Source organism: Convolutriloba macropyga, chromosome 1 (genome assembly GCF_964194025.1).
Source record: "Convolutriloba macropyga chromosome 1, txConMacr16.3, whole genome shotgun sequence".
Classification (NCBI taxonomy): domain Eukaryota; kingdom Metazoa; phylum Xenacoelomorpha; order Acoela; family Convolutidae; genus Convolutriloba; species Convolutriloba macropyga.
This window is the reverse complement of record NC_134468.1, coordinates 1,500,325-1,572,413: the sequence shown is the minus strand read 5'-3', so window position 1 is coordinate 1,572,413 and position 72,089 is coordinate 1,500,325. Positions and strand designations below refer to the sequence as shown.

The 72,089-nt window shown below is 35.9% G+C and overlaps 2 protein-coding genes across 4 annotated transcripts in view; both read right to left on the bottom strand.

The window, feature by feature from the left end:
* Window positions 1-5,394, bottom strand: part of LOC142356801 (major vault protein-like) — a 28,427-nt gene extending 23,033 nt beyond the window's left edge. The window contains exons 1-2 of one of the 2 annotated variants that reach the window (XM_075408668.1): window positions 5,239-5,394; window positions 4,619-4,990 (exon numbers count right to left, since the gene is read on the bottom strand). In XM_075408668.1, coding sequence (XP_075264783.1) covers window positions 4,619-4,981 — 363 coding nt within the window. In that variant the 5' untranslated portion in view covers window positions 4,982-4,990; window positions 5,239-5,394. Of the gene's footprint in view, window positions 1-4,618; window positions 4,991-5,060; window positions 5,195-5,238 lie in introns of those variants that run through there. The other variant, XM_075408615.1, reaches the window with a different exon arrangement.
* Window positions 5,395-22,922: 17,528 nt separating this feature from the next.
* On the bottom strand, window positions 22,923-62,890 carry LOC142356602 (transmembrane protein 186-like). Of its 2 annotated transcripts, none has more exons than XM_075408487.1 (3): window positions 62,527-62,890; window positions 61,490-61,649; window positions 22,923-23,201 (listed from the first exon to the last, which is right to left on the bottom strand). In XM_075408487.1, exons 1-3 carry the CDS (start codon window positions 62,885-62,887, stop codon window positions 23,006-23,008), a joined length of 717 nt encoding a protein of 238 aa, XP_075264602.1. In that variant the 5' UTR covers window positions 62,888-62,890; the 3' UTR covers window positions 22,923-23,005. The 2 variants fall into 2 exon arrangements, with proteins under 2 accessions (XP_075264602.1, XP_075264647.1); XM_075408532.1 differs by having other exon boundaries at window positions 61,490-61,662; window positions 62,523-62,639.
* Between the last annotated feature and the right edge of the window lie 9,199 nt (window positions 62,891-72,089).

Here is a 72,089-nt window from a genome sequence, read left to right as displayed (position 1 = left end):
TCAGTTTCACTATGGAACAATGCGATCTTCATTTGACTGTCGATTACTTTATAGTGATACTGATAGCTTGCTATACCGGATCAATTGTGAAGATCTCTACCGTGAACTGAAGGAGAGCAATGTTCTTGATCAATTCGACTTCTCAAATTACCCAGAAGATCACGAACTCTACAGCGAGGAAAATAAGCGCGTCGTCTTAAAATTCAAAGACGAATTTGATGGTGATTATATAAAAGAGTTTATATGCCTGAAGCCAAAGCTGTACAGCATTACTTCCACTAGTGAGTATTTTACGTTTAATGATTCAAGAAAAAACTAACAAAGTACCAACTAACCTTGTATGATTGTCATAATTTGACTGCTTTTTTCTGTTCATAGGTAATCGAAAAATGTCCGCCAAAGGAATAACAAGAGCAGCCCAAAATTTGCTTCGACATGCAGACTACAATAATACACTTGTGACTGGTAGTACACTGCGCGCTGAAAACACAAGGATTGTTTCGGAAAAGCATGTTCTACAAACGGTTTCAACGAATAAAATATGTCTCTCTGCTTTTGATAATAAACGCCACATTTTGAACGAGGGAATTAAAACACTACCATTCGGCCACTATAAAACTGATCATTGCCGAGTCGAAGATTTTTCTTGGGATAGCGATGAAGTAGAGTGGGACTACGAAAATGTAGAAAATTATGCTCACCTTCTCCTAGATTCGAGTCCAAACTGGGACCATAATAAAAGTTTTGTTGTACCGGATACAACAATAAGTGAAAGCCCGGAAGAATGGGAAACACCTGACCCGGGATTTGCAATGACAAGTATTATTAACGAGGACGATATTGATAGCGATGATATCGTAGATTTCGATGCTACCACCAGCTCCAGCTCTTCCTCCCCTAACCCATTCATTAATTATGAAGCTAATGAGTGCAGTGAAAGTAGTAGTAGCGATTATGAAGAAGAACCAGCATTTAAAGTTGCACGCAGACAATAAACTTATTGTACTTAACTACGTAAATTGCGCCTTTTGAATTCCTAACCGTGCAAATTTTGTGTTTATGAGTGCTAAAATACGTTTCAATAAATTGTTCACTTGCAGCTCTTATCTGAACCGAAATTTAGAACAAAGTTGACTGTTTGACCGAAAACAAGTTTGCCGCCTTGGAAATAGTCACATCCGGTAAAGATTGAAAGTTAATCCCTTTCCGTCTAGGATAACCCCCTATTATTCCATGTTTAAGTATCGTAGGATAACACCCCCCCCCCCCTCTCTTGAGACAGTATTTACTTACTACTAACATATCCTTTAAAACTGACGCCAATTAAACTGACGTAATTGAAGACAGCTGCAAAATGTAAATGAGAGAAATTTAAATCATGCATAAATCGAGAAGCCATCGTGAAAATCTCTGAAAAGAAGGCAAATCCACCAGACACTTGGACAAAGTTATAAACATAGCTGGCAGATTGCCAGAAAATAGCCGCAATAGATTCGTAGATCGGCAGTCTAAAAAAACAGTAAAAAAGACAGACCAAAAAAATTCGTCTTTTCATTGAAGGCTGATCTGTTATATTTTGATTAAAAATCTGTAAAGTTATTGCTGCCTCTATTAGCTGATCTCAAATAACCTTCATTTAGAGTGACACACACCCATTTGACCTCATCTCTTTGAATTAAAGTAAATAAAAGTCAATTTCAAAGTGAGGAAGTCATTTTTGAGAGTGAGGTTAGTCAAGTGTGACCAAAAATTTTCTCACGCGAATGAACAAAAGAACTCGCTCCACTAAGAGCGAAAAATGACGTCACACATGCAATTCAGTTGAAATTGCATGAACGAATGAACAAAAAGTGGCTGTGACGTCATATGGTCGTAACAAAAATCATGACGACGAAATAAAAAAAAACATAGCGGGACACGTCCTGACCTACAATTCAAAGAATTTTCATTGACTAAACAAAAAATAGACCTAGAACGGACTATGAGTGAATTGGGAAAGCCATTTCTAAAAAAAATCAGATAAATAAAAAAAACAGAAAATCTATGTAAAAATGCCGCGTGAGAACAAAATATCATTAGCGAGAAATGAAAATTTGGTTCAAACAAAACACTAGGTCTAGCATGACCTATGAATGGATTGGGAAAACCATTTAGAAAAAAAATTGATCCAAAAAATTGAATAAACAGTAAAAAATCAAAGTGAAATTGCCGCATGTCAACAAAAAACCACTACCAATAAAGCGAATTTTTGTTCTAACACCGTATTCTCAGTATCTACTATAAAAGTAGAGAAAAAAATTTACGCCGCAAAGCCACTCGCCTTTTCGCTCTATTTCCTGTTTCGTCGTGACCAAAATCACTACTCCAATTTGAGTTAAAAGATCATGAAAATGTGTGAACAGATCTTAAAAAAGACAGCGCCTAAATAATAGCCATATGAGAGGCTGCCTTCGGCTATTAATCGTTAAACATTTTCACGGAAAAATATTTTTTGTTCACAATTAATTAGTTAATCCAATTGCTTGACGACCCCTGCGTGTATGATAAAAATTTACGATCGGTTCAGAGACTTTATTATGATCAGGTAGCACAGATCCGTGTCAGAACTGAAAACATACCCGGCAGATTGCCGGAAAATAGCCGCCGTTGATTCTAATAATCATGATTGGGATTGAAAGAATAGAAGATATTGAAAAAAAAACATTTTTGGACAAAAACATTTTTTAAGTCCGATTTATTTTGATGGCATTTTGTAGTTGAACATAACGTACTTCTGTTTCCTAGAGAAGGTACAGGGGCTACTATCAATACCAATAAGCATTAGAGATGGTAACTAAGACTTATAGGAACGACGTTCAAATAGCGGGCATCTAAAATTGGGCTTTATGGGTTTATCCCTTTTCTATTTCTGACTTTGCTATTTTTTATACTGACTCTGTTCATTTTGAATTGCTTTGCTGAGCAACTGATGTTCAAAATCACTTTTAGCAGAATGAGAGAAGAGAGAAACTAGCCTAGAGAAGTCAAAAAGATATCACGCAAAATGGTCCAGTCTGAAATCGGTCCAGTATTATATCTGCAATAACTGAAAGAAATTCATTGGCCCTTGTAGATCGATTAACTCGAAAATGACCGAAAAATTCAAAAAAAGAAATCAATTGCAAATTTTAGTGAAATGTTACGGAAAATCGTGATATTAAAATCTTCAAAATCTTTTCTGTGTACCTAGAGGCTATTAGTTGCCATCCCGTAACCCAAATCCAAGCCCTCAAAAATTCATGGGCTCAAAGACCAATAGGCAATAATTTTTAGAAAAAATTTCAAATTTCAAAAAATAGAAAATCTTTCAAAAAAAACGTAGAAAACCTTTTACTTGCCCCCTAGCAACTATTTAATAGCATACTATCAAACCCTGGATGAGGTTAGCTGGCTACTGAGGTGAGAAAAACTGACAAAAAGATAAATGTTTTGGAAAAACTTTAAAAAATTGCAAATTTTATCAAGAAATTTCTAACATTCGAAAGGTTAAATTGTTGAAAACAAATCCATTGAAACTAACAACCATGCAGTAACTTTCATCAGACAATGGAATAGGTTTTTTTGGTACTTGAGAATGGAAAAATACGAAAAACTGACAAAAACTTTAGAAAACCTTGAAAAAAATTACAAATTTTATCAAAAATGTGCTAAAATTTGAGACATTAAAATGTTGAAAACCAATCCGTTGTTACTAGAAACTATGCAGTGTCCTATTATCGAACCTCAACGGAGATTCCATGGCCCCTGAAGCTGGAAAAACTCAAAAAATGACAAAAATTTTCAAAAAAACTTAAAAAAATTGCAAAAATTAGTATCATTTTGCGTGTTTGTGTTTGTAATACCAAAACATATAGCTCATAAAAAGTAAATTTGTCTCGAAAAAGGCCTTCGTCAACATTTAAAAACTTCAATCTAATACTAATCAAACAAAAAACTTAAAAAAATCACAAAAAACTTGAAAAATTGCAGCATTTTGAGCCCAAAAACTACTAAAAACGACCTTTTAACCTTCAATTAAGGCCATCCCAGCAGCTGTACCACTCTAAGCACTTGAATGACTACTAAAGCCCTCTTTGGGCCTCCAATGAAACTTAATGCCCGCTGGGCTTTACCTGTTTATCCCGTTTTGAAAGATCAAAGTCATTGAAAAATGTGTGAACACATCTTAAAAAAAAACACAGCGCCCCAATACAATTCAAATTCTTTGAATTGTAAAAAACCAAGAGAAGGCCAATAGTAGCCCCAGCTATCGCTGTGCGGCTATTAAAAACACCGATTGCTTTGGTTAAATTCGTTGAAGAGCAATTATGACAAAGCTTCCCAGCTACTTTCCATCTAAAATTTTCTATTATCATTTTAAGTTGAGAGTGGCGGGGATAGAGGGGGAAAGAAAACCTCCCATTCATGATTTTAACTTGACGTAGAGAGGGTTCAACATTTTATTTTTGCATATTGCGATTCTTTCGGATCTGTTCTGTTTCTGCCAACCAAGCTGAGGGGGGGGGGATAGATCCACTCTTTCTTAGCATTCAACTTATAATACAAACAGTTTATCAGCAGTTAAACAAATTAGACTGACCTCCAAATCGGCGTGCATGAGCCTGACTTGGCCTGAGGGGTCCACCTGTACCTCACCCTCGTCATTCTTTACAACCGGGTTCTCAATCACACAGTAATGCCTCGGGGGCACCACGATCATCTTGCTAGGCCCAGAGACAACCCTCTCATTGTCCTGTCTGATGTAGGTCTGGGGTCCGACCTCAACTCTGGTCACGTTCCTGTTCTGGTCCAAGACATGGAGGAAGTAGTAGGGTGGGATGCGGAAGATGGTTTCTTCTGAATTGGCTGGCATCCTTTCTGGAATCACCGAAGAACTGGAACTGAGAGATTGTGATATTTCTGGTTGTTTCTGTTTGGATCGCCTTTCACGGCTGCTGGACATACAAGAGGTCTGAAATACGAAACGGCTAAAGGACAATCTGATGAATGATATTGAATTGTTTGAATATCAAATTGGACACCTTCTTCATTGTTGCAATTGGTCCACAATTGAGTGGAACAATTCAAGTAAACAAGTTCGTTCATTAATTGTCACAGCTAACTTCCTGTGTAAAGCTACATGTTATAGAGGTCAATAAAATCTTACCAAATTCAGTTTAGAAAAAACACAAGTCAAAATTCGAACAATTATTTACTTACCAAGCACTCGATATTTGGCAACAAAATTGAATATATGCTACTATCAGAAAACGTTCAACTATTCTGTAAAGATGGTAACTCTACGCCTGTTCGGTATTTTAATGTTTTAATCCCTCAGAACCACACACAAGCTTTCAGTGCTATTTATGAGACAATCGTCATATTTACGTCACAAATAACACACCGTCAGCAGCGTCAGTGTTCACCATTTGCATTGTGGCCTTACGGACAAAATATCGAATTCAGTTAAGCAAACGCAAAATGCAGTAAATATTTTCCACTGCATGTTCGTTTCGTTAATAATACAGAACTTAACTACATGCAAAAAAGCACGTGTACTAATAAAGAGCAAATACAATATTTTGAGCGAAAAAATTTATTTCAAACGTGTTGAGAATACTACGGTGTCACTGCCAAGGAATAACCTTCCTTTTCCTATTAATATTTTTAAAGGGTTGTATAATTTGATCAACTCAACCACGGCCGTTTTGCTCAACCCTTTACGTAATGATTGACAAAAAGTGAATTACGCCATAACTACCCAATTCAGCGGAGAATTCAACCCAATCGTAAAAGTCCATGTCCTGCTTCTTAAAGCATAAAACAATCAAATATAAACGAAAGACAAAATTTTCTCGACTTCGTTAAAACTAAAAGCAAAAGACAAGAAAACTTACCTGTTAAGAAGTATATGCAAGAATTTAACAAACTCACACAGTCACCTATTTCGCTTTATTAACTAATGAAGACATCATTTAATTCTGAACTGGTTTGACTCACGAATCAGTAGAAAGACAACAAAGCGGCTCGGTAATGTGCGATGGCACATAAGGTTCCGACCCCGCCCATCCACAATTTTGGCATAATTGTCTACCAAATGAGGAACAGATGGAAAAAAACCCAAAAATTATTTTTTGCGAATCCCAAAAAAGCCCAAGCCTTTTTCAAAAAACTCTGTATGAACGATAAGATAGCCTCCAAAGCAAATAACTCAGTGGAGAAAAAATTTATGCATTAGATTGCTGTAATATGTCATTATTAAGAAAGCGAGTCAAGACGAACAGCCAAATCAAACAACAACAAACATTAATTACATCAAAAAAATTATGTCCCTCTTAAAAACTAAATTTAATAACAAAGTCAACATACCGTCAGATAAACCTAAAACTAAACAAAAATAACTTATAATTCACCAGAAAACATATGCGACCAGTCCATAAAAAGGTTTGGTAACAATTATACAAAAAAGAACAAAAACAGTAAAATAAAAAAATTAACTTATTTTTTTGAAACAGTTAACTTCAAAGTAATAAATACCATTAGGAATCAATTAATATTACCACAAATTTACGATTACCACTGCTTCTATAGAAGGTCATTAGGACCTGTCCTTACTCATTTTTTAAAGCGGCTAAAAACAACAAAGAACAAACAAAATTTCAATTGAAACTTGCCAGAAAACGCTGTCAAAACCGTCAAGCCAAATTTTGGCACTCAAAATATATTTCATTGCGCCTTCTTCAAACAGCTATAATGTAGTACGTGGCCATTCATTAGTAAGACTAGGTAACAAGTAGACAAAAAAGCGAAGTGCTAAAGTATGTAATACTTTTAATTTTTTTTTCGAAACAAAATTACATTCAATGTCATTGTGGTACATGTGTATTACCATTACAAACATTTCTATTTTACATATGTTATGATGCAGTAAATTAATAATTCTTTCATGTAGTATATATACATTAACATTGTTAACCATATGCAATCGTCCGACGATTGTCTCTTATGTTCAAAGTTAACTGGTACTACGCACTAAGTGTGCAGACTGACAAAAGGTCAACTGCAGTTCTGCCTTAGCTTTCACCGAATAAAGTTGTGCGTTGAATATTCTCTTTTCGATTAGAGCTTAGATCTTATTCTTATAAGTCTAGCATCACATGGCGCAGTCAGCCGAAAAAGGAAAAACGATATTAGGTCTTGAACCATTTTGGGATAAACCCAGCTCAAACCCACCAACACCATGGGAAAAGTGGAGAAGTCAGTTGAAAATGGCCCTAGTCGCAAAGACAAATATAGAACTCGACGACCTCCTAAGAGAGAAACCAACAACAATAATTTATCCCCCAGAGCCAGTAGAAGAACAACCGGTACAAAATCCAACTCAGACGATGGAAAGGGAGAGGCTAACAAGATATAATCAGGCAATAGCCAAATGGAAAAACGAATGTAACATAATTGACAGAATAGGGGTGCTATGCGGCGACAAGCCATGGGACATCGCAGATAAACGAGCAAAGTCAATGATTTACCTAACCATTGGAATCGAAGGACGAAGAATGCATACAAGGAAATACCCCCATACCAACGTCGAGAACATCACGACACAACAACTATGGGAGGAACTAGAGCTGACGTTCATACGACCACGGAACGTCAACTTCGACCGATACTTGCTACTCACAAGACGACAACAAAAGGGCGAAACAATGGAACAGTTCCATTCTGCTTTACGATCTTTAGCAGAATTTTGCCAACTGGGAGCGTTGGAAGACGACTTGCTACGAGACATCTTTACAGCCAACATGATTGACCCGGAGATTCAGAAAGAACTTTTAAAGGTAACGTTAGAACCAGAAAAAGCACTCGAATTAGCCATTAGCATTGAATTAGGCGCCCGAAGCCAGTTAGCAATACAAGCTAAAAACACTACAGACCCCTCAATGGTAACAATAGTAGGACGATCGGAGCCAGTCCTAGCCATCTCCAGTTCGAGATACCGGGGAAACTATCGAGGCAATTTTAGCCAGCCGCGAGGCAATTACCAACCGCCCAGAGGCAATTCACACCAGTCAAACAGACAACAGTTCCAACAACATAATTGCCGTAACTGCGGACAACCATGGACACAAGAACATCGAAGTAAGTGTCAAGCCATTGACAGACGTGTAGAAGATGCAACAAACCCAATCACTTAGCGAAAGTCTGCAGATCCAATATGAACAGATACACAAACAATCGCAACGTCAACGAAATAATAGAACAAGACGAAACACAAAACGAGGAACAAATAAACATGGTCTCACTAAACAACGAAATAGGCAGTATCAGAGAGGATTCGGAAGACGATTACATGGTCAACCTGATTTCCCCCACAGAAACATCACCCACACCGACAAAACTTCACATCAAGTTTGGAAACCCCAAATACTGGGTAATGGTGGATTCAGGTAGCTCTAACAGCCTGGTAACGGAAAGAATGGCACACGAAATAGAAGACAGAGATAAGAACAGCTGGTGGAGTCGTAAGACGAATCCCACAAACTTGCGCAGCTTTACGAATACACCTATCCGAAACGTCGGTACACTATACTGTGACATTGAATGTAATGGATGGAATGCTGGAAGAGCTGACCTCATAGTGGTACCCAACAACCACAGAGCAATTATTGGAAGAGACTTATTTCAGGGGCTCGGAATACAAGTCAACCAACAACCCTCCCCAAAATCGGAAGGTAAGCAAATTGCACTGATACAAAACGTTGAAGGACAAAACCCAAAAACAGAAATATCTAAAAAATTTCCAAACCTAATAAGAAGGATAGGACGATCAAAAACCCATACAGTTAAGTCAAAATTCAAAACAAACTTCACACCCGTTCACCAAAGAGGGCGGAGAATACCAATCCATCTACAATCTCAGGTAGAGGAAGAACTCAAAAAATTAGAGAAAAACGGTAATATAATCAAACTGGACAAATGCAGCGACAAAAACTTTATTTCACCCATAGTGATAACAGTCAAACGAGACAAAACAATAAAACTTGCCATGGACTCCAAAGTCATAAACAAAGCGATTCATAAAAACAAATATCAGATGCAAAATATAGATTGCCTGATGGATAACATCGCACAATCAATCTCGGAATCGTCGCACGAAAGCGAAGTACTTTTTTCCACCATCGATCTACGTTACGCGTATAACCAATTACCACTCGACGAGACAACCGCAAAGCATTGCAACTTTAATATCATAGGCGGTCAAGCTACAGGAACATATAGATTCATTACAGGTTTTTATGGCCTAACAGATATGCCCGCAGAGTTCCAAAAAGCAATAGACACCACATTAAGAGGCCTCAAAAACACATACAGTTTCCTGGACGACATAATAATTGTCACGGGCGGAGGAATAAAAAACCATAAACAACAAGTATTCGAATGTCTGGATAGACTCGACAAGGAAAATCTAAGCATAAACTTAGAAAAATGTCACTTTGCAAAAAATAAAATAGAATGGCTAGGATTTGAAATCAATCAACACGGTATAAAACCATTAGTGACCAAAACCGAAGCCATACAAAGCCTAAAAGCACCCAACACATGTAAACAACTAAAATCTTTCCTGGGTAGTGTACACCACTTAACAAAATTCGTTCCGAATTTAGCAACACAATGCAGAATATTTCGAGAATTACTGAAAAAAGATAACAAATACGTATGGACCACAAAACACCAAACAGCATTCGAAAAAATAAAAGAACACATAAAAAACATAACCGAAAACACACATTTTGATCAGTCGAGAAAAACACGGGTACGTACAGACGCATCACGATCCGGGCTCGGAGCAGTACTCGAGCAGGAATCGAACAACGGTTGGGAAACAATAGCAAATGCATCGCGTTTTCTCAACAAAGCTGAAGAAAAATACAGCATTAACGAGCTCGAACTCCTAGGCATAGTTTGGTCACTGGAACATTTTAAGCATTATTTATATGGTCAATATTTCACTGTACAAACAGACCATCGGGCACTTCTATCCATACTTAAAGATAAATCAACAAAGGCACACCAAAGCAGATTAACCCGCTGGTGCGATCGGCTAATCCCATTCCACTTTAATATAGAACATATACCAGGCTCAAAGATGGGCCTCACAGATTACATATCTAGAAACCCCCACGGCGCCGCAAAACCAATTAGCATGTACGACGAAGACTTTGTAATAGCACAAATAGATGCTATAGTTAAAACAATTAATGCAATTAGACAACGCGGTAGACCACGAAAATTCCCGATACTGGAATCGCACGACGATTCCAAGACATCAAACACAACGACTGCAATTAAACGTCAAAGAGGCCGGCCGAGAAAAACACCCCTGGAATCGCGGGACGATTCCAAAATCAAAGTGCCTAGAGCACAAAGTCATAAGACAAAAACAAAAGTAGTTCAAAAAGAACATAATTACAGCCTACGCAGACAACATTCCAATCCCAATATAGAAAACCGCGTGACGAGGAATGACGTAATTGAACAAAAAGTCACACAACAAGCGATTGCAAAACCGCATTTGCCAAATAACTCAAATAACAATCAGTTGCTAACACAAGAACAAATTTTTCCAGAAATGCAAACAGACAGAGACGAAATGCAAAACACTTCCCCAAAGAGCCCAGGAAGATGTCCACTATCATTCACCACCTACCTAAGCCCCAACAAAGAAGAAAACCACCCCCCGCCTCAACAAGAAGAACAAACAACATCAAATACAACACTGGATAAAGCAATCAGAGATGTGTTCAGCTCGACACTAATAGCAGCCATGACCAATAGAGACAGTGTGCTAAGAGAGATTCGAGATTGCATAATCCAGAACGACGATGCAAAGCAGTGAGCAAACAGATATACGCCCACTGGAACCAACTGAGCGTAAACGATGGCTGCATACTACTGGACAACCGCCTCACGATTCCCAATGCACTTAAAGAGGCAGTCATTGATGTTCTGCATGCTGCCCACCCCGGCTCATGGGGAATGACAGAACTAGCGAATAGACTCTGGTGGCCCTTCATTAACAGAGACCTCATAAACAAGGCAAAAACATGCCGCCCCTCCACTGAATTTGGTAAGAACCTTAAAAGCATGATACCAAAAACTAAATGGTCACCAATGAAACCATGCGTCGAACCAAACGAAGAAATCCAGATAGACTTTGGTGGACCAATAGTAGACGGTCAAGGAAGGGAAATATACTTTCTCGCTTGCATCGACCGATTTTCAAAATTTCCATCCCTTAAATTATATAATAACGCGAATGCAACAAACGTAGAACACTTCCTAAATAAATATATGTCAATACATGGAGTACCTAGATCTATACGAATGGACCAAGCTAGATGCCAAAAGGGTAATATAATTAGAGACTTGTGCAACAGAAACAATATTAAAATTATATTTGCACCCGCAAACGACCATAGATCGATAGGCCTCGTCAAAAGATTAATTCAAACGGTCAAACGAAGACTAGGATGCATCAAGCTAGATCCCAGACAACACCCGTTTAATATAAAACAATCCTTAAAACAAATCGCACAAGAACTAAGAATATGTCGAAAAAAAGCAACCAATATATCACCATTCGAAGCGCACTTTGGGCGCCCCGCCAATACGCCAATAACCAATCTAACAACAAAACCTGATAGTAGAAATTTAAAATGGCCAAATGTACAACATGACTATTTAGATGACAACATCATGGGAGCGGACGAGCTGATATCCGACGAACGATGGGAACAAGAGGACCTTGACAGCGACGAGGAGGTACGAACTTCAAAAGAGAGGATGCTCACAGCAGCCAAGAACGACACAGGCGAGATCCCTCGAACATTCCGAATGACCACACAATCAACGTTGCAACCGATCGCCGAATCCAGTAAAGGCCTACAACTAGCAAGGAAAACGATTGCTTCAACACGCAGTAAGAAACAACTACAAGGCTTGTACGAAGCAATACCAGAAGGGGCAGCATTAGTCAAAACATCCGGCTCAACGCTAACGATCAAATACCCGGGACAAGACGACACCGTCCTCCACAAGTCCGAGGTAGCTAGATTCGGTACGTCCACACAGCCCCAAATTCCCTTAATCCAATTCGCGGCACGAAAGACGGTAATCAATCACCATGAAAAGCTGCAGCGAACGATGAACATCCACCAAAAAGAGCAAATGACCAAACTAAAAGGCGAACGCACAATCCGCAAAAGATTACAAGATTCACCCACCAATCCCAACCTGGCCAACCTCGCGAAAGTCCATCGCACAAAAGTCCCACCGAAAAGGAAATTTGTACAGTCTCCTAAAAAAGGGGACGCGAAGAAGCAACACAAAGACCAATACGCATCCTCTAAAGAAGAAGATGGTGACGATACCATCCCAGCCCACGAGGCAACGGCCGAAGCCAACCCAAAAGACGCAGACTATGAACCACAAGAGTCGATAGACATACATGAAATCAACCAAGGCAAAAAGCCACGACGAAGCAATAGACTCAAAAAGAAGACAACAAAATACGGCCAGACCGAAACTCTATCCACTGACGACGACACAGACGAGACCCAAACCAGCACTCCAATTAAAAGCCCCAAGGGCATCGCAAACTTCCAACCGGATCCAAGTGCGCAGGACGATTCCACGCAAGGGCCGGAAGAACGTAGAAGTACATCACCAACCACAGGCCAAACAAAAGAGCCTACTGAGACTGAGCCGGTATCACCTCTGGCCGAAGGACAGGTGCTGGAAGTATCGCTCCAATCACAAGAGTCAAGAGAGAGAGAGAGAACTAAGCCCACATGAACTCTAAACAATGCCCTTACAATTGTCTAACAAACTTTTTAAAAAACTTTGTTATTTCTCCCGAGGGGAAATGTGGTACATGTGTATTACCATTACAAACATTTCTATTTTACATATGTTATGATGCAGTAAATTAATAATTCTTTCATGTAGTATATATACATTAACATTGTTAACCATATGCAATCGTCCGACGATTGTCTCTTATGTTCAAAGTTAACTGGTACTACGCACTAAGTGTGCAGACTGACAAAAGGTCAACTGCAGTTCTGCCTTAGCTTTCACCGAATAAAGTTGTGCGTTGAATATTCTCTTTTCGATTAGAGCTTAGATCTTATTCTTATAAGTCTAGCACCACAGTCATGAAAGGCATTAATTACAAAAAGAGCTATTTAAATAGGGTCGTTTATTCATGAAAAGGAAGCCTTTGAGACCTGTAATAATCCAGAATATTTCTTGCATCTACAAAAAGAACGTCAAATATGACAAAAATCAAATTAATTTACCTTTTTTGTGAAAAACCGGTGTCGAAGCCAGTAAGGTCATAAATTCTTTTATAAAAAAGATTTTGGGACACCAATCCCTTTTATTCCCTTGATACCCATAATGTTATATTTGACCTGTAAATAACTAACGAGAATAGGTAACAAAAAGAAACAAAAAAAGAACAAAATTGCGAAGTTAAAAAGTTTTTTTTTTAATTTTGGAAAACGATTGTTTTCAAATTCATGAAAGCCATCAGCTATCTACTAATATCAGAATATCGGTTCTTCTATTCTTCCATGAAAAGCCAATGAAAGCTATCACTATACAAGAAATTTCATACGACCGAAACGACGAAGTATAAATGACAGTTAGAGACAAAATTAAAAAATTCAATTGATTTCTTCAAGAAAGAGGCGTCGAGGCCGTTAAAACGATGATGTATATCTTTCAGGATTTTAATATGTTCAATTGTGCCTTATTCTGAATGCTAATATGGTGACATGAGAACTGTCAATAATGTGATAATGTGACAAAATTAGAAAACGTGAAAAACTGGCAAAAATCAAAACAAACAAAATCTGAAATCTTGTAGTATCAAAGCCAGAAAACAATAACTTCAGGCTTAAAACTGCAACTGAGAATAAATGTCAAATCAGTAGAAAGAAGAAGCAGTCTTTCTTTGCTGACACTAAGCTGGAAGTTGAACAAATTAAGAAAAAATTAGAGGAAAAGTTAATTAAGCCATTATTTATTGAAAAGTCAATTATATTTAAAAAAAGAAATGAACATAAACTTTCAATTAAAAAACTAAATGCATTAGCTTGGAGCTGCTTAGCAAGCGAATTGGTTGGACCTATCACTCCTGAGCTTTGATTTGATATGTTCTGTTCTCTATTATTAAAAAAAAGTCTTTTTAAAAAAAAAAAGACCGACTGATTACAACCCGATTTTTTTGGATTGTAACAGTCCAAGAATGGCCCAAAACTAGCCCTGCTAATACTTATTGTCCGTTAGGAACAATTGATTTTTCGAATGTTGTAGATATAGATAATTTGTTAGTTGAAAACTCAAAATAAATTCTACATTTTTGATAATCAACTAGTAAAGTTAGCAAAAAACGGCAAAGTTTTAACTACAGTGCACTCTCAGCGGACTCTGAAGTAGAAATAGCCCACCTCTGAGTCTACAAAGATTGTATGAGTGTTGCTTGGGTGTGTACTGTCGGCAAATGTAATCAAAGTGGACTAAAGTAGCTTATTTCGTGCTGTTTTTGATGAAAAAGGCTAAATTTTGAAATGTTTATCCAGATTTTTTGACCAAAAAATTAAATCAAAACAATCAACAATGCTTGTTCGTCTTCAAAAATAAAAACAACGACACTATTCTTAAAAATTATAAAAAATTTTAGCAAAATTGACGATATTTTAGGCAAAAATTCCGGAAAATGTGAATAAAAACAACGTGAATTCACTCTTCTTTTCTCAGAAGTTTAAACCTCGATAACTCCCTGTAGAAAACGAAAATTAAAAAAATCTTTTTAATTCCATATTCTACGCTGGACGAGCTTTCAAATGATACCAGTCTCAACTCTCTACGATGAATATATCGAGCGGCGAAAATTCACGGAACAAAAAAAACCCATTTGAGTATATAGTTCCTCCCCCCTCAAGAGGGTCGGAACAATTAGTCAGTCAATAAAGGCACAAAAACAAACAGTCACAATTATTCTCCCAAAACAAGCTGAAACAAGTCGTGAAGTTATTCATTTCTTCAGCCTCGTCGAAGCATTCATTGACCAATTGACCACTCCATTCAACCAATCGGATTTATAGTTATTCCTCTGATTTCTTAAGATTTCAACTGGACCATATTGTTTGAATCGGGGAACAACTTGTAACATCTTTGAACATCCAATATGTAACAAATAGAAATAATTTTCTCTGCTTTTTCTCGAAGTTGCCCAACAATGTGCTATACACAAACAAAAAAAACCGGTTTGGGCTTTCGAACTTTTATCTCATATTTCTAATTTTTGAGATAAATTAAGGAGCAAATTCGAGGGAAGCATATGCACCCTTCTATTCCTAGCTAATAACACGTGTTCTTATATTCGAATTAATTTAATACGCAATTTTAACTTTGAGACAGGCAAAAAAAACTTCAAGAAACAAATTTGAGAAAAAATCTTTCCTGCTGTTCTGTATCATTAATCAAATCGTTCGGCAAGACCGCATTTCACCAGGAAAAGTTTACCCGCAACAATACATGACACTCTCATCTACAGTGTTCAGTATACTATTAAGCCTGCCAAGTAAACTCCTTTCTCAAGCTATAATTGTTCTCGATCTGATTTCATTTCTTCAAAAAAAAAAATTCAACGAGCGATTTTAAGCTAACAATATAGAAGCTAAAACTGTATTTCACTGATTCATTTCTCAACGAATGACAAACATGTTTATCCTAAAAAGCTTTCTATAAGAAACTGATCCGGACTCACCAAAGTCCATTTTAATAATTTTGTACAAAAGAGGCCAGAAACACGACCACAAAACACCGTTTTCCAACCCCAAGCTCCTATCTGCTTCTACACGCTTACGAAATTTTGCTCGAGAAAAAAACAGTAAACTATACAGTTGAAACACTAAAAGTACACTAGTTTAACATAGAGAGCCGATTTTACATGCAGTTTTCAAAAAAAAACTTAGAGTAAGGAAAAGAACTTCACTCTCAAAAATAAGCAAACCAAGTTTCGCGGTATAACAGAAGTCTTCGCAAAATTTTAATAATTTCTTCACTTCATTTCTCTCTTAGCTGTTTAAAGCAAATGCAAACTCAACCATGGTTGAATAAACGTAGGATAATAATAATTAATGAGACATAGGTTTTCCTGTGAAAGCTGGACGGAGTTAATCAACTTCACGTTGAATTAACTGGTGAGCTGCGGTTCTTTTTTATCTAAATTTGATACGAAGAGAAGACCACCAGTGTAGGGAATTGGTAAAGTTATTTTCGAAACGTGATCAAAGAAGTTCAAAAATTCTGTTTACCACTTCGTAAAACCAGAGTGCTATCTTACTTTGACGTTCAGTATAATTGGATGATCACTGGATACAATTCTGTAACTCTGGAAATGTTTAAAAGATTTTTTGTAAAATGTCTTCGGTTAACTTAAAAACATTTAAAACGACAATAAAAATATGAATCACAAAACGTCGTCGGCAAATAGTAGCAACAAAAAATGCCTCAAATAGCCCAAAATCGGTCAAAAACTTTTCAAACCGATAACTAAATCAAGAAAACAGCCAACTAGCGCGGGACGATTTTCATCTAGGCGACTAGCGAGTGCATGATTGTATTGTAGCCTGCGGAGGGTGGTGGCATGGGGACACTTCAGTAGTGGGCTACAAATGACGCCATCCGAGTTTCCTATAGGCCCTTGTCAATATTTAAAGTCAAAGATGAAGCCCGGAGCGTCATCATCTCTCTCAATCAACAGACGCCAACTCAATTCAGCTGCTTAAAATTGTGAAAGCAACGAGCGAAAAATAAAAGGCTAAAGATTAAAGTCAAAGAGAAATATTTACATAGCCAGCAGATTGCCGAAGAATAGCTGCGTCATTATCATAAACCAGTAGTCTCAAAAAGACGATAAAAAGATAAGAGCAGAAGTTCTTTAAATAGTTGACGAAACTTTTTTTCATTGTCATTTTAATTTAGAAGAAATTGTATAACTCATGTTGTTTTTATTAGCTTCCCTCAAATAAGCTGAGAGCTTCCCTCAAATATGAGAGCAATATATAAGCAGTTGACCATATTTTATTCCAGTGAAGTAAGAAAATTGTCTTGGAGAATATATTTTGGGTGTGAGGTGAGTCGTTTGACCAAAGATAAATCACGCAAATGAAGAATACGAGCTCAAAAAGACTGAAAAACCCGTCACGCACTCCACACGGTCGACATTGCATGAATGAATGAATGAAAAATTACAGAAGTCGCGACGAAGAAATATAATAAACAGGACGGGTCCTGAATAACAATCAAAGAAATGAATGCAAAACAAAACGTTTCTTGCCAAAATCGGCAAATGAATCAACCTGCAGAAACCTGTCTTGCAAATAATATCTTACAAAAAAGCAGGACAAATCCTGAAGTACAATCCAAAGAAATGAAATAATTAGGGAAAACTTTGCCTACTATTGATTAGATCAGCAGACCAATCTAATTTAAAAAGCAAAGCAGACAAAAATAGTATAAAATCAAATAAACTTTCGATACTTTGCAGTTAAGCTATTAAAAAATTAATATTTGCCAGCTCATTCCATAATCAACGCAAACAGTATGAAAAAATCTCAACGAAACATAGAAAACATGATCAAAAATAGTTCTGTTGCCAACCTAACGAAAACCTATTAAAATGATCAACTAAAAAATCCAAAATATTTAAATTCAATGAAAATTTGTTGAATTTCTTTTCTCCTCAGGTTTATATTCTCAAAACCACCTTTTTAAAAACTTCACAAAAAACAAACATAACCGACTAATAACGTCGTGCGAATTGCTCTCCGACGACCGACGAACTGTTGGCTTCGTCAGGAGCCAGACATGGTTTAGTGAGACTAGCTTTAGCTTGATTCGACTCAGCAATTTTAGTTTTCTAGCCTTGTTAGTAAATAAATCAATAAAAAACTTATATTTTAAAAAGTTGCAAAATATTGTAAAACTTAAAAGAAAAGCTTAAAGCTTCCAGATTTCGCAGTGGAAAAGTTTAAATATATATATTTTCTTTCGGGAGTTTTGTCAAGTAACCCATCTGCAAGACTTGAACAGCTTCGTTGGCCAGTAATGATCCTTAAACTCAGAAAAGTAGAAAAATATTCAAAAATTTTGAAAACAATCGCAAATTTTACAAAATTTTGCAGAAAATCAAAATATTAATATCTTCAAAACCATTTCATTATCTAAAGAGACTATCCAGTATCCCTATTTCAAGTTTTGAACAGTTTTAATGGCTCATAAAGATCCAAAAACTTAATTGGAACACGATAATTTTCAGAAAAGTTAAAGAATTAAATTTTATCAAAAAACTGCTAAAGCTGGAATCATTAAAACATTGATAACCACTACATTAACTCTAAAAACTATGCAACAGCTAATCATCAAACCTTGGAGTAGGTCCCTGGGACCTTGGTGCCGGAAAAAAAGATAAAAAATTTACAAGATTCAAAAACTTGCAAATACTTTTAAAAACTTCTGATATTAAAATCTTGAAAAACATTCCATTACATCTAGAAGCTATCCAGAAACCTATAATCAAACCCTAGAGGAGGTTCCTTGACTCTTGAGACTGGGAAAACCAAAAACCGACAAATGTTTTTAAAAAACTTGAAGAAATGCAAGTTTTATAAAAAAAAAAACGCTAAAGTTTGTATTAAAAAAATGAAAGCTATTCTATGGCAAACAAAATTTTTTCATTAATTTTCATCAAACCCCTAAGGACGTTTTCTGGTCCCTGCGTCTGAAAAGAGGTGAGTAATGAAAAATAAATGACAAACAATTGAAAAAATTTGCCTAATTTGTCAAAATACAAAAAAATTCGTCAGGTTAAAATGTTGAAACCATTCCACTACCACTAGAAACTATTCAGTAACCTATTGTAAAACCTTAGAGGAAGCTCCTTGACACCTAGGGCTGAAGGAACTCAAAAATGACAAATTTTCAAAAATCATGAAAATTGCGTGTTTGTAGCGATCGGTTGTTAGTCGCTACGGTGGGGGGGGGGGGGGGGGGCTATTGGAGAGGGAGGGGTGGGCAACATTGGGGCGGGGGCAACAGCGCGGTGGGGGGATAGTGGGGGGGGGGGGGTCAACAGTGGGGGTGTCTTCAACCTCTAAGAGCCTCCCTTCACACCATAAGTATAAGTCTCCAAAACAGTTTGAGCTGAAACAGAGTTGAACGGCTCTAAGAGCACTTAATGCCCGCTGATCGCTGCCTGTTTATCCCGTTTTTGAGGACGAAAAGTCAAAAGCGTCAGACGAAAAACCGGTCAAGCGAAAAATCGCATAAACCGGTCAAGCGAAAAATCGCGACAGGACTGATAACATAGCCGGCAGATTGCCGGAACAGCTGCGAAAGAATAGACCTGCGTGCCATATAATAGAGATAGAAACAGATACAGATCTAAATTGAAAAAAAATCGACGCCGCTCAAAAAACAAGGTAAAAAAACATTCAGCGATAAATAAAGATTGTTAAAATTCATCCCGCAGAAGCCTCTTATTAGGGACCTTTACTGCACAAATGAGTTCCTTTGACCTTAAACAAATTCAAATTAAACTTAAGTTTTAAAGTGCAAAAGTCATTTTATTGAGTGAGGTAAGTCACTTGTGATCAAAATCTATTCACGCAATTAACCTAAAAACTTTTGCTAAAGCTAGTGAGAAATGACGTCACACGCGCAAATGCCGTTAGTGAGAGGAAGAAGTCATTCAGAAAGTTTGACTTTTTCAGCTTTGCTGTGTGAACCAATGTAAAACGAAAAAAGAGCGTCAGACGACGAAACAAAAAACCAAGAGCACCGCAATATAGCTTCGCTCAGCTTACAGCTTCGCAGCTATAATAATTGCTACAAACTTCGTTTGAGAGCAATTGATAAGCATTTTAGCCAACAGAAATTTAGCTGAAAATATGACAGGAAAACAGAGGCAAAAACTATGAACTGTAAATGAAAATTGGCAAATAAAAAGTTACTATTGTTGTTGAAGCTTATAATTTGACAAACATTTTATACTAACTGACCAAAAAACCAGCTGTGCGTGACTAATTTTTGCTCTGAGTTAAAATTTAGCTAAATTAGCTAAACCAGTAGTGCGAGGTCAAAAATGGGTGAGCAAAAAATACCACCGTGAATATCAATCAATTCCACGCCCCAGTCACAACATCAATGATCTTTTTACATCGATAGTTATTTATGCAGCAGAGTAAAATTGATGAGAAGACCGACCCATTATTTTTCTCATCTTCTTTGAGCTCATAGCTGAGTGATGCCGGGAACTTTCCAAAGGGAAACTTTTAACAGCATCTCAACGCTTATTCAGTAGATCTGGAAGTCATAATAATTAATCATTTATCTCCTCGTGGCACAGACTGATTGCAAAAACTAACATAGAATGATTAATTTAGCGATATGATAAATATGCAGGAAGAGAAACATCAAGATAAATCAAGCAATACAAAACGGTGAGATAGACAAATTAACTCGGTAAGATAGAACATCAATTTTATGTACATATTAAAAGAAGCACAAATATTACTCGATTTCCTCAATTTCAAAAAGCTTATTAAACTACTGAAACATAAATTAGGGATACGAAATGGACTGGCTCGGCTACAACATTAAGGATTTATCTCAACAACATCAATTTTACTTGGGTTTAACTTTGTATGCGTCATATCTGACATTTCAGCTTGCCAGCAAGAACATAGTCAATGCGTCTCGAATATTGGAAGTGTGTATGTTAAATATTGCACTTGCTTTCGATACACTCATGCCATAGGAATGAACAGCAGTCAACGCACACTTCAGGTTATTGTAATATTGCACATCAGACTCGCTCAGGTATACATTTTCCACTCTTTCAGGGAGCAACGGGAGTGCTGATAGGTCACTGTTGCTGTTTGGCTGCTGGCCAATGAGCTCGCTTTGCAGACTTTGTCGGGCAAGGTAGTCTTCAAGGTGACCTGCAAGCGAATGCTTTACAAATCTGTCAGATAGGTTTTGATTCTTGTCAACCAAAGGGAACGCGGTCACAGGGTCAGAGCCCTTAGGAGCTGGTTTGACGTCTTGTTCGACGTACCTCAGCTCCGAAATCATTTGTTTCCCTCGTAGTGTAAGAAGGTCCCCGATCGAGTCACTGCACCCAGTTTCGGAATCAATCATTCGGAAAGCGACATCTTTGCCATAGTTTTTAATCTTGTTCAGATGATTCCTGATTGTCGATCTAGGAACCCCGTATGTTAAAGACGCCCGCCTGGTTCCCATTTTGCCATCACATACGTCTCTCAAAGCCTGATGCAACTCGGTTGACGAGTACGTCCGCTTAATGGCGTTCGAGGCGTCCTCTATAGTCGATGAAGTTCCGGTCAGTTTCTCGTCCTCGCTATCATTTCTGTTCGCTTCACTATTCATAGCAGATTCAGCGGTCGCACTTGATTCATTCACAGCAACAGATTCGGTCTCATTGACTTCCATCTTTTCTTCTTGAATAGAGCTAGAAATTGTTTCCGATGCACTAACTGACGATTGCGAGTTACCGTTTTGAGCTCCAAGAGCGGCGTCAAAGAACTGAGTTACCATATTCTTTGACAAGTTTTTTGGTAACTCTGAGAATCCAGGCATTGAGTAAAAGGGGAACATCATCGATAAGTCGTTGTACGGGTTCCTCGCATCTAATTGCTGTTGTTGTTGCTGCTGTTGCTGTTGTACAAGACCCATTTCCAGTAGAGATGCAGCTAGCGTTTCCGCGATCATTGGGAATGACAACAGAGCCGCTGTAGCGGCATCTGAATTAGGCGGAAAACTTGCAAAGGGATTCTGGGAAAATGCGCTGGAAACGCTCGTAGTATCCAAACCGAGCGCTGATGATGTCGAAGAGCTTTGCAAGCTTTTCACAGCGTCTTCGATGATATTTGTTTGGAACATATCTGACGAAACTGTGGGAAGTTCGAACTGTGTGGAGGAGCTACGGCCGTCGTTTTGAGTCAATGACGCGGACCGTTGAGTTTTGACTTCTTTCAAATAATTGACATGGTTAGCCATTTCTCTTTCGGCTATCAACTCTTTATTCAAACAGAACATGCATTGCTCATTGTCTTGATCAGCATCAAAATCAACCGGCATTAGATCCTCTTCGGGTCCAATCTCGCCCAGAGGCAGAGAGGCTGATGTGGAGTTGGCGACATTCGAGCACGTTCTTAGAATATCATTAAACAGAGACAAAACTCTTGATTTCAAAGCCAGATACTGCTCAACTTCCTGAGCCTGCATGCTCTCCGTTACGTCAGGATCTTCTTCATTATTCAAGCAATGCTGCTGGAATTTTGACTCCATCACAGCCAACGTGATCCTTTTGTGGCGTCTGACCTCCCCTACATATTCACGAAACTGGCGCTCGAATATGCTTTCAAAGGCGACACTGTTCAACGCACTTCTCTTTTGTTTGTCAAGAAGCTTCCTGGCTTGGATCTTTTCATTCTGACATTGCAACGAAGCACAAGACATCTACACTATCTGAAGGATAACATACGTTGCGTCCATTTTTAAAATTTGTTAAAAATTTTTAAGATCCTAACAATTAAAAAATTAAAAAAAAATTTTAGATCCTTTAGTATGGTCTACGGTAAATTTAGAATTTCTTACCGCAAATCGTTGGAAAATTGTTTAAAATCTTTAGGATCTAAAAACTGCTAAGAATTTTAAGATCTTTTAGTATCTGTCTACTGTAAATTTAGTATTTCTATTAGTAAAGTGGACATGAGAATTATACAGCCTAAGAGCGCAAGAAAGTATAGATACAAAATTTCAATATTATACCATCTCATAAAATAATAACGCAATTCAATCAGTTGAAATAGATTTTTAACTGAACAAACTACTTCAGCGATCTGTCATAACCAAAAAAGTGGTGAAAAGTGTCGAAGTCGTAAATGATACGCATTGACCTATTGTACATGTACTTGAAACGGGACTTGGTCAGGCCTTCAACCTCCAGTCTCTTCACTTTGGATCCTGGCCTGTTTGTAGACTGCATTGGCACTATGCGATGCGATTCGAATATTGTATCGTGTCTAAACAAATCAATGATACTTTACGACAATTCCTCATTGACTTCTATTTTCTAATACAACAGCAACTCTACTTCACAGACTACATAACTGGAATATTTATGAAATCTATTTATACTGCCTTGCTAAGCCTTTTTGCGAGAAGTAATGGAATATTCAAATTACTTCATCGTTGACTGAACACTTTCTTATCGTTAAATAAACGAGAACTAATAAGGACAAAAATAAGCATTTGATTACATTTCAAACATATTAGATTCAAAGATATTTTTCACATCCCATGAGACGTTGTGTGACTTCATCTTCCAAAAGGCTCTCAAACATAATTGGTTTTTAACGGTGAAAATAATGATGGGCATCAATTTCTTTTGCAGATAACGTAGTTTGTAGCTCAAAACTTTCTATCGAACAGTGCGCAGTAATCAAATTATCAAAATGAAAAGTAGTGCTACTAAGTGTCAATGAAACGTAGAAAAAGAAGGACCGAGCTTCCTTCCTAATCTTAAGAAAATGTGATCATTACCAGCTAAAACAAAACCGATTTAGATTTTAACCAGTACACGATAGGCAAGTTCAAATTGTAACCTAAAAACTAAATGGCGGAATACACTAACCTGGTGTCGGCTTATATCACTTGGTTTCACATAGATTTGAAAAGTAGATTATCGTACGTTCCGGACAGTACAAATATGAATTGTTTGCGCCCATGTTTTACTTCACTCTCGTCCATTTTACTGTTCTTTATTTATATCCTATTCGCCCATGTAAAACCTACGCTTACAAAATCCACTCTTATTCTTGTTCTAACATTAGCTGTTAAGAGTCCCAGTAGTAAAGTCACGTATACCTACTAGTTGATCTGCGGGACTAGTCTGGTAGGAAACAGGCCGGGGGTTCATTCCCCGCCCTAACCCCAAAAAATCTAAGGGTTATTCCTTTTTTTTAAGTCAGAATTGTCATTTTCTCCCAGAATTCCGTTATTCTAACAAATTATGAAGGTTCTTCTTATCCTGTTTAATTTCATATCCTGTAAATAAATTCTTCTACATTCTTAATACTTTTAATTTTCAAACTTAAATCCTTTATTTCTGTATTTTTTAAATTTATTATTTCATTCCCCTGTCACCTCTCAACCCCCCCCCCTCCATCCTCTTCATAACTGTTATTTCCCTCTTTTTTTCATTCCGTACTTTATTTCACTCCCGTTACTTTCCTGTTAATTCACTGTTTTCTCTTTATTCCTGTTATTTTACCACTTTTCATTAGTTCATTTCATCATTTCTTTCGTTTTGGTGCATTAGTGTTATTTATGTTTGCGTTGATCCTTTGTTTTTTCTTAGTTTAATTTATCTTAAGATTTTTTCATGCTTTCATATTCAGTTAGTTTGTTGTTAATTTGATTAAAGATGGATTCTCCCTCTAGCTATGCGAGTGTAACTCACGTTGAAAAACATGTTGCTTTTGACGACAAAAGTTACAAATAGTGCAATTTATTCCCCCACTATCCAAAATGATGTTACAGACCCCAATAAACTTGAGCAATGTTTTCGTGATTGTGCAAAAGTTATCTTGGACGAGTTCCCCAGTGACTTGAAAGAAAAAGTTAAAATTTCAAAAACTTTTACAAAGAGTAAAGACAAGCTGCTTCACAGTATAACTGTCATATCTCCCCCAGAAGCAAAGCTCACTTATATCAAAATTCGTACTCAAGGCCTGCAAATTCTTGGCAAAACAGTCTTCCCGATGGACAAAATGCCACTTAACCCTTATTCAATGGCCTTTTACCCCAAGAAAGTTCACATCAAATTCAACAATTTACCAGTGATTTGCAATAAAGTAGCTGTAAAACATTTATTATGCTTACCACCGAACATTATTCATGACACTGCCATCAAAAAAGAAAAGAACTGTAATGATGAGTCCTTTTTTAATGGGAAAGCTACACTTAGTGTAACGGTGTCTGATTCTGAGCAAGAAACTCTTCTCAGAGATTGGTCCTATAACGCAAGAATGGGAGTGTGTGATGTGGAATAATGTAGCTATTCGCTTTCATGTTCCCTCGTTACACAAATGCGACTTTTGTGTAAAACACAAAAAACTTTATCAGGGACATCATGTTGACTGGTGTCTGCTTGCTGCAAAACAGAAAACCGTTGATGAAAACGCAATATCCAACAACGCTACTTCTGCTGACACTAATATACAACTAGAAAATAAATACACAACACTTACTCATGATACTGTTGAACTACAAAATACTCCTTGTATTACGGTTGAACAAATTAACGAGCTTGTAAGCGATCAAAGCGCAGTTGCTACAACTATGCCTCTAACTCCAGCAAAAGAAATTGAAAGAACGACAATTGAGCACAAAGATAAGGACTCTTCTCAAGACGCGAATGCTTTAGACAAAAACAGCAGTGTTAATACGAAGCAATTCGTTGAAAATAAATATTATCCGCTTTCTGAAAATTCTGATTCAAGCTCTGATGAAAGTCTGTGTACAGATCTTCAAATCGCTGACCTTTCTGATGAAAAAAAATCTTCTAAACTTCTGCTTTGGTCAAATATTGATCACCCTAATTCGGAATATCCGTTTCAGTTAGTGAGACAGAAACGACACTTCAAAACTTCTAATGATAGTCCTAAGGCGCTTTCAGAAATAGATGAAAAGCGCCAAAAAGTGAATAAACCTGGTTAAAAGATCCGCGATTGCAAAAAGATGAAATTTCACTTGTCTCGTCATAATGACCGAGACGCTCCTCAGTACTAATGGACAAGATGAATTTTGACCTATTCTCTCTCAATGCCGCTGGTCTCGGTAAAGCTAATATATTGTTGGCCGTTTTAAATCAATGCACTCGTCAGAAATCTAATAATAACTTTATAATTTGTCTACAGGAAATGAAGTGCTCGTATCTGAAAAATGCTCAAAAAGCACTATTAGATAAATTTAAACTTGACTATCACTTTAATGCCGCAACAGGTAAATCCGGCGGGCTTCTCATTTTATGGAGCAAAAACTTGGGTACTACTTCTTTATTTTCAAGCAAAGAAACTTGTCAATTGTTACATTTCTGTGACTTAGATATTACTGTATGCAATGTGTACATGAGTTGGTGTATGTATGTGGATGCTTGGACTAATTTGCAGAATACACTCAACTTTGTACACAACAGTGCAATAATTCTAGCAGGGGATTTTAATGCGTTCGATTGTCAGAAAGAAAACACTTCAAATGCCCTGCGGCAAAATGACGTTCGTATATCTCGCTTTAAAAAGCTTTCTGAAGTTCTGGAAAAACATTGCCTCTTCGACTTTGCTCTTTTTTTCAGTAATTTACAATATACACATTTTGATAAACGACAGCTTTCCCCTCTAGAATTGACTACTTCTTTACTAGAAGTTCAACCAAATTTGACTACATGCAAGTGCATAGAAATTCTTACTGAGACCATTACTTATTACACCTCAGTTCATCAAAGAATAGCCCTGAAAGAGGCACAAGTTACTGGAAACTCAATGAAAGTATCATTAAGCCCAATTACCAGTTTCTTTCTCAACATTTGAGAACATTTGACGTTCAGTCTGATGATATCATACTTGATTATGAACAGCAAAATCTCTTCATGCGTGATCTGTTGCGTGTGCTGTCCATTAATAAAAGAAACATTGAACAGTCGTACAAAGAGGCTCGAGGACGCTGAATATGAGCTTCGAAAAGTCATTGAAAATGGTGATCAAATTTTTGATGTAAGGAACAAATTTCGTGAAATCCTAGATGAAGTGCATTCAGTTGAAGCAAAAGAGCAAAAACTAAATGAAAGTTTCTTCAAAAAAGTTGGAGACAATGTAATGATGGTACTCCCCAAACAGTGGAAGAATTCTAATAACACTTCGAACATTATCTCGTATTTAAAAATGAATGGTGATACGATCAATTGCCCGACTAAAATCTTGTCAGTCTTCAAGTCATACTTCGAAGAAATATATCAACAAAAACCTAGATCTGATAGCTCAAAACTTATTGAAAAGTTCTGTGTTTCTAATCAAGTAGAGTGACATAGAAGTGGGTGGTGAAATAACGGTCAGTGAAGTAAGGAAGGCTATCAGAAAATTAAATTGCAAGAGTGCTCCTGGCGCTGATGGGCTCACCTCTAATTACCATCGTACTTTTATCAGGGAGCTAAGCCCTATTTTATGTCTCGTCTACAATGACGCTATCATTAAAGGATGTTTACCACCAAGTCAATGCCTCTCAGTCATTAAATTGCTTCCTGAAAAGAAAATTTCTGATCATCTGAAAGACTTTCGCCCTATCAATCTACTGAACACAGATGTTAAAATACTGTCTCACATTCTAACAGAACGGATCAAGAATGCTTTGAACAAAATAATAAATCCACACCAATTTTATCTGCCACAGAGGAACATTCATTCAGCAATTCATATAATAAAGAAAAAAGTGAAAAAGTTGAACCGTAGTCGCCGTCTAGTGTCTATTGACTTTTCCAAAGCCTTTGATAAAATCGACAGAAATTACTTGTATGAATTACTCACAGCATTTAATTTTGATGAAATGACTATTCGCGCAATCAAAGTAATGTATAATTCGAATGTAGCTCTCATTGAAATAAATGGTCATCTTTCTACCCCACTCAGCATCAACCGTGGAGTTAAACAAGGATGTCCATTATCAGCCTTGTTGTTCATATTAGGTGTTGAGCCTCTTCTGAAGGAAATAGAAGAATGTGGGCAAATAAAGACCTTTTCGGAGAAAAACAATTGCCTATGCTAATGACATCACCTGTTGCATAAAAATAAAATCCCTGGAAACGCTATTTGATGTAATCAGTGACTTCTGTGATCAAACTTCATTGGAAATCAATATTGACAAGTCGGTTATATTATCCATGCGTAATTTGAATGGGTATAATTCTGTGAAAGAAACGAAGATTCTGGATATTTCTTTCAACCTTGATGACCCTAAAACTGATCTATTAGCGCTGATGAAACAGTTAATCAATAAAAATAAATGTACCGTTGCCCGCTGCAGAACAATGAGAGCAAAGGCTCTCGCAATAGATACTTTTGTGTTACCGAAGTTCCTCTGCAAAGCGAGACATGCAAATCCCACCTTAACGGTGTTAAAAAGTGCCAAGCAGAAGTGAATTCCTTATTGAAGATTGGAAAGAAAATGGAAGCAAAAGCTGAAATTCTGCATGGCAAATGTGGCAATGTGGCAAATGGTGGAATTAGGCTTCCGCATGTTCCTGCTAAACTTGTTGCTGCCCATGTACTTGATTTTGCGCGCAATACCATCAATTACAATCCTGATGGTTTAAAGCTACTACAGCATTTTCACTTCGTCATCAATGATGACATGCAGCTTGTCTCCGACCAAGATATCCCATCACTAAGTTTGCATCCTACGCCGATGTTCAAAAGAGTGTATAACATGTTAATGTTCAAATTTAAAGATTCAAACTGTGAACGACTTCGGAAATCTGCTGCCCGATTCAATATAGATTATGAAACTCTTAAACCCTTCCCTTGGAAACTCTGGAAAGCGGATAAACTGTTACCATATCAAAAGGATTTGCTTTTCCGACTATGTTATAATACTTTGATTGACAAACAAGTACGATGGCTTCACTATTAAGCTGAATCCCCACTTTGCAGTTTTTGTCAAGAGGAGTTTGAAACTTCTGAGCATCTGCTTTTTAATTGTAACAATCTCACGCATTTACGCACCTAATACGATGTCTCATCTTTGGAAGATTTTTTTGTTACAGCATCGAATTCAAAACTACGGTTTGTTACTAGTGTTCTATTGACAGGATGGCTAGATAACCCAGTTGACACAAAAACTTTTCTCTAAAACTTCATTCAAAATGTAGAAAACTAAATGAACAACTGTTTGAAAAATTTGTTTTTGCCTGATTGTGTATAATGCTGTCATAATGTAACTTCTCCTTTTTATTTTAAATATTCAGAACCTGTTGAAGTCTACTGTGCTTTAGTTTCCAGTAGATTGAAAAACATGATTATCGTGCCTCCCGCACGGTATAAAGTTCAAATGTCTATTAATTATTGCTTTATTTGTCGGCTAATATGATTTGGTTGCTCACAGATTTGAAATGTAGATTTTCGTATCTTCCGGACAGCACAAATATGAACAGTTTTGCGCCCATAATATACTTCTTTCTCGTCCATTTCACTATTCTTTATATATAACCTATACCCTCATATAAAATCTACGCTTACAAAATCTACTTATATTCTTGTTCTAACATTAGTTTATAAGAGTCCCTGTAGTAATTCACGTATACCTACAAATTGATCTGCGGGACTATTCTGGTAGGAAACAGGACGGGGGTTCATTCCCCGCTATAGCAATAAAAATCTAAGGGTTATTGCTTTTTTTCTAAATCATCATTTTCACCTTGATTTCTATAACCTGATTACCCTTTCTTTACTGCTTACCTGATATGATGAATTCCATTCATATATTCCATTCATTTTTCAGCCCCGTTATTACAACAAATTATAAATGAATTTATTCAAATCTTCTTTGTAATTGCAAACTCTTATGCTGTAATTTTCTTGTTTATTTTTAATACTTTTAATTTTCAAATTTAAATTCTCTATTTCTGCAAATTTTAAGTTTACTATTCCATTACCTGCGTCCTTTTCCCCCACCTCTCAACCAACCAACCCCCTCCCCTCCACCCTCTTCATAACTTTTTTTTATTCCTGTTACTTTACTTCATTTGCCTTTTTTTCCATTCTCTATTAGTATTTGTTCAGTTCATCAGTTCTTTTGTTTTAGTTCAATAGTTTTAGATTTATATGTTTGAGTTACTGTTATTTGTAATTTTTACTTTCTTTTTGTTTCCCTGGATTTATAATTATTTCTTTTCCTTTTGTTACCCTTTATTTGTAATTATCTCTTTTCATTTTGTTATCCTTTATTTGTTTAGATTATTTAGATTGTGTAGTTTATTTTACCTTTAGACTATTTCCTGTTGGCATTCATATTCAGTTAATTCCACTTTCATTTTATTGCTGTATATTTTGATGTTTACTTTGATTTATAACTCCCAGTCAGTTTGTCCAACTGATGTGATTACTGTGTCGCTGAATTATAGCAGGTATTCGAATAGCGTCAAGTCTGATCAAAACTCTGATCCCTGAAACAACAATTGCTTCAAACTTTATATTGAATTTCTTATTCATATATTCAATATAATGGCTTTACCCTCATCAACGATGTCTTATTCCAATATTTTATGATAATAAAATAATAAACCCAATAATACTTTACAATCTGAAATTGATTTACAATACATTCAATTTATTCCTCCGTTTACGAAGGATGATTTCAAAGATTCTTCCAAATTACAACTCAAATGAAAAGAACGTGTAAGTTCTATTCTACAACAATTTCCTGAAAATTTACACTCTAAGCTCACTATTTCCAAAACGTTTTTTAAAGATGGTAAAAGACTTCACACCATTTCGACTTATATAAGAATCGAACAGCGCGCAGTAATCAAATTATCAAAATGAAAAGTAGTGCTACTAAGTGTCAACGAAACGTAGAAAAAGAAGGACCGAGCTTCCTTCCTAATCTTAAGAAAATGTGATCATTACCAGCTAAAACAAAACCGATTTAGATTTTAACCAGTACACGATAGGCAAGTTCAAATTGTAACCTAAAAACTAAATGGCGGAATACACTAACCTGGTGTCGGCTTATATCACTTGGTTTCACATAGATTTGAAAAGTAGATTATCGTACGTTCCGGACAGTACAAATATGAATTGTTTGCGCCCATGTTTTACTTCACTCTCGTCCATTTTACTGTTCTTTATTTATATCCTATTCGCCCATGTAAAACCTACGCTTACAAAATCCACTCTTATTCTTGTTCTAACATTAGCTGTTAAGAGTCCCAGTAGTAAAGTCACGTATACCTACTAGTTGATCTGCGGGACTAGTCTGGTAGGAAACAGGCCGGGGGTTCATTCCCCGCCCTAACCCCAAAAAATCTAAGGGTTATTCCTTTTTTTAAGTCAGAATTGTCATTTTCTCCCAGAATTCCGTTATTCTAACAAATTATGAAGGTTCTTCTTATCCTGTTTAATTTTATATCCTGTAAATAAATTCTTCTACATTCTTAATACTTTTAATTTTCAAACTTAAATCCTTTATTTCTGTATTTTTTAAATTTATTATTTCATTCCCCTGTCACCTCTCAACCCCCCCCTCCATCCTCTTCATAACTGTTATTTCCCTCTTTTTTTCATTCCGTACTTTATTTCACTCCCGTTACTTTCCTGTTAAGTCACTGTTTTCTCTTTATTCCTGTTATTTTACCACTTTTCATTAGTTCATTTCATCATTTCTTTCGTTTTGGTGCATTAGTGTTATTTATGTTTGCGTTGATCCTTTGTTTTTTCTTAGTTTAATTTATCTTAAGATTTTTTCATGCTTTCATATTCAGTTAGTTTGTTGTTAATTTGATTAAAGATGGATTCTCCCTCTAGCTATGCGAGTGTAACTCACGTTGAAAAACATGTTGCTTTTGACGACAAAAGTTACAAATAGTGCAATTTATTCCCCCACTATCCAAAATGATGTTACAGACCCCAATAAACTTGAGCAATGTTTTCGTGATTGTGCAAAAGTTATCTTGGACGAGTTCCCCAGTGACTTGAAAGAAAAAGTTAAAATTTCAAAAACTTTTACAAAGAGTAAAGACAAGCTGCTTCACAGTATAACTGTCATATCTCCCCCAGAAGCAAAGCTCACTTATATCAAAATTCGTACTCAAGGCCTGCAAATTCTTGGCAAAACAGTCTTCCCGATGGACAAAATGCCACTTAACCCTTATTCAATGGCCTTTTACCCCAAGAAAGTTCACATCAAATTCAACAATTTACCAGTGATTTGCAATAAAGTAGCTGTAAAACATTTATTATGCTTACCACCGAACATTATTCATGACACTGCCATCAAAAAAGAAAAGAACTGTAATGATGAGTCCTTTTTTAATGGGAAAGCTACACTTAGTGTAACGGTGTCTGATTCTGAGCAAGAAACTCTTCTCAGAGATTGGTCCTATAACGCAAGAATGGGAGTGTGTGATGTGGAATAATGTAGCTATTCGCTTTCATGTTCCCTCGTTACACAAATGCGACTTTTGTGTAAAACACAAAAAACTTTATCAGGGACATCATGTTGACTGGTGTCTGCTTGCTGCAAAACAGAAAACCGTTGATGAAAACGCAATATCCAACAACGCTACTTCTGCTGACACTAATATACAACTAGAAAATAAATACACAACACTTACTCATGATACTGTTGAACTACAAAATACTCCTTGTATTACGGTTGAACAAAATAACGAGCTTGTAAGCGATCAAAGCGCAGTTGCTACAACTATGCCTCTAACTCCAGCAAAAGAAATTGAAAGAACGACAATTGAGCACAAAGATAAGGACTCTTCTCAAGACGCGAATGCTTTAGACAAAAACAGCAGTGTTAATACGAAGCAATTCGTTGAAAATAAATATTATCCGCTTTCTGAAAATTCTGATTCAAGCTCTGATGAAAGTCTGTGTACAGATCTTCAAATCGCTGACCTTTCTGATGAAAAAAAATCTTCTAAACTTCTGCTTTGGTCAAATATTGATCACCCTAATTCGGAATATCCGTTTCAGTTAGTGAGACAGAAACGACACTTCAAAACTTCTAATGATAGTCCTAAAGCGCTTTCAGAAATAGATGAAAAGCGCCAAAAAGTGAATAAACCTGGTTAAAAGATCCGCGATTGCAAAAAGATGAAATTTCACTTGTCTCGTCAGAAATCTAATAATAACTTTATAATTTGTCTACAGGAAATGAAGTGCTCGTATCTGAAAAATGCTCAAAAAGCACTATTAGATAAATTTAAACTTGACTATCACTTTAATGCCGCAACAGGTAAATCCGGCGGGCTTCTCATTTTATGGAGCAAAAACTTGGGTACTACTTCTTTATTTTCAAGCAAAGAAACTTGTCAATTGTTACATTTCTGTGACTTAGATATTACTGTATGCAATGTGTACATGAGTTGGTGTATGTATGTGGATGCTTGGACTAATTTGCAGAATACACTCAACTTTGTACACAACAGTGCAATAATTCTAGCAGGGGATTTTAATGCGTTCGATTGTCAGAAAGAAAACACTTCAAATGCCCTGCGGCAAAATGACGTTCGTATATCTCGCTTTAAAAAGCTTTCTGAAGTTCTGGAAAAACATTGCCTCTTCGACTTTGCTCTTTTTTTTCAGTAATTTACAATATACACATTTTGATAAACGACAGCTTTCCCCTCTAGAATTGACTACTTCTTTACTAGAAGTTCAACCAAATTTGACTACATGCAAGTGCATAGAAATTCTTACTGAGACCATTACTTATTACACCTCAGTTCATCAAAGAATAGACCTGAAAGAGGCACAAGTTACTGGAAACTCAATGAAAGTATCATTAAGCCCAATTACCAGTTTCTTTCTCAACATTTGAGAACATTTGACGTTCAGTCTGATGATATCATACTTGATTATGAACAGCAAAATCTGTTCATGCGTGATCTGTTGCGTGTGCTGTCCATTAATAAAAGAAACATTGAACAGTCGTACAAAGAGGCTCGAGGACGCTGAATATGAGCTTCGAAAAGTCATTGAAAATGGTGATCAAATTTTTGATGTAAGGAACAAATTTCGTGAAATCCTAGATGAAGTGCATTCAGTTGAAGCAAAAGAGCAAAAACTAAATGAAAGTTTCTTCAAAAAAAGTTGGAGACAATGTAATGATGGTAATCCCCAAACAGTGGAAGAATTCTAATAACACTTCGAACATTATCTCGTATTTAAAAATGGATGGTGATACGATCAATTGCCCGACTAAAATCTTGTCAGTCTTCAAGTCATACTTCGAAGAAATATATCAACAAAAACCTAGATCTGATAGCTCAAAACTTATTGAAAAGTTCTGTGTTTCTAATCAAGTAGAGTGACATAGAAGTGGGTGGTGAAATAACGGTCAGTGAAGTAAGGAAGGCTATCAGAAAATTAAATTGCAAGAGTGCTCCTGGCGCTGATGGGCTCACCTCTAATTACCATCGTACTTTTATCAGGGAGCTAAGCCCTATTTTATGTCTCGTCTACAATGACGCTATCATTAAAGGATGTTTACCACCAAGTCAATGCCTCTCAGTCATTAAATTGCTTCCTGAAAAGAAAATTTCTGATCATCTGAAAGACTTTCGCCCTATCAATCTACTGAACACAGATGTTAAAATACTGTCTCACATTCTAACAGAACGGATCAAGAATGCTTTGAACAAAATAATAAATCCGCACCAATTTTATCTGCCACAGAGGAACATTCATTCAGCAATTCATATAATAAAGAAAAAAGTGAAAAAGTTGAACCGTAGTCGCCGTCTAGTGTCTATTGACTTTTCCAAAGCCTTTGATAAAATCGACAGAAATTACTTGTATGAATTACTCACAGCATTTAATTTTGATGAAATGACTATTCGCGCAATCAAAGTAATGTATAATTCGAATGTAGCTCTCATTGAAATAAATGGTCATCTTTCTACCCCACTCAGCATCAACCGTGGAGTTAAACAAGGATGTCCATTATCAGCCTTGTTGTTCATATTAGGTGTTGAGCCTCTTCTGAAGGAAATAGAAGAATGTGGGCAAATAAAGACCTTTTCGGAGAAAAACAATTGCCTATGCTAATGACATCACCTGTTGCATAAAAATAAAATCCCTGGAAACGCTATTTGATGTAATCAGTGACTTCTGTGATCAAACTTCATTGGAAATCAATATTGACAAGTCGGTTATATTATCCATGCGTAATTTGAATGGGTATAATTCTGTGAAAGAAACGAAGATTCTGGATATTTCTTTCAACCTTGATGACCCTAAAACTGATCTATTAGCGCTGATGAAACAGTTAATCAATAAAAATAAATGTACCGTTGCCCGCTGCAGAACAATGAGAGCAAAGGCTCTCGCAATAGATACTTTTGTATTACCGAAGTTCCTCTACAAAGCGAGACATGCAAATCCCACCTTAACGGTGTTAAAAAGTGCCAAGCAGAAGTGAATTCCTTATTGAAGATTGGAAAGAAAATGGAAGCAAAAGCTGAAATTCTGCATGGCAAATGTGGCAATGTGGCAAATGGTGGAATTGGGCTTCCGCATGTTCCTGCTAAACTTGTTGCTGCCCATGTACTTGATTTTGCGCGCAATACCATCAATTACAATCCTGATGGTTTAAAGCTACTACAGCATTTTCACTTCGTCATCAATGATGACATGCAGCTTGTCTCCGACCAAGATATCCCATCACTAAGTTTGCATCCTACGCCGATGTTCAAAAGAGTGTATAACATGTTAATGTTCAAATTTAAAGATTCAAACTGTGAACGACTTCGGAAATCTGCTGCCCGATTCAATATAGATTATGAAACTCTTAAACCCTTCCCTTGGAAACTCTGGAAAGCGGATAAACTGTTACCATATCAAAAGGATTTGCTTTTCCGACTATGTTATAATACTTTGATTGACAAACAAGTACGATGGCTTCACTATTAAGCTGAATCCCCACTTTGCAGTTTTTGTCAAGAGGAGTTTGAAACTTCTGAGCATCTGCTTTTTAATTGTAACAATCTCACGCATTTACGCACCCAATACGATGTCTCATCTTTGGAAGATGTTTTTGTTACAGCATCGAATTCAAAACTACGGTTTGTTACTAGTGTTCTATTGACAGGATGGCTAGATAACCCAGTTGACACAAAAACTTTTCTCTCAAACTTCATTCAAAATGTAGAAAACTAAATGAACAACTGTTTGAAAAATTTGTTTTTGCCTGATTGTGTATAATGCTGTCATAATGTAACTTCTCCTTTTTATTTTAAATATTCAGAACCTGTTGAAGTCTACTGTGCTTTAGTTTCCAGTAGATTGAAAAACATGATTATCGTGCCTCCCGCACGGTATAAAGTTCAAATGTCTATTAATTATTGCTTTATTTGTCGGCTAATATGATTTGGTTGCTCACAGATTTGAAATGTAGATTTTCGTATCTTCCGGACAGCACAAATATGAACAGTTTTGCGCCCATAATATACTTCTTTCTCGTCCATTTCACTATTCTTTATATATAACCTATACCCTCATATAAAATCTACGCTTACAAAATCTACTTATATTCTTGTTCTAACATTAGTTTATAAGAGTCCCTGTAGTAATTCACGTATACCTACAAATTGATCTGCGGGACTATTCTGGTAGGAAACAGGACGGGGGTTCATTCCCCGCTATAGCAATAAAAATCTAAGGGTTATTGCTTTTTTTCTAAATCATCATTTTCACCTTGATTTCTATAACCTGATTACCCTTTCTTTACTGCTTACCTGATATGATGAATTCCATTCATATATTCCATTCATTTTTCAGCCCCGTTATTACAACAAATTATAAATGAATTTATTCAAATCTTCTTTGTAATTGCAAACTCTTATGCTGTAATTTTCTTGTTTATTTTTAATACTTTTAATTTTCAAATTTAAATTCTCTATTTCTGCAAATTTTAAGTTTACTATTCCATTACCTGCGTCCTTTTCCCCCACCTCTCAACCAACCAACCCCCTCCCCTCCACCCTCTTCATAACTTTTTTTTATTCCTGTTACTTTACTGCATTTGCCTTTTTTTCCATTCTCTATTAGTATTAGTTCAGTTCATCAGTTCTTTTGTTTTAGTTCAATAGTTTTAGATTTATATGTTTGAGTTACTGTTATTTGTAATTTTTACTTTCTTTTTGTTTCCCTGGATTTATAATTATTTCTTTTCCTTTTGTTACCTTTTATTTGTAATTATCTCTTTTCATTTTGTTATCCTTTATTTGTTTAGATTATTTAGATTGTGTAGTTTATTTTACCTTTAGACTATTTCCTGTTGGCATTCATATTCAGTTAATTCCACTTTCATTTTATTGCTGTATATTTTGATGTTTACTTTGATTTATAACTCCCAGTCAGTTTGTCCAACTGATGTGATTACTGTGTCGCTGAATTATAGCAGGTATTCGAATAGCGTCAAGTCTGATCAAAACTCTGATCCCTGAAACAACAATTGCTTCAAACTTTATATTGAATTTCTTATTCATATATTCAATATAATGGCTTTACCCTCATCAACGATGTCTTATTCCAATATTTTATGATAATAAAATAATAAACCCAATAATACTTTACAATCTGAAATTGATTTACAATACATTCAATTTATTCCTCCGTTTACGAAGGATGATTTCAAAGATTCTTCCAAATTACAACTCAAATGAAAAGAACGTGTAAGTTCTATTCTACAACAATTTCCTGAAAATTTACACTCTAAGCTCACTATTTCCAAAACGTTTTTTAAAGATGGTAAAAGACTTCACACCATTTCGACTTATATAAGAATCGGAACACAAGGTTTACAAATACGCAATAGAACTGTGTTTCCTATTAGAAGATTTAAACTCGACCTCTCAATCCAATGTTACCCCAAAAAAGTCAAAATAAAATTCAACAATTTACCTAAAATTTGCGTTGACATTACTGTCAAAAGACTTATAGAGCTTCCTCCAGAAATTCAACACGAGTTTGCCCTTGTTGGAGAACAGGATTCACTTGGTTCTGTTTCTTGTTATAATGGCAAGGCCACATTGAATGTCACCATATCCAATTCTGAGCAAGAAACTACTCTATGTGAGTGGTCATACAAAGCAAGGACAAGTGGTGATTTTTTTATAGAACTCTTTTGTAGTCAACTATCACTTCCCTTCATTACATCACTGTGAACATTGCTCTGCATCAAATATACTCAGCCGAGGACACCACACAGATTAGTGTTCTTTTGCTGCTAAAAACAAGAGCGAAACGTCTAGAGACTTCTAGTAAAGAACAATCCACTAAAGAAGCTTCCAATAATGCTACTTCTATATCTACTACGGACTCAACTACTGGCAGCTCAAATAATGATGCAACTATCAAAGTCACTTCTACTATGGCACTTAAAACTACTGATATTGAAAAGAAAACTAATACTCTCGCTCCAATAACACATACTTACAATACAAGACAATTAGTCTACTACTACTAACAAGTAACAAGAAAAAAACTCTTTACAACAAGTTCCAATTGTCTCACTCTGTGATGACCCTATACTACCCAATCTTCAATCGTCTTTCTCTTTTATAGAGGATCGAAATTCCATCTCGAATCTTTCAGAATGTGATCCAGAAGGATCAAATAAAGATCTCACAAACCTCAATGACGTACATCCCCTTCTTGATGATGATGCCTTTCAAGTTCTCTCTGATAGGAGACAACTTACGATCTTTTCCTCTTTCTCGCCTACCTTTGGCAAACGAGTGAAAACTAATAAAGCAGGCAAGAAACAACGCGACAGACAGAAGAGGAAACAGAAGAAGAATCTAATATGCTTCTTTCCCATCACATTGACCGGGATGCTCCACTATAACTTTCTTATATGGCTCTCAACATAATTTCTTTAAATGCTGGTGGCATGTCGAACTCTATCAAATTAAAAGCTATGCTTAATCTCTGCCTAAAACATAAAACTACAGAAAACTTTGTACTTTGTCTGCAAGAAATCGAATGTTCAGTCCTTAAAGTCGCTCAAAAAGCTCTAATTGACAAATTCAAACTACAATTTCACTTTCTTCCGGCTTCAGATAGATGTGGTGGTCTCCATATTGCTTGGAACTCAGATTTAGGCACCACCTTTTTGTTACAAATTAATGAATCCTGCCAATTACTTTACCTATGCTCCCACAATATCTCAATTTGCAACATTTATTTAAGCGGCAGAATATTTGAACAGGCTTGCAACAATGTAAATTCAGCTCTTAACTTTTTTTCTAACAACACAGAAATTATTCTGGCAGGAGATTTTAATCCTTTTGACAAAAACCCTATAAACTCATCCCGTAGCTTACGCACTTACGACATTCAAATCAAACGGTTCTTCAAAATCACCGATCCCATCCGACAACATTACTTGCATGACTTTCTTTGCTGTCCTGACAGACAACATCCATTCTACCCATTATGATAAACAGCATAAAACTTTCTCTCGCATGAACTATTTCTTTACACCAGCCAATTGTAGCTTTACTTCAATTAAGACTCATCAGTCTACAATTTCTGATCATTTTATGCTACAATTAATACCCCCTTCAACACAACAAGATCGCGGAACAAGTCCTTGGAAACTCAATGAAAATATCCTATTACCAAATAAAGACCTTATTGCTACCCAAATAAATGCTTTTGACCACTCTGCCGATGACATCTCCTTAGAATAAGAAGAAAGAAAACTCTTCATACGAGATCTCTTACGTTCTTTGTCCATTGTCAAGAACACGGTAGAGAAAGAGCATAAACAAAAACTTACAAACAGATTACTACTTTTAACTCAGAACATTGAATGTGGAGACAACTCTTCCTCTTCATTTGAAGAATTTCAAAGACTAAAAAATGAACTGGTATCCATAGAGACTAAAGAACATCTTGACAATGACATAATATTCAAACGTAACTGGAGACTCTGCAACGACGGTAACCCTAAACTCCTCAAAAACTGGAAAGACCACAAGAATTCGGTCAATAATATCTCTCATCTCAAAATCCATAAATACGTATTAGATTACCTATTTTGAAGATATATATCAGAAAAAATCTCCGAGCAACTGTTGCCCTCTTATTCAGAAAATATGCGAAAAGCATTTGATTGGCAAAGAGATTGAAATTGGTGGTTATATTACTGATGATGAAGTCCAAAAAGCTATCAATAAACTGAATAGAAGAAGTGCTTCAGGAGCTGATGGCCTAACTCCTACTTTTTATCGCCTTTTAAATCGGGAATGATTTCCTATCAAGTAAAATTTACAACACAGCTATTGATTACAAATTACCTCCTCCCAGTCAAACCCTTTCAATCATCAAACTTCTTAAGAAATTTCTGGACTGAAAGATTTTCGCCCTATAAATCTCCTTAACACTGATGTTAAGATCCTGTGGCATATCTTGTCATAATGTGTGAATACAGTTTTAAACAAAATTATTAACACCTTTCAATTCGCCTACCTACCCAATCGTAGTATTCACTCTGCGCTTCACTCTATACTAAAACGAATCAATTTACTTAATCCTTCTCGCTGTGTACTGAATATTGACTTCTCCAAAGCTTATGATAAAATTGACAGAGAGTACTTATCTGACATACTTAAAGGTCTCAACTTGGATGACATTACCCTTAAAGCGATTCATAAAGTCAATGAAAATCTTCCCTTTTGTAAACCAACTTTCATTTGAAGGTGGATATCTCTCATATCAATACATATATACTTCTATCTGTTTTAAACTCAAAGTGCTGCTTTCATCTAATGAAATACTGGGATAAGCTTCTTGAACGCGAGAAGATTCAATTGGTTCAAAACAGGAATTTTGCCAAAAATCTCCAAGCAAGAGTTTGTAAAGTGACCATAACGAAAGTTGCTATGGTTTGTTGATCTAGTAATCATTTCAGCTTAGAAAAATATCTCTTACAGTTCGACGACGTCGACTGGTTTACGGGGATTTTTTTGAAACGTTTCCCAATTTTTCAACCACCAAGCTGTTTACGTAATGTTTACTTTCCAACATCTGCAGCCACGGATTTGAATTTTTTCTTTCCAGTTAGAACATTTCCAATTTCTGGTGCAGCTATATCAAGCTAATCTGCACCAACTGTTTTTGCTGCTGGGATAACATATCAACATATCTCCTCAAGAATGGAATAGCTGTCCTCCAATTGTTTGTGCCAACACTCCGAATCATCTTCCCGTCTGTCTTGAATAACCACGAAAATACGATAAATCACTATAAACAAGCATTTTTTACAACATTAAATCTAAAAAAGATGCTCCCCAGTTTTTCTAAACATTAGTACTGCTCTTGTTACACCAACAGAGTTGAAAGAAAGTTTTTCACCATAAGAGTCCCGGAGCTCGGGTTTTATGCTGTGGAATGAGTTTTTTAGAATTTTTTAAATTGCAAGTTCCAATTGTCTCAACAAGTTCCAATTGTCTCACTCTGTGATGACCCTATACTACCCAATCTTCAATCGTCTTTCTCTTTTATAGAGGATCGAAATTCCATCTCGAATCTTTCAGAATGTGATCCAGAAGGATCAAATAAAGATCTCACAAACCTCAATGACGTACATCTTCTTCTTGATGATGATGCCTTTCAAGTTCTCTCTGATAGGAGACAACTTACGATCTTTTCCTCTTTCTCGCCTACCTTTGGCAAACGAGTGAAAACTAATAAAGCAGGCAAGAAACAACGCGACAGACAGAAGAGGAAACAGAAGAAGAATCTAATATGCTTCTTTCCCATCACATTGACCGGGATGCTCCACTATAACTTTCTTATATGGCTCTCAACATAATTTCTTTAAATGCTGGTGGCATGTCGAACTCTATCAAATTAAAAGCTATGCTTAATCTCTGCCTAAAACATAAAACTACAGAAAACTTTGTACTTTGTCTGCAAGAAATCGAATGTTCAGTCCTTAAAGTCGCTCAAAAAGCTCTAATTGACAAATTCAAACTACAATTTCACTTTCTTCCGGCTTCAGATAGATGTGGTGGTCTCCATATTGCTTGGAACTCAGATTTAGGCACCACCTTTTTGTTACAAATTAATGAATCCTGCCAATTACTTTACCTATGCTCCCACAATATCTCAATTTGCAACATTTATTTAAGCGGCAGAATATTTGAACAGGCTTGCAACAATGTAAATTCAGCTCTTAACTTTTTTTCTAACAACACAGAAATTATTCTGGCAGGAGATTTTAATCCTTTTGACAAAAACCCTATAAACTCATCCCGTAGCTTACGCACTTACGACATTCAAATCAAACGGTTCTTCAAAATCACCGATCCCATCCGACAACATTACTTGCATGACTTTCTTTGCTGTCCTGACAGACAACATCCATTCTACCCATTATGATAAACAGCATAAAACTTTCTCTCGCATGAACTATTTCTTTACACCAGCCAATTGTAGCTTTACTTCAATTAAGACTCATCAGTCTACAATTTCTGATCATTTTATGCTACAATTAATACCCCCTTCAGCACAACAAGATCGCGGAACAACTCCTTGGAAACTCAATGAAAATATCCTATTACCAAATAAAGACCTTATTGCTACCCAAATAAATGCTTTTGACCACTCTGCCGATGACATCTCCTTAGAATAAGAAGAAAGAAAACTCTTCATACGAGATCTCTTTCGTTCTTTGTCCATTGTCAAGAACACGGTAGAGAAAGAGCATAAACAAAAACTTACAAACAGATTACTACTTTTAACTCAGAACATTGAATGTGGAGACAACTCTTCCTCTTCATTTGAAGAATTTCAAAGACTAAAAATGAACTGGTATCCATAGAGACTAAAGAACATCTTGACAATGACATAATATTCAAACGTAACTGGAGACTCTGCAACGACGGTAACCCTAAACTCCTCAAAAACTGGAAAGACCACAAGAATTCGGTCAATAATAGCTCTCATCTCGAAATCCATAAATACGTATTAGATTACCTATTTTGAAGATATATATCAGAAAAAATCTCCGAGCAACTGTTGCCCTCTTATTCAGAAAATATGCGAAAAGCATTTGATTGGCAAAGAGATTGAAATTGGTGGTTATATTACTGATGAAGTCCAAAAAGCTATCAATAAACTGAATAGAAGTGCTTCAGGAGCTGATGGCCTAACTCCTACTTTTTATCGCCTTTTAAATCGGGAATGATCTCCTATCTCAAGTAAAATTTACAACACAGCTATTGATTACAAATTACCTCCTCCCAGTCAAAACCTTTCAATCATCAAACTTCTTAAGAAATTTCTGGACTGAAAGATTTTCGCCCTATAAATCTCCTTAACACTGATGTTAAGATCCTGTCGCATATCTTGTCATAATGTGTGAAAACAGTTTTAAACAAAATTATTAACACCTTTCAATTCGCCTACCTACCCAATCGTAGTATTCACTCTGCGCTTCACTCTATACTAAAACGAATCAATTTACTTAATCCTTCTCGCTGTGTACTGAATATTGACTTCTCCAAAGCTTATGATAAAATTGACAGAGAGTACTTATCTGACATACTTAAAGGTCTCAACTTGGATGACATTACCCTTAAAGCGATTCATAAAGTCAATGAAAATCTTCCCTGTTGTAAACCAACTTTCATTTGAAGGTGGATATCTCTCATATCAATACATATATACTTCTATCTGTTTTAAACTCAAAGTCAATGCTGCTTTCATCTAATGAAATACTGGGATAAGCTTCTTGAACGCGAGAAGATTCAATTGGTTCAAAACAGGAATTTTGCCAAAAATCTCCAAGCAAGAGTTTGTAAAGTGACGATAACGAAAGTTGCTATGGTTTGTTGATCTAGTAATCATTTTAGCTTAGAAAAATATCTCTTACAGTTCGACGACGTCGACTGGTTTACGGGGATTCTTTTGAAACGTTTCCCAATTTTTCAACCACCAAGCTGTTTACGTAATGTTTACTTTCCAACATCTGCAGCCACGGATTTGAATTTTTTCTTTCCAGTTAGAACATTTCCAATTTCTGGTGCAGCTATATCAAGCTAATCTGCACCAACTGTTTTTGCTGCTGGGATAACATATCAACATATCTCCTCAAGAATGGAATAGCTGTCCTCCAATTGTTTGTGCCAACACTCCGAATCATCTTCCCGTCTGTCTTGAATAACCACGAAAATACGATAAATCACTATAAACAAGCATTTTTTACAACATTAAATCTAAAAAAGATGCTCACCAGTTTTTCTTAACATTAGTACTGCTCTTGTTACACCAACAGAGTTGAAAGAAACTTTTTCACCATAAGAGTCCCGGAGCTCGGGTTTTATGCTGTGGAATGAGTTTTTTTAGAATTTTTTAAATTGCAAGTTTGGAAAATTTTGATAATTCATGTATTGTCCCGTTGAGATGATGTCTCCATTCTTAACTTTTGATATAAACGGAATGCATCGTAAAAGAGAAGCTTTTGTATCACCCTCAGTAGTGTATTCAACAATATCCCTATATATCATTAAGGTATGTATTCGTGCAATGTCATAAGGGAAAATGTGGACCAGCACCACTCATGAAAACACCCATACCTTAAACAAATTCTTCGCATCTAAAAACACTACAAAAATCCGCACTAAAAATGACAAGTAAAGAGTTCTCATTAGGAGGAATCAAAGAAATTGGCTGTGTAATTTTGTTAACAATTAACTTGGTTGGCATTTTTTCATACATTTCATGCTCCTGAATTTTTCTGTCATTTCATTTACAATATCAGAGATCGAGGGTTATAGACCTGGATCAAGTGTGTAATAATCCGAAGGTTTTGTATCTGGTGTCGCTTCATCTAGATAGAAGAATTTACCCTCTGTTATGTTTTGGTACAAGGAAGGATACGACAGTTCTGTTACCGCTACCTCCCATTCTCCATCAAGATTAATTGGTTAAGGACATTCGTGAATGAACTTAATGTATTGTTTGGGTAACAATCAAACGATGCGTTGGAAACCAACTCAACAGTGAAAGAACTCATCTTTAAATGATGCACTTTAAAAGCTCTTGTTCATAAAATTTACCTAGAATTTTCATCACCTTGTTCTCCGCGAAGGTTGTAGATTGGTGGTTTATGAGTAGCGATTGGTGGTTTAACATGTCATTGTTACATTTTTTGGAGCTTTACCTGTTGAGCGATTAACTCTTGTGTTCACAGTTTCGAGAAATGAATCCATTTTTCTCGTCACCATTTTCTTCCATATAGCGATAAATAATGTTTTTCAGAGATTTTATAGCTCGTTCTGCTACAGCAGCTTTTGTTTCACTTCTAGCAGAGTAAATATTGATTTTCCTGTCCGTACAAAATTTTCAAAACTAACCACTAAACTCTGTTCCCTGATCAACCCAGGCTTTCGCTGGCATACTATTTTTACGCAATACTTTTTTGAAAGCTACAAATGCATTTGTAGAATACTTTGACTTCATTGGCTACACACGAACAAAGTGATAGAAGACATCAACACATGCCGAAAAATACTTCACTCCATTATTAGAGTCTGATAATTCATCCATAAAAGCCAGATCGAGACACCAGATCTCATTGATTCGCTTAGCAAATGTCGTGTTGCATGAAGATACTTTGTATAAGAATCCTTACTCTGCAGAAAGTAGGCAACTTTCTTTTTGGATAACCTTCTTGGCTTTTGTAGATTTTGTTAATTGACCTATATGCGGCTTTTCCATCTCTGTACAATCTTTGTAGCTTGACTTCTTCAGATTTCGAAAGGAATCCAGCTTCCTCTGTCTTTCCTTTGGCATCTTGTTTATTGCCTTTTGTGAATTAATTCCGGTAGCATCAAGTATTGTGTAATATATGTCGTTCTTTCTTTTTAATGCATAAATAAAGTCTGCGAAAGCTACTTCTGCATCTCTTCCATCCAATAATATGGTGTCAGTTAGAGATAGCTTGACTCGCGGCGAACTCAAAATTTGATCTACAATTGATTCGTTCTTAGATACTCTTGTTCTGGCGTTGATTTCTTTGTAATTAGGGTTGAAATGTGTTGGGACAGAAACTGGTTTCTGCCCAAAAGTGTCCAAATTACATTTTTGTTCGTAAAGGTGCCGAGGATTCAGAACAAACTGTTCCATTTCAAGACAATCGATTAATGATAGATGGTGTCAAAATTGATACGAGCTCTATTCCTTTTCTTGAAATTCAAATTGCAGAATTTCGTCTCTGTACTTTATTACGTCTTGTTTTTGTATTTCCTGTAGTCCTCTGAGAAGCTTTACTTTGGATTCGTTTAGAAACTGAATGAAATCTTTTGGACAATTTCCTAGGATAAATTTTCTTGAAGTTCTGGGAATACGTTCGGAACGTTATCAGTGTAGAGAGATGTTTGTGTGTTTATCGTTCAAAAACGTAATCTCTTGTTTCGTTTTAGGAAGACAAAAAATAGTGGGAATCGAACCACTGTTCATGCAAAATCTAAGAGTCAAATCTGTTTTCAGAGTCAGATCAATGAGTTAATGACCATACGGGATTGAAGTAGCTTTTGTATACCAATCTTTTAATTGTGATCCTATCCTGAGCTGTTGACTAAGTGTTTTTCTGGAGAACATCTCTAGGAGACTTAAATAAATTCTATATGAGTATTTTGCAACTCAATATCTCTTCCCAACCTTATCTGATGAAAAAAAATATGCTCTATACATATAGCAGTAAGTCCTTTGTGCCTTCCAGCAGTTGCAATTTTGACAAAATCGTTCGAGCTTGAGATTTCCTTACAAGAATCATCAAAAATCAGCAAAAACTTTGTACCGTTATTGGGTAGACTCTGAATGAATTCAAATTCAACTCCTTGAATAAATTGAAAGTTCTTAATGTTTTTGGACATTAGTCCGTAAAGTGATTGCTAATGTTGATAACAATAATAAATATCAAAATCGGGTTGAAAAGTTCCAACAATTAACCAATCATTGATAAGATTGGTTAAGATTGGATAAGAACAACGATCAGGTACAGCAAGAAGTTAGCGCCTGTCAACACTTCCTTGACAATACTGAGATGGAGAATGGGAGACATACAGTATTCAATTTCAATAGCGAAACTTGATTCCAGGGAAATCAATTAAAAAATCTGAAGGAAGTGTTTGAAATGCTTAACTGCGCTGCAAAATTAAATTTAGCTCTTGGATTCATTTTACGAAATGTGGACACAAATAAATACCGATATTTTTATGCTCATGAGAACAACACCTTCTTTGAGAAGTCTGATTTACTTTGTTTTAAAGGGGACTAAGTCTCACTTCAGGATAGAATAGAGAAAATGGATTTGGTTGATACCTGTGCTCAAGAAAGAGCAAATACAAAATGGCATATGCACTAAATAATTTGACAATTTTCTGTGCTTTTCTCAACAATATACCAATGGGATGTTTAGATGTGGTTATACCTGAACAGTTGTTGAGAAGACCAGATGTAAACTGTCTACGAATGGATACGGAGAAACCTGCAAAGACTACCTTTGTTTGTTTAGAGCCGCGGCTGTTCACTTGTATGGATCAGCTGAGCAGGAAACAAACGCAGCTAAGTTCCTCAGTGACTTTCTCAACGAGTCGGTTCATGACGCAATTAACTTTAAGAGTCGGCTGATCACGTTATGTTTGTTGAAAACGCTATAAAACACATTTTCATTTATGACATTGATATTGAGGACAATGATTTTGTAGGTGAAATTGCAAGGAGAAGTATTGAGAAATACGAGAACAGCATTAATCTACTGCGCTACACAACCACATTTGCTATGTTGATGATATCAACAAATTTTTCAAACGATTCCGCTGTCCTAGCTGTGATACTTTTATTAAGCGTGACGTGAAATTTCCACCGTCACGTAAAATCTTGCTAAGATAGGATACAGCACGTTTATCCGAAGTGTTTACACTTTAAGAGAAACGTTGTCCAATAAACTCGAGGGATTTGGAATTGAATATGAGTAATATCAATAACTGTTCAAAAATTTGGCTATATTTGATTTCGAATCAATCTGCGTTCCATCTAATGAGCTAAAAGATACCAAAACAACTACTTGGATAGGAAAACATGAAGCAATATGTGTAATTTTCATCTAATTTATTACAAGAACCCATTTTCCTGTGCAACAAAGACCCCAGGGAACTGATAGTATCCTTTGTTGAAGCACGAGAAGAACTAGCTAGCAAAAGTTAAGCAGAAATGTTGGAAAAAATTTCCTCCATTGAATATGCAATTAAAACCAGAGTGAATTCTATTTATGAGAAGCTAAATTAACGGAAAAATCAGAGTACTCCGTTATTTGAATTTCAATATACTGAGGAAGAAGAAATTGACATGTCAACTCAATTCCTCCAAATTCAGAAAAATCAACTTCTCGAACTACAACAACGTTATGTTAACACTACCTGTATTTCGATTCAACAGCGAGAAATATGATATGAATCTTATCAAGTCTAAATTACTACCCTACCTCATTCACGAGCGCGATATTCAGCCAACCGTTATTAAAAAAGCGAATCATTGTATCCTTTAAATTTGGTGATGTAGTTTCTCGATATTCTAAACTTTCTTGGTGGAGCAACATCACTAGATTCGTTCCTCAAAGCTTATCAGACAGACGAGACCAAAGGAATTTTCCCCTATGAATAGTTCGACTCACCAAACAAATTGGATGCAACATTCCTTCCCCCTTAAGAATGTTTCTTTAGTAAGTTGAGAGATCAAAATCCATTGGAGATAGAATTTACGGATTTCACAAAATTGTTGAATAGTGGACTTTCCCAACAGGAGGCTTTGAAAAAACTTAGGTTGAAGGAAGTGCCCCATTCGGGAGTTGACAACTACAATTACTTGAAAAGTGTGGGAGCAGGAACTAATTACAATTTTTCAAGCCTTTGTTAGGTGTTATAACAACAAGGATGTTGTCCCGACATTTAGAAGCGATGCAGAAAAGGATAAAATTCTACCATAACAAAGGGATTCATACGTTAAAACGTGGCTGCACACTACCTAATTTGGCATATATTTGTCTACACAAATCAACTAATAACCAATTCTATCCTTTCGTTGAAGCAGACAAAGATTTGCATGATAAAATACCGGTGCTCTCTCTAGTGTCTTTACTAGAAAAGCGGTCGTGGATCAAACATATATTTGAAACTCAGAATATATTTGCAAACCAAATGTGAGTGTAGACGCCAGTCAACTTTACCCCTTCTCAATGTGTCATGAAATGCCCACGGCTTTAAACTAGATGGGAATTTGATTCAGACTCTCAGAAGTTTAAAGCTACGCAAACTAAATCGAAGAAAATTGAGAACATGGTTGTGTTGTACCTACAATCTCAGCGTCCTAACTGCACTATTGAAAGTTACTACACAACTGGAACTCAGAAAAACATTGATTGTTTTAAGGTAGACGGATTTTGTGCTCACTGCAAAATTATATTTGAAGCAACGGGTTTTTACTTTCACTTTTGTGCATGTCAGGAAGCAAGAGTAAGTATGTCAGAGGAAGAGACCCAGAGAGGACTCAAAAAACGGGAATATGACGAACTGAGACGAGACTATTTGCGGAACAAAGGATATAAGGTTGTGAAGATATGGGAATGTAACTGGTCTGAAACCCTCAAAGATGATGAATCAATAAAAATTCACGTGAGAAACAATTTCCGGTTCAAACTGCCTCTGACGCAAGAATCTCTGCTTGCTAGGATAAGATAAGAGAAATTGTTTGGTTACGTTCAGTGTGATCTCGAATTATCAGATGGGTTGAAATAAAAGTTCTCGAACTTTCCACCAATCTTTGAGAACTTCAATGTTAGTCGAGCAGATATTGGTGATTATTTGAGGGACTATGCAATTGATAACGATTTACTCAAGCAACCGCAACGCATGTTGATTTCAAGCTTCAAGTTGGAGAATGGAACAGTCATAATACCTTTACTCAACTTTTACCTTAGTCTTGGGCTGAAATGCAGAAAAATTTATCGCTTCGTTCAGTAGACACCCAAAAAAATGCTTCAACAGTTTTGTCCAGTCAGTAATAGATAAAAGAAGAGCTGGAGATTAAAATCCTGAATCAAGCGTTGAGACAATGAAATTGTTAGGGAACAGTTCCTATGGTTATCAAATCATGGTCAGAAGCAGACACACAAAATACCTGAACGATGAAAAGACTCACAAATCTATCAACGGGAAGTTGTTTAAGAGATTTAACAATGTGTCGAACGAACTATACGAAGATGAACTTGTAAAATCAGAAATTGAGCACCGCGAACCGATAATAGTATTTTGATAAATTTTGATAAACTTTTTTGATAAATTTTGCGACGTGAACTCATTCGAAAAGTTGAAATGGACCCTGGCACGATAATTTGCACGATTGCATTCGTCCATCTAAAAAACCAGAGTGGGAAACTCCGAGGGAACACGATTGTGATGATTCTTTCGAAGCTGATGCTGTACAAAATTTTTTCCCTAGAACTTGTTGTGATAAACATAAAAAGCACGATAAGCGTGAACCAAGTCTGTTCAAGGAAGAATTTAGATGTACTGAAATGATTTGTCTTTCAAGCAAAACTTATTGTTGCTACGATGCCAAATTCAGCAGCAAAGTACTAATTAAAAGAACATTGGAAGAGACCGGAGATGGACCATTGGAAAGTATCGGCGAGTGATGGAGGGAAATATCAATTAAACATGTAAAAATAGGCGATTTCGGACAATCAGCCACTGCGTCGCTACCTATGAACAAACAAAAAAGGACTTTCACATTTTTATCCTAAACGAAAATTGTTAACTGATGGAATTCATGCTGTAACCCTGAACTTATAGCTTTTTATATTGTGATCGCTTTGTTGTGTTAAAAATTACTTATAATGTACTTGATTTATACTGTCTCTTTTTGTACCTTAATAATTTTAAAAATTTTAATTTTCTCAATTTTTAGCGGCTATACCTAATCTTAATACATTGCGGCGGCTATACCTAATCTTAATACATTGCGGCGGCTATACCTAATCTTAACACATTGCGGCGGCTATACCTAATCTTAATACATTGCGGCGGCTATACCTACTCTTAATTCATTGCGGCGGCTATACCTAATCTAAATATATTGCGGCAGCTTTACCTAATCTTAATACATTGCGGCGGCTATACCTAATCTTAATACATTGCGGCGGCTATACCTAATCTTAATACATTGCGTTGGCTATACCTAATCTTAATACATTGCCGCGGCTATACCTAATCTTATTACATTGCAGTGGTTATACCCAAAAAATGTTGAAATTTACTGCGAGGGGAATTGTCCGTTAATTCCCGGTGCCTGTATAATTCCCCTGCCTGTACATTTCCTGTTCGCGCTGCCTGCACGATTCCCCTGCGCGCTGCTTGTACAATTCCCCTACGCAAATTACCTCTAAAATCACGTGCCAAGTGGCTCCGGAAAAACACCCTGATCTGCTCCTTCCTTTCGACTCATCCCCTGGAACATATGTAGGCGCCCCTAGATTTATTCCCTATCTTAATACATTAGAGTAGACCCGTTATCAAAAATACTCCTATACCCTATTTTAATACATGGGGTCTACATCTCCCCTGAGCCTTGCTCACCCTATTACTACTAACTCCATCGATTTTCAATCTGAGGTTTGCAAAATCTAAGAAAACATATATGCAAACAGAATAGAGGAGCTAAGAAGTCTAATTGAGAAGAGGGTATTGATCAATTTCAAATAATACACAGAACTAAATGCAAAAGAAATTCAACTTTTCTTGAACCAGTGTTATACGGAGGCGCCATTGATATTCTGGGAGATCGCCTTGGTGCTGAGTGACTGACTCCCAAAATTGATCGTATTATGCATCTAGACCTTTTATCTTTCATTTTCAACTAAGCACTCGAAATTGATCAATTAACTAGTTATAATATATCACCAAAGTCGAAATAAGTAGAAGCAATCAAACTGCATTAAAAGGTTTCTGACCAAGAAAATTGTTCTTTCTTTTCGCGAAAAAGTTTTGTAAAAAGTTCACTAGCCCCTCTCAATTTGCTTACTATTGTGGACGAAATATTCACTCCTCCTGACTCATTCGATAACTTTTCTGTATTGATTTCTCTAAGCCTATGACTAAATTGATAGAAACTATCTCAACGAGGTCTTGACATTGTTGAAACAACTATAAAGGCCATTCAAGTCATGTATCAGTCTAATGTATCCTAAATTGAAGTCAACAATCATCGCAATCTTTCCATTAATCGCTGAGTCAGAAAAGTTCTTCCAGTTCCCGATTTAGACCCTTTATTACGCGAAAATGACCCTTTATTCCTCGATTCATGGTTTTGACTTCAACGAATCTTTTGCTAAGATAAGAATGGATAATTAACGATTGGATAAGAACAACGATCAGGTACAGCAAGAAGTTAGCGCCTGTCAACACTTCCTTGACAATACTGAGATGGAGAATGGGAGACATACAGTATTCAATTTCAATAGCGAAACTTGATTCCAGCGAAATCAATGAAAAAATCTGAAGGAAGTGTTTGAAATGCTTAACTGCGCTGCAAAATTAAATTTAGCTCTTGGATTCATTTTACGAAATGTGGACACAAATAAATACCGATATTTTTATGCTCATGAGAACAACACCTTCTTTGAGAAGTCTCATTTACTTTGTTTTAAAGGGGACTAAGTCTCACTTCAGGATAGAATAGAGAAAATGGATTTGGTTGACACCTGTGCTCAAGAAAGAGCAAATACAAAATGGCATATGCACTAATAATTTGACAATTTTCTGTGCTTTTCTCAACAATATACCAATGGGATGTTTAGATGTGGTTATACCTGAACAGTTGTTGAGAAGACCAGATGTAAACTGTCTACGAATGGATACGGAGAAACCTGCAAAGACTACCTTTGTTTGTTTAAAGCCGCGGCTGTTCACTTGTATGGATCAACTGAGCAGGAAACAAACGCAGCTAAGTTCCTCAGTGACTTTCTCAACGAGTCTGTTCATGACGCAATTAACTTTAAGAGTCGGCTGATCACCTTATGTTTGTTGAAAACACTATAAAACACATTTTCATTTATGACATTGATATTGAGGACAATGATTTTGTAGGTGAAATTGCAAGGAGAAGTATTGAGAAATACGAGAACAGCATTAATCTACTGCGCTACACAACCACATTTGCTATGTTGATGATATCAACAAATTTTTCAAACGATTCCGCTGTCCTAGCTGTGATACTTTTATTAAGCGTGACGTGAAATTTCCACCGTCACGTGAAATCTTGCAAAGATAGGATACAGCACATTTATCCGAAGTGTTTACACTTTAAGAGAAACGTTGTCCAATAAACTCGAGGGATTTGGAATTGAATATGAGTAATATCAATAACTGTTCAAAAATTTGGCTATATTTGATTTCGAATCAATCTGCGTTCCATCTAATGAGCTAAAAGATACCAATACAACTACTTGGATAGGAAAACATGAACCAATATGTGTAATTTTCATCTAAATTATTACAAGAACCCATTTTCCTGTGCAACAAAGACCCCAGGGAACTGATAGTATCCTTTGTTGAAGCACGAGAAGAACTAGCTAGCAAAAGTTAAGCAGAAATGTTGGAAAAAATTTCCTCCATTGAATATGCAATTAAAACCAGAGTGAATTCTATTTATGAGAAGCTAAATTAACGGAAAAATCAGAGTACTCCGTTATTTGAATTTCAATATACTGAGGAAGAAGAAATTGACATGTCAACTCAATTCCTCCAAATTCAGAAAAATCAACTTCTCGAACTACAACAACGTTATGTTAACACTACCTGTATTTCGATTCAACAGCAAGAAATATGATATGAATCTTATCAAGTCTAAATTACTACCCTACCTCATTCACGAGCGCGATATTCAGCCAACCGTTATTAAAAAAGCGAATCATTGTATCCTTTAAATTTGGTGATGTAGTTTCTCGATATTCTAAACTTTCTTGGTGGAGCAACATCACTAGATTCGTTCCTCAAAGCTTATCAGACAGACGAGACCAAAGGAATTTTCCCCTATGAATAGTTCGACTCACCAAACAAATTGGATGCAACATTCCTTCCCCCTTAAGAATGTTTCTTTAGTAAGTTGAGAGATCAAAATCCATTGGAGATAGAATTTACGGATTTCACAAAATTGTTGAATAGTTGACTTTCCCAACAGGAGGCTTTGAAAAAACTTAGGTTGAAGGAAGTGCCCCATTCGGGAGTTGACAACTACAATTACTTGAAAAGTGTGGGAGCAGGAACAAATTACAATTTTTCAAGCCTTTGTTAGGTGTTATAACAACAAGGATGTTGTCCCGACATTTAGAAGCGATGCAGAAAAGGATAAAATTCTATCATAACAAAGGGATTCATACGTTAAAACGTGGCTGCACACTACCTAATTTGGCATATATTTGTCTACACAAATCAACTAATAACCAATTCTATCCTTTCGTTGAAGCAGACAAAGATTTGCATGATAAAATACCGGTGCTCTCTCTAGTGTCTTTACTAGAAAAGCGGTCGTGGATCAAACATATATTTGAAACTCAGAATATATTTGCAAACCAAATGTGAGTGTAGACGCCAGTCAACTTTACCCCTTCTCAATGTGTCATGAAATGCCCACGGCTTTAAACTAGATGGGAATTTGATTCAGACTCTCAGAAGTTTAAAGCTACGCAAACTAAATCGAAGAAAATTGAGAACATGGTTGTGTTGTACCTACAATCTCAGCGTCCTAACTGCACTATTGAAAGTTACTACACAACTGGAACTCAGAAAAACATTGATTGTTTTAAGGTAGACGGATTTTGTGCTCACTGCAAAATTATATTTGAAGCAACGGGTTTTTACTTTCACTTTTGTGCATGTCAGGAAGCAAGAGTAAGTATGTCAGAGGAAGAGACCCAGAGAGGACTCAAAAAACGGGAATATGACGAACTGAGACGAGACTATTTGCGGAACAAAGGATATAAGGTTGTGAAGATATGGGAATGTAACTGGTCTGAAACCCTCAAAGATGATGAATCAATAAAAATTCACGTGAGAAACAATTTCCGGTTCAAACTGCCTCTGACGCAAGAATCTCTGCTTGCTAGGATAAGATAAGAGAAATTGTTTGGTTACGTTCGGTGTGATCTCGAATTATCAGATGGGTTGAAATAAAAGTTCTCGAACTTTCCACCAATCTTTGAGAACTTCAATGTTAGTCGAGCAGATATTGGTGATTATTTGAGGGACTATGCAATTGATAACGATTTACTCAAGCAACCGCAACGCATGTTGATTTCAAGCTTCAAGTTGGAGAATGGAACAGTCATAATACCTTTACTCAACTTTTACCTTAGTATTGGGCTGAAATGCAGAAAAATTTATCGCTTCGTTCAGTAGACACCCAAAAAAATGCTTCAACAGTTTTGTCCAGTCAGTAATAGATAAAAGAAGAGCTGGAGATTAAAATCCTGAATCAAGCGTTGAGACAATGAAATTGTTAGGGAACAGTTCCTATGGTTATCAAATCATGGACAGAAGCAGACACACAAAATACCTGAACGATGAAAAGACTCACAAATCTATCAACGGGAAGTTGTTTAAGAGATTTAACAATGTGTCGAACGAACTATACGAAGATGAACTTGTAAAATCAGAAATTGAGCACCGCGAACCGATAATAGTTTTTTGATAAATTTTGATAAACTTTTTTGATAAATTTTGCGACGTGGACTCATTCGAAAAGTTGAAATGGACCCTGGCACGATAATTTGCACGATTGCATTCGTCCATCTAAAAAAGCAGAGTGGGAAACTCCGAGGGAACACGATTGTGATGATTCTTTCGAAGCTGATGCTGTACAAAATTTTTTCCCTAGAACTTGTTGTGATAAACATAAAAAGCACGATAAGCGTGAACCAAGTCTGTTCAAGGAAGAATTTAGATGTACTGAAATGATTTGTCTTTCAAGCAAAACTTATTGTTGCTACGATGCCAAATTCAGCAGCAAAGGACTAATTAAAAGAACATTGGAAGAGACCGGAGATGGACCATTGGAAAGTATCGGCGAGTGATGGAGGGAAATATCAATTAAACATGTAAAAATAGGCGATCTCGGACAATCAGCCACTGCGTCGCTACCTATGAACAAACAAAAAAGGACTTTCACATTTTTATCCTAAACGAAAATTGTTAACTGATGGAATTCATGCTGTACCCCTGAACTTATAGCTTTTTATATTGTGATCGCTTTGTTGTGTTAAAAATTACTTATAATGTACTTGATTTATACTGTGTCTCTTTTTGTACCTTAATAATTTAAAAAATTTTAATTTTCTCAATTTTTAGCGGCTATACCTAATCTTAATACATTGCGGCGGCTATACCTAATCTTAACACATTGCGGCGGCTATACCTAATCTTAATACATTGCGGCGGCTATACCTACTCTTAATTCATTGCGGCGGCTATACCTAATCTTAATATATTGCGGCGGCTATACCTAATCTTAACACATTGCGGCGGCTATACCTAATCTTAATACATTGCGGCGGCTATACCTACTCTTAATTCATTGCGGCGGCTATACCTAATCTTAATATATTGCGGCAGCTTTACCTAATCTTAATACATTGCGGCGGCTATACCTAATCTTATACATTGCGGCGGCTATACCTAATCTTAACACATTGCGGCGGCTATACCTAATCTTAATACATTGCGGCGGCTATACCTACTCTTAATTCATTGCGGCGGCTATACCTAATCTTAATATATTGCGGCAGCTTTACCTAATCTTAATACATTGCGGCGGCTATACCTAATCTTAATACATTGCGGCGGCTATACCTACTCTTAATTCATTGCGGCGGCTATACCTAATCTTAATATATTGCGGCAGCTTTACCTAATCTTAATACATTGCGGCGGCTATACCTAATCTTAATACATTGCGGCGGCTGTACCTAATCTTAATACATTGCGTTGGCTATATCTAATCTTAATACATTGCCGCGGCTATACCTAATCTTATTACATTGCAGTGGTTATACCCAAAAAATGTTGAAATTTACTGCGAGGGGAATTGTCCGTTAATTCCCGGTGCCTGTATAATTCCCCTGCCTGTACATTTCCTGTTCGCGCTGCCTGCACGATTCCTCTGCGCGCTGCTTGTACAATTCCCCTGCGCAAATTACCTCTAAAATCACGTGCCAAGTGGCTCCGGAAAAACACCCTGATCTGCTCCTTCCTTTCGACTCATCCCCTGGAATATATGTAGGCGCCCCTAGATTTATTCCCTATCTTAATACATTAGAGTAGACCCGTTATCAAAAATACTCCTATACCCTATTTTAATACATGGGGTCTACATCTCCCCGGAGCCTTGCTCACCCTATTACTACTAACTCCATCGATTTTCAATCTGAGGTTCGCAAAATCTAAGAAAACATATATGCAAACAGAATAGAGGAGCTAAGAAGTCTAATTGAGAAGAGGGTATTGATCAATTTCAAAAAAATAATACACAGAACTAAATGCAAAAGAAATTCAACTTTTCTTGAACCAGTGTTATACGGAGGCGCCATTGATATTCTGGGAGATCGCCTTGGTGCTGAGTGACTGACTCCCAAAATTGATCGTATTATGCATCTAGACCTTTTATCTTTCATTTTCAACTAAGCACTCGAAATTGATCAATTAACTAGTTATAATATATCACCAAAGTCGAAATAAGTAGAAGCAATCAAACTGCATTAAAAGGTTTCTGACCAAGAAAATTGTTCTTTCTTTTCGCGAAAAAGTTTTGTAAAAAGTTCACTAGCCCCTCTCAATTTGCTTACTATTGTGGACGAAATATTCACTCCTCCTGACTCATTCGATAACTTTTCTGTATTGATTTCTCTAAGCCTATGACTAAATTGATAGAAACTATCTCAACGAGGTCTTGACATTGTTGAAACAACTATAAAGGCCATTCAAGTCATGTATCAGTCTAATGTATCCTAAATTGAAGTCAACAATCATCGCAATCTTTCCATTAATCGCTGAGTCAGAAAAGTTCTTCCAGTTCCCGATTTAGACCCTTTATTACGCGAAAATGAAAATTGTCCTCGATTCATGGTTTTGACTTCAACGAATCTTTTGCGCACGCTGAAGAAGTTATTTCTGTTTACGCCGAATTATTTATAACAACTAGGTCTCCTAAAACATTTCGAACTAAATTAGAATTTTTGTGACAACAATAGCCGTGAGTTCAATGACGAAAAATACATCTTTTTAACAACTGCCTCAACCAGGTACTTCAATACGCCCACTCCCACGATCACTCGAATTTATAAACGATCTTAGCTTGAAAAGCAACACAACCACAGCCAGATCTCTGAGGGCGAAAGCACATTAATTGACACATCCATTCTTCCCAAAATTTTGTTTATTGACGACTATGTAAGTCTCGTTTGTTTTAGAGAAAACCCAGTCTTTGATTAACAACTTATTGATTAGGCAGCAAAATAGAAATCGGAGCTTTTATTTTTCAGTTTTTATTTAAGAAAGCCAGAAACGTGACTATGACCTGCTGTACAAAAGTGATTGTGCCTATGATGTGGCCAGCAGAATCAAAGACCTAATTTGCTAGGTGAAAGTTAGTAAGAGCCAACTCTCTCGCCAAGCATGTAACAATAAGAAAAAAGTTCTATATGTGATGGCCTAGTCAATAAAAGCAGAGTAAAGGCATAATGAAAAAGGTACTAATATGGAAACCAAAGCTGAAAATATTGATGTTGATCATCAATTCTAGTGTTTCCAAAACAGGAGCTCTGCGAATCATTTTTGCCACTCATTGCTTGGTCTCTATAGACAAAGACATGAAGGTTACAGAGTAATAATTCAGTTTTCAAGAAAAAGGACAGGGAAAACTTGAAATTATCAACGCAATACAATCAATTCCTCACCCTATGACCTATTTTAATCGTTAGACCCAAATACCATCTACTCACACTCAAAATAAAAAGAAGACAAAATAATTTAGGGATTTTACAAGCTTAAAAATTACCTGATTCAATTCACTCGACAATTACGCTATTATTATTAACCATCAAAAATATACCAAAGATATCTTACCAAAAACCTATAACAAACACATCGATATCAATTAACAAATACAACTATATGAAAAATGGCACAAGTTAAAGAAACATTTGGTATACCTAGCCACTGCCTAATCCAATTTAAACGACAATTACTGCATTATCAAGTCATATAACTAAATCAAAGATCTTGTTTATCCTCTAAGCTATATTTCACTGGTCGATGGCAAGAACCAGAATGGTCAAAACTATTCTGAAAGATATTTCTACTTTCTGCGAATCCAATTTTCAAACTGCTCCATTTATGTTAACTCACTGCGGCGACACAAACATCCTATCAAATATACATCTGAAGTGACAAAATCCTATCGTCAAAATTTTTGTACATTTAGTACAATTGTTGCAACTAGGCTTGAAAATACGAAAACATTCAAGAAATGGCAATCTTCTCGAAACTACGGAACGAACTTCACATTTTGATTTTCTTATTTGACTTTCTATTCTGTTTCTACATAATCATAACGAAGAGATAACATCACAGCGTGACTATTCAAAAGCTCGGTGTTGACTTACATGTGATCTCATTTATTTTGATTAGTTATGAGTTATACATTTCACGTTATATGGGTATAGAATATTTTCTGAAGCACAGTTGCATTCATTTCCCGATTTTTACCTAGTTAAAGTTTACTTCACAGAAGTTTCTTGCGTCTATCAAAACCTATTGTGATCCTCCTCTGCAGCAAATTATTATGCTCAAAATTTTCTCGGCTTAAAGCAATCAGGCTTTTATCCATTTTTTTCATGAGCTTTTAACAAAAAAACATCAGCTTTAACCCTATATCAGTAATAAAATTATATCTGACCGCATAATTATTTCCTCGCAACTCAATTTCTAATGAACAAAAATGTAAATTCCTATTGAAACGGGAAAAGTCAATGTGGAACTCCAGTCCCAAAACAGTACTTTCTCTTCAAATTAGTTATATTGAAAACCATGCACTACTGTCTCACTTTTAAGTTCAAAAGTTCTAAACATAGCCGGTAAATTTCCGGAAAAAAAGCCGCCCCTGACCCGCTTGACGCACATTGGGATTGAAACAGAAAAAAATTTTAAGAGATAGAAATTGACAAAATTTTTCTAAATGTCAAAGTGTTCTTGGTTTGTAAATTCTGCATATTCGGTTAGATTCTAAAATAAAACTAAAATTCAGCTTCTAAACTGAATGCTTTTAAGCATAAAACAAATGCCAGCTAGCAATCCCTGTAATGAACTTTGATAACCAAATGCATTATGACTTATTGACGGTGCTTTATATGTTTATCTCATTCCTTTTGATTTTGCTCTTTTAACTTTGACATTATTCACTACATTACGTAACACAATACGTGAAAGAATTTAAAATTCATTCCGTTGAAACAGTGAGTGAAGTAAGTCAGAAGTCAAGAGTGAAAATCGTAAAATGAAACACGTGATCAAAAGGTAAAGCGAATTTAAAAACAGCCGGAACAAATCCGGAAACAAAGCGAAGAGTCGTCTCGGTCAAAAAATACCATTTGAATAAAGTGAAAACCACTAAGACGACTGAGAAAACTTATAAAAGTCAAAAAATGAGAAATAACCAATCAAACCAGATGAACTAAAAAAATTGAAAAAGTCAATTACCTCTTTATATAATAAAAGTAAACCTAACAATAAAAAATTCATGCAATTGAAAGTCAAACTGCTCGCAAAGCAAAAGACAAGCCATTTTAGGTGCTTAAAACTTTCCAAATAGAAAATTTCGAAGGAAAATTGAAAAACTGCAAAAATAGTTTTAAAATTTCATCAATTTTCCTGAAGTTTTCTCAGTAAAACAATATTCTATATCACAAAAACAGTAATCAAGTGGAAACATAGAAAACTTTGAGCATTAGCCGTCATTTTACTTATCAATGAACGCGTTAAAACAAAACAGCCAAAAAGAATCGTTTCGATAAAAATCACGAAAAAGACAAAACAGAACAAACAAAATTCGAAGGCAAAATAGTTTAATATTGTGTACTCCAGCATAGTTTAATATTGTGTACTCCACCCCCAGGGATGTTCGCAGAAGAAACGTAATGAATTTTTATAGTGATTTTTAAAAGTCATTCACTAAATGCAGCGCATGAACAAAAAGCTTCTCTCGCTCAGAAAAAGTTGGTTCGCAGGATACAGCCTAAATAATAGCCGTTTTGGACAGTTCAAGGTTTGAAATATTAGGCAGCATATCAAATCTCTACTTGGACAAAGGTATTTTAGTCTGCAATTCAGAAACTTCGATTATTATTATTATTATTATCTTTTGTAACATTACTAAAATAAACATCATAGTCATCTAGAAATAATACAAACCTGTTTCCCCAGAAAGTGAGATGAGCAATGCGGGTCCAGTTGCCACATTCAGACACGTAAATGAATCCGATCAGACCACGCGTGAATAAACTCATGGCGTACAAGAGAGCACAGGAACATAGAGCCAAAGAGTTAACGACCACCACATCATCCAAAGAGTCTGTGGTACATTGCTAAGTTATCATTTTAAAATCAACCATCGGTACCTTACACCTTTAAAGTTGGGATTGATTGCAATTCCTCTAAATCAATCTAGCTCTTCTCCAACGACCACTGAGTAAATCTTTGGCAACTTTCCCATTACAGCCCTCGCCCGGCTTAGTGGTTATTGGGGGGGGGGGGGGGGGAGTGGGTAACTGAATTCACTACTAAGGGGGCTTCAAATTACGTCATTCGAGGATACCATATACCTCTATAACCACAAAAAAAATTAAGTAAAAAAATTACGCCACTTTCCGCGCTCTTTTTACTTGATTTTTAGTAGTGAACTACCGCCACTTGGGTTCAGCTTCTGACATTTGTCAATAAGAAACATTTAGATCACGCAAAATGAAAAAGTCAAAGGCGTGAAAGTCACTGACAAGTAACGGTTAAACAAGAATTTCACATAAAAAAGACCAAAACGTTTACAATAATTGCTTCAAACTTCGTTCGAGAGCAATAAAAACGGTTTTCCAGTAAAAATTTGCATAAGAAATAGCGTGTACAATTAACTCAAACATTTGATTAGCTACAATTGTCAGCTGAAAGAAAAGTGTGAATAAAATTATTGAGAAGGAAAACTTCATCAGTTTTAGGCAAATAGTTTACCTAACCTGTTTATAATCTTGTCAGAGCAAAACTGTCCCAAACAAGACCGACCGTTACTGAAAAAATAGTCCCGTGTTCAACGAAACTCTATTTTGACCCACAAAACAAATCACACTATTTGTAGAATGAAATTAAGTCCAGTCTGTGTATGTTTTGTCTACTCGTCGTTTATAAGAACTCTTCAATCTTTTTATAAAACGAAAACGTCCTTTAAAATGATAACTTTCATAGGTTGCCAGAGTACATTGTATAGGAGAGAGGAGGCAGCCCAACTACACTCAAAGCTGTCATTGCTATTTTCATTTTATTAAACGCAATCACAGAGGTTAAATGTCTAAATCGATACAGCGGAACAAATTTTACTCTCCGTTCACTGATATCTTCCCTAGTCAAGACAGGATTAGAGGTTTCAATTCCAGGAGCAACAGTAGGTTCCGGTTCCAAAATTGTGAAATTAGAGCCTGCAGCTTGTCTTCCTCCTTGCGTCATTCGTGTATAAAGATTCGCAAACCGCTTTACAAGCATTGCATTCTGGCGATGTGAAGCTAAGATAACGCAACAATTCATTTCATAAAATCTAAAACTCATTATTAACACTCGGATAAATGAATGAAGAAGACAAACGCTTGTAATCAAGCTGCAATAGAATGAAATTAGTTTATTTACGAATGAATCGAATGATTTGAATGAATTGAATGATTTGAAATGAATTGAATGATGCCGCATAAGAGGATGATGAGACCAGTCATCAATGAGACTACGAGAGAAGACGAAGAAGATCAAACAACAACAAAAACAAACATTACTACAAAAACTTATTGTCTGTTTAAAAAATAAAACCGGCAGAATACCGGAAAATATCCGCCGTTGACGCGCTAGACTCACATCGCGATTGAAACAGACAAGAAAGATCGAAATTGACAAAACTTTTTCCTAAGTTTCAAAATTGTTCTAATTCACTGTGCAGTTTGAGTTAGATTCTAAACATGTAACTAATTAAGCTTCTAAGCTGAAAGGTGTTAAGCCTAAAACTAATATCAGCTAGCAATTGCTCTAATGAACTTTGATAACCTAATGCACTATGACTTAATGACCGGGCTTTATCGGTTTATCCCATTTCTATCAATTTAGATCTTGCTCTTTTGACATCGACCGCATTCACTATATTACGTAATTCAATGCGTGAAAGAATTTAAGGTCCATTCAGTTGAAAAAATAAGTGAAGAAAGTCAAAGTCAAGCGTGAAAATCGTGACTTATGTAATACGAAAAACGTGATCAAAAGGTAAAGCCAATTAAAAAAAACATAGCATGACAAGTCCTGAGGTACAATTCAAAGAAGTTCCACTGACTAAACAGAAAACTAGACCTTGAACGGACTATGCATGGATTGAGAAAACCATTTAGAAAAAAATCCGATCCCAAAAAATCGAGAAAACAGTAAAAATCAAAGTGAAATTTCCGCATGTGAACAAAACACCACTAGCGAGAAAGCGAATTTTTGTTCAAACACCGTTTTCTCACTCTACTTTAAAATAAGAGCGAATAAATTTCACGCCACAAAAGCAATCGCTTTTCGCTCCACTTCTTGTTTCGGTGTGACCAAAATCACTACTCCAATTTGACTTCAAAAATCATGAAACTGTGTGAACTGATCTTAAAAAAAAGACAGCGCCCCCTATACATTTCAAATTCTTTGAATTGTAAAAACATAGCAGGACAAGTCCTGACGTACAATTCAAAGAATTTTCGAATTTTCTCTCACTAAACAAAAAACTGGACCTAGAACGGACTAAGAGTGGATTGGGAAAAGCATTTCCAAAAAAATCAGATCGAAGAAATTGAAAAAGAAAATTAATGTCGAAATGCCGCATGTGAACAAAAAAACCAGTAGCGAGAACAAGAAATTTGGTTTAAACAAAAACTAGGCGTAGAATGAACTATGGATGGATTGGGAAAACAATAAAAAACAGTAAAAATCAAAGTGAAATTGTCGCACGTGAACAAAAAGCCACTAGCCAGAAAACGACTTTTGGTTCAGACACCGTTTTCTTACTCTACTTTAAAATTAGAGTGAAAAAATTCACGCCGTAAAACCACTCGCGTTTTCGCTCCACTTGCTGTTTCGGTGTGAAAAAAATCACCACTCTAATCTGACTTCAAAAATCATGAAAATGTTTAATCAGATCTTAAAACATAGCCGACGAATTCCGAAAAGGACTCGAAATAGAACAGTGGCCATCCTCCCTGTCGTAATGCACATTCTATGTAATTATTATAAGCATATTGAAACAACAAGAAAAATATGAGAAAACTAACTGACAGAAACTGATATACCATCTGATAAAATTTGATTTCAGCTGAGACTCATAGATTAGAAAAGCATTATAACAACTGACAGGCAACTTCCTAAAGGGGTTAGTGAAGAGAAACTTGAGGAAAGGGAAAGGAGATTACGGTCAAAATAGAGAAGTTCTATAAAGATGTCTAATAATTCTAAATGCGAAGTCTGAACCATTAATCTAAGTTAAAGTTATTATCTTCTCTCGTACATCAGATGACCACCCGAAAATTGACAGAGAAGTACCAAACGGACACCTACCCAATTATTGACAGAGAAGCACCAAACAAAAATTAAATAAAAATAAAAATTGGAAGAATAAGAGTTTGTTTAATTTGATTAAGTGTAAAGTGCCATCTTTACATTTCAAGATTTTTCCAAAGATTATTTAGCAAAAGAAAATTATAGTTTCTTCTGCTAGATCGGTCCCTCATCCAAAACGCAGGAGCTAAACATCAAACGAAAATTGGAAACTGCCACAAAAAAAACTTTAAAAATCCTGAAAGCCAAACAAGATCAAACAACAAAAACAAACATTACAACCAAAACACATTGTCTGTTTAAAAAAAACATAGCCAGTAGATTACCGGATAAGAGCCACTGGCGATGAGCTAGACGCACATCGCGATTGAAACAGAAAAAAACTGAAAAAAAGATCAAAACTGACATTATTTTTGTTCCTAAGTTTCAAAAATTGTTCTAACTCATTTGGAGTTAGATTTTAAACCTATAATTAATTCAATTTCTAAGCTGAAAGGTGTTGAGCTTAAAACTAATATAAGCTAGCAATGGCTCTAATGAACTTTGATAACCTAATGCACTATGACTTAATGACCGGGCTTTTATCGGTTTATCCCATTTCTATCAATTTAGATCTTGCTCTTTTGACATCGACCGCATTCGTTATATTACGTTATTCAATGCGTGAAAGAATTTAGGGTCCATTCAGTTGAAAAAATAAGTGAAGTAAGTCAGAAGTCAAGCGTGAAAATTGTGAGTTATGAAAAACAAAAAACGTGATCAAAAGGTAAAGCGAATTAAAAAAACGAAGCATGAAAAGTCCTGAGGTACAATTCAAAGAAATTCCATTGACTACCCAAAAACAACCTAGAACGGACTAATATTGGATTGGGAAAAGCATTTCCAAAAAAGTCAGATCGAAGAAATTGAAAGAGAAAATTAATGTCAAAATGCCACATGTGAACAAAAAAACCAGTAGCGAGAACAAGAAAGTTGGTTCAAACAAAAACTAGGCGTAGAATGAACTATGAATGGATTGGAAAAATAGTTAAGAAAAAAATCCAATCCGAAAAATTGAAAAAACAGTAAAAAATCGAAGGGAAATAGCCGCATGTGAACAAAAAGCCACTAGCCAGAAAGCGACTTTTGGTTCAGACACCGTTTTCTTACTCTACTTTAAAATTAGAGTAAGAAAATTCACGCCACAAAACCACTCGCGTTTTTGCTCCATTTGCTGTTTCGGTGTGACCAAAATCACCACTCCATTTTGACTTCAAAAATCATGAAAATGTAATCAGATCTTAAAACATAGCAGAAGAATTCCGGAAAGGACTCGAAATAGAAAAGTGGCCATCTTCACTGTCGTAAGGCACAGTATACGTAATTATTATAAGCATTTTGAAACAACCACAGGAAAAATAGGAGAAAACTGACAGAAACTGATATACCATCTGATAAAATTTGATTTCAGCTGAGACTCAGAGATTATAAAAGCATTATAACAACTGACAGGCAACTTCCTAAAGGGTTTAGTAAAGAGAAACTTGAGGAAAGGGAAAGGAGATTACGGTAAAAACAGAGAAGTTCTATAAAAAAGATGTCTAACAATTCTAAATGCGAAGTCTGAACCATTAATCTAAGTTAAAGTTATTATGTTCTCTCGTACATCAAATGACCACCCAAAAATTAACCGAGAATTACCAAACGGACACCTACCCAATCATTGACAGAGAAGCACTAAACAAAAATTAAATCAAATAAAAAATGGAAGAATAAGAAAATTGTTTAATTTATTTAAGTGTAAAGTGCCATCTTTACATTTCAAGATTTTTCCAAAAAATAATTAGCAAAATAAAATTATAGTTTCTTCTGCTAGATCGTTCCCTCATCCAAAATGCAGGAGCTAAACATCAAACGAAAATTGGAAACTGCCACAAAAAAAACCTTAAAAAATCCTGAAAGCCAAACAAGATCAAACAACAACAAAAACAAACATTACAACCAAAACACATTGTCTGTTCAAAAAACATAGCCAGCAGATTACCGTATAAGAGCCACTGTCGACGAGCTAGACGCGAATCGCGATTGAAACAGAAAAAAACTGAAAAAAAAGATCAAAACTGACAATTTTTTTTCCTAAGTTTCAAAAATTGTTCTAACTCATTTGGAGTTAGATTTTAAACCTATAATTAATTCAATTTCTAAGCTGAAAGGTGTTGAGCTTAAAACTAATATAAGCTAGCAATTGCTCTAATGAACTTTGATAACCTAATGCACTTTGACAATGACCGGGCTTTATCGGTGTATCCAGTTTCTTTCAATTTTGATCTTGCTCTTTTGACATCGACCGCAATTATTATGTTACGTAAATCAAAGCGTGAAAGAATTTAAGGTCCATTCAGTTGAAAAAATAAGTGAATTAAGTCAGAAATAAAGCGTGAAAATCGTGACTTATGTAAAACTAAAAACGTAAAGGTAAAGCGAATTAAAAAAAACAGCAGGAAAAGCCCTGACTTATAATTCAAAGAATTTTGACTCAACAAAAACTAATCCTAGAACGGACAATAGTGAATTGGTAAACGCATATCCGTAAAAAATCAAAGAAAAAATTGAACATCAATGTCAAATGCCGCATGTGAAGAAAACTACTAGCAAGAAAAAGAAATTTGATTAAAACAAAAACTAGGCCAAAAATGAACTATGAAAGGATTGGGGAAACCAATTGAAAAAATGCGATCCGAAAAAAAACAGTAAAAATCAAAGTGAAATTGCCGCATGTGAACAAAAAACCACTAGCCAGAAAGCGATTTTTTGTTCAAACACCGTTTTTCACTCTACTTTAAAATTCGATTGAAAAAATTCACGCCGCAAAACCACTCGCTTTTTCGCTCCACTTGCTGTTTCAGTGTGACCAAAATCACCACTCAAATTTGACTTCAAAATGATGAAAATAAGTAAACAGATCTCAAAACTTAGCCAAAGAATTCCGGAAAGGACTCGAAATAGAAAAGTGACCATCCTCACTGTCGTAACGCACATTCTACGTAATTATTTTCAGCATTTTGATACAACAGGAAAAATATCATGAGAAAATTAAGTGACATACATCAGAAAAAAAATATGATTTCAGTTGAGACTCCAAACAAAACTGGTAGACGACCCTGCAAAACAAATAGATTAGAAAACAAATAACAACTGATAGACAACTTCTTAAATGGGTTGGTAAATACGAAATCGCGGAGAGGAAAAGGAGATGACGGTCAAAATAGAGAAGTTCCAACCTAACCTATATTTGACACCAAACCTATAACTGACCGAGAAGCACTAAACAACAATTAAATGAAAGACAAAAAACCTGGAAGAATAAGAAAAATGTTTAATTTATTTAAGTGTAAAATGCCGTCTTTACATTTCGAGATTCTTACCAAAAATTAATTAGCAAACGACTTTTATAGCTTCTTTTGCTAGATCGGTCACTCAACCAAAACGCAGGAGAGAAACATCAAACAAATATTGAAAACTGCCACAATAAAAACAAAAAAAAAATTTGTGTAATTGAAATTAGTGCAAAAAAGCCATGTCTAGATTCAAAGTGGCATCTCATAGTAACAAAAACTATAGAACAACTCTTAACTAAGCAGTAACCGAGAAAAACTAGAGCGAGAAGCTTTAGATCAGAAAAAAATAGTTTTAAACTTAAACCTCAAAACGAATTAAATAATGCCGCATAAGAGGATGATGAGACCAGTCATCAATGAGACTACGAGAGAAGACGAAGATCAAACAACAACAAAAACAACCATTACTACCAAAACTTATTGTCTGTTTAAAAAAAGCCGGCAGAATACCGGAACAAATCCGCTGTTGACGCGCTAGACTCACATCGCGATTGAAAGAGAAAAAAAATCGAAATTGACAAAAATTTTTCCTAAGTTTCAAAATTGTTCTAATTCACTGTGCAGTTTGAGTTAGATTCTAAACCTGTAACTAATTAAGCTTTTAAGCTGAAAGGTGTTAAACCTAAAACTAATATCAGCTAGCAATTGCTCTAATGAACTTTGATAACCTGATGCACTATGACTTAATGACCGGGCTTTATCGGTTTATCCCATTTCTATCAATGTAGATCTTGCTCTCTTGACATCAACCGCATTCATTATATTACGTAATTCAATGCGTGAAAGAATTTAAGGTGCATTCAGTTGAAACAATAAGTGAAGTATGTCAGAAGTCGAGCGTGAAAATCGTGACTTATGTAAAACGAAAAACGTGATCAAAAGTTAAAGCGAATTAAAAAAACATAGCATGACAAGTCCTGAGGTACAATTCAAAGAAGTTCCATTGACTACACAAAAACGACCTAGAACGGACTAAGAGTGGATTGGGAAAAGCATTTCCAAAAAAATTAGATCGAAGAAATTTAAAAAGAAAATTAATGTCAAAATGCCGCATGTGAACAAAAAAAAACCAGTAGTGAGAACAAGAAATTTGGTTCAAACATAAACTAGGCGTAGAATGAACTATGAATGGATTGGAAAAATAGTTAAGAAAAAAATCCAATCCGAAAAATTGAAAAAACAGTAAAAAATCGAAGGGAAATAGCCGCATGTGAACAAAAAGCCACTAGCCAGAAAGCGACTTTTGGTTCAGACACCGTTTTCTTACTCTACTTTAAAATTAGAGTACGAAAATTCACGCCACAAAACCACTCGCGTTTTCGCTCCATTTGCTGTTTCGGTGTGACCAAAATCACCACTCCATTTTGACTTCAAAAATCATGAAAATGTAATCAGATCTTAAAACATAGCAGAAGAATTCCGGAAAGGACTCGAAATAGAAAAGTGGCTATCCTCACTGTCGTAATGCACATTCTACGTAACTATTATAAGCATTTTGAAACAACCACAGGAAAAATAGGAGAAAACTAACAGACAGAAACTGATATACCATCTGAGAAAATTTGATTTAAGCTGAGACTCATAGATTAGAAAAGCATTATAACAACTGACAGGCAACTTCCTGAATGAAAAGTGCCATCTTTACATTTCAAGATTTTTCCAAAAATTAATTAGCAAAAGAAATTTATAGTTTTCTCTGCTAGATCGGTCTCTCATCCAAAACGCAGGAGCGAAACATCAAACAAAAATTGGAAACAGCCACTAAAAAACCTTAAAAAATCCTGAAAGCAAACAAGATCAAACAACAACAAAAACAAACATTACAACCAAAACACATTGTCTGTCTAAAAAAGATAAACAGCGGATAACCGGATAAGAGCCACTGTTGACGAGCTAGACGCACATCGCGATTGAAACAGTTTCTTTCAATTTTGATCTTGCCCTTTTGACATAGAACGCAGTCATTATATTACGTAAAAAACGTGAAAGACTAAGGTCCATTCAGTTGAAACAATAAGTGAAAGCGTGAAAATCGTGACTCATGTAAAACTAAAAACGTGATCAAAAGGTAAAGCGAATTAAAAAAAACAGCAGAAAAAACCCTGACGTACAATTCAAAGAATTTTGACTCAACAAAAACTAAACCTAGAACGGACTATGAGTGAATTGGTTAACGCATATCCAAAAAAATAAAGGAAAAAAATCAATGTCAAAATGCCGCATGTGAAAACTACTAGCAAGAAAAAGAAATTTGGTTAAAACGAAAACTAGGCGAAAAATGACCTATGAAAGGATTGGGGAAACCAGTTGAAAAAAATTCCAACCAAGAAATAGAAAAAACAGTAAAAATCAATGTGAAATTGCCGCATGTGAACAAAAAACCACTAGCCAGAAAGCGATTTTTTAATCAAACACTCTTTTTCACTCTACTTTAAAATTAGAGTGAAAAAATTCACACCGCAAAACCACTCGCGTTTTCGCTCCATTTGCTGTTTCGGTGTGACCAAAATCACCACTCCAATTTGACTTCAAAAATCATGAACATGTGCAATCAGATCTTAAAACATAGCCGAAGAATTCCGGAAAGAACTGGAAATAGAAAAGTGTCCATCCTCACTGTCGTAATGCACATTCTACGTAATTATTATAAGCATTTTGAAACAACCACAGGAAAAATAGGAGAAAACTAACTAACAGAAACTGATATACCATCTGATAAAATTTGATTTCAGCTGAGACCCATAGATTAGAAAAGCATTATATCAACTGACAGGCAACTTCCTAAATGTTAAGTGCCATCTTTACATTTCAAGATTTTTCCAAAAATTAATTAGCAAAAGAAATTTATAGTTTTCTCTGCTAGATCGGTCTATCATCCAAAACGCAGGAGCGAAACATCAAACAAAAATTGGAAACAGCCACAAAAAAACCTTAAAAAATCCTGAAAGCAAACAAGATCAAACAACAACAAAAACAAACATTACAACCAAAACACATTGTCTGTCTAAAAAAGATAAACAGCGGATTACCGGATAAGATCCACTGTCGACGAGCTAGACGCACATCGCGATTGAAACAGAAAGCTGGAAAAAAAGATCAAAACTGACATAATTTTTTTTCCTAAGTTTCAAAAAATGTTCTAATTCATTTGGAGTTTGAGTTAGATTGTAAACCTATAATTAATTCAACTTCTAAGCTGAAAGGTGTGGAGCGCTCAAAACTAATATCAGATAGCAATTGCTCTAATGAACTTTGATAACCTAATGCACTATGACTTAATGAACGGGCTTTATCGGTTTATCCCGTTTCTTTCAATTTTGATCTTGCTCTTTTGACATCGAACGCAGTCATTATATTACGTAAAAAAACGTGAAAGACTTTAAGGTCCATTCAGTTGAAACAATAAGTGAAAGCGTGAAAATCGTGACTCATGTAAAACTAAAAACGTGATCAAAAGGTAAAGCGAATTAAAAAAAACAGCAGGAAAAACCCTGACGTACAATTCAAAGAATTTTGACTCAACAAAAACTAAACCTAGAACGGACTATGAGTGAATTGGTTAACGCATATCCAAAAAAATAAAGGAAAAAATCAATGTCAAAATGCCGCATGTGAAAACTGCTAGCAAGAAAAAGAAATTTGGTTAAAACGAAAACTAGGTCAAAAATGAACTATGAAAGGATTGGGGAAACCAGTTGAAAAAAATTCCAACCAAAAAATAGAAAAAACAGTAAAAATCAATGTGAAATTGCCGCATGTGAACAAAAAACCACTAGCCAGAAAGCGATTTTTTGTTCAAACACTCTTTTCAC

What these genes read in the sequence shown, in the direction of transcription:
- LOC142356602 (XM_075408487.1), bottom strand. Translation starts at nt 62,887, where the DNA reads ATGAGTTTTAGATTTTATGAAATGAATTGTTGCGTTATCTTAGCTTCA. An exon ending in AATGTACTCTGGCAACCTAT is followed by an intron (nt 61,650 to 62,526) that starts GAAAGTTATCAT and finishes AATGTACCACAG; the next exon opens with ACTCTTTGGATGATGTGGTG. An exon ending in CTCACTTTCTGGGGAAACAG is followed by an intron (nt 23,202 to 61,489) that starts GTTTGTATTATT and finishes TGATTTGTTTAG; the next exon opens with ACACGATACAATATTCGAAT.